This window comes from Plectropomus leopardus, chromosome 7 (assembly GCF_026936395.1).
Source record: "Plectropomus leopardus strain MGB_pleo_1.0 chromosome 7, ASM2693639v1, whole genome shotgun sequence".
NCBI classification, from domain to species: domain Eukaryota; kingdom Metazoa; phylum Chordata; class Actinopteri; order Perciformes; family Serranidae; genus Plectropomus; species Plectropomus leopardus.
The window spans coordinates 5,422,518-5,480,000 of record NC_142182.1 but is presented as its reverse complement, the minus strand read 5'-3'; the positions used below and the strand labels follow the sequence as shown (position 1 = coordinate 5,480,000).

General features: G+C 39.8%; 2 protein-coding genes across 4 annotated transcripts in view; both read left to right on the top strand.

Moving 5' to 3' along the window:
* Positions 1-791, top strand: part of znf423 (zinc finger protein 423) — a 194,616-nt gene extending 193,825 nt beyond the window's left edge. For all 3 annotated transcript variants that reach the window (XM_088079717.1, XM_042496260.2, XM_088079716.1), the window contains one exon: positions 1-791. This exon is cut by the window's left edge and continues 184 nt beyond it. The gene's annotated coding sequence lies outside the window, so the exon portion shown is untranslated.
* Positions 792-3,743: 2,952 nt separating this feature from the next.
* On the top strand, positions 3,744-53,323 carry peds1a (plasmanylethanolamine desaturase 1a). Its single transcript, XM_042495989.2, has 6 exons — positions 3,744-4,338; positions 27,033-27,152; positions 27,479-27,570; positions 37,865-38,009; positions 43,757-43,969; positions 49,542-53,323. Exons 1-6 carry the CDS (start codon positions 4,179-4,181, stop codon positions 49,664-49,666), a joined length of 855 nt encoding a protein of 284 aa, XP_042351923.1. The 5' UTR covers positions 3,744-4,178; the 3' UTR covers positions 49,667-53,323.
* The last annotated feature ends 4,160 nt before the right edge of the window (positions 53,324-57,483 follow it).

Below are 57,483 nucleotides of genomic sequence, written 5' to 3'. Positions count from 1 at the left end.
CAGCGGGGGAAAGGAATATTAATGGGATATGCTATTAAATAAAGAAAGGAAAAAGTGGGTGAGAGAAACGGTAAGAGCTAGATGAAGGAAACAGAGGAGTGAAAAAAGGTATTGTACGTGCAGTATTTTTTATTGTCCCTGCCAACCCCCCCACCCCCCACCAGCTTCCTCCTCCTGCCTTTCTCCTTCCCAACCATCACTCCCAGGTCAGGCATTTTATTTTTTTTAACAAATAGAAAAGGAAAAAAAGCAAGAGAACACCCTTTGTTTTGGGATTTTTTTTTTACATAGATTGTAGGAAAAGCTTCACTTTCTCGTCCCCTCAGTTGCTTATTGTATTTAACTTCATAGGTGCCAATTTCTTTGATTTTTCTTTCTGCCATATGCGCTTATTTTCTTTATTTTCATTTTTTGTACCTTTCATTTCTCGCCGTAAGTAGGTACTTGTGCTGTGTTGTGGTCGTTTGTTTGCCAGTCGTAATATTCTTCAGTTTTTTTCCCCCCAACTCTCCTTTTTATGATTATTGTTATATATTTTTTTCCTTTTTGTAATTACTATCAAAAAAAGACACGAAACAAAATAAAGTGCAGAAAACCATACAGATGTTTCTTTTTTTTTTGGATTGGGTTTTCCAGTCTCTATGGGGCCTATAATGGTTATTGTAAAAATGAATATCATCAATTTCAGTGCGTCTGGTCAATGACTGCTTTTTAAATGTGAATTAACCAGATTGCAATAATCTAGTACAGACAAAAAAAGATAAAACAAATAAATAAATGACAAATAAAGAGTTTCTGTGTGATGTGCATTTATTGAAAACAAAAAAACTAGATCTGTGAGCTTGCATGCATACCTACTGACGTGTCATCGATCACTAATTTATCAACAGTTATCTCCATGTTGGGTGAATTAGGGTGATCTAGAGCTTCATGTGACGCTGAAGTCATGGTCAAATATCAAGGAATGAAAATCCCCAAAATTTAGTGCAGATTTCAGAAGCCATGGCAATGTTTTTTAGAGCATATTTTAGTCACAATGGTGGTTTAAAGTGCTTTACATAATGTATTCAAAGCATTTAAAGATATTTTGGTTCCCAACACTGGTGTTCAGAACCTTCTATGGGGTCTCAAGATGACAAATGGGATAAGAAAAGGAAAAGAAAAAAACAAACACATATTTCTTTTTTTTCCCCAGATTTTACTCTAATAAAAAAAAATCCTGAGTAAAAGACACAAATCCTTCAGGTGATATTCTGACACGTGTAACGTATATAACGTATAATGTTTGATTTTAACACAGTTTAAACACAAATTATGTACTTTAACAATATGATTAATACACCGAAACGTGCCTTAGCCTTCCTTGTTCCTCACAGTCGGCCATGTTTGTTAAGAAAGAAGGTGAGAAAGGAGGCGGCTCTTCTGTAGTCAACTTTAAATCATGAAGAACACTGTGATTGGTTTACAGATATCCAATCAAATACATGCATTTGCGCATATTTGCATAGTGCCCCAGAAATAGCGTTTTTCTGTAGGCCAACCCGGAAGCTAATGTCGCCCTAGTTCCCATGTCAAAAAGCCTGCGGGATTTTTCCATTGGATTTTGCATCATTGCAGAAAATAAGCTCTGTGATAAACAAGCATTTATGGTACTTACACGTTTTGTTTAGAAAGAAAATCTTCACAAATGAACTCCACTTTCAGGGTTTTTGAAGCCTAAATGTAATCGCCAGAAGTACTAAGCCACTAAGACACATAAAAGCTTCAAAGTTCACACGGGGGTGTTTAATGAAATATTTTAAGTCACAGAACAAAATGTGAAAGTCTCTTAAGCTAGTCTTAACCACAGACCTTATTTCAGGCTTCTAACCAAAACCCTCTATTAAAAAAATTCAGTTTGAGATGAGGGAACCAGAGGTGCAAAAATACTAACTCCCTTCTGGGTTTTCGGACTCATTGCTGGAGTTCTCTGTTTGGGTGGCGTCAGATGACTGTTATAATAGATCAAGACATCCTAGAAAAGTGATGTCCATTATTGGAATGGACAGGGGACCTGAATAGGTTTAGCAAGTGCGCTGCTTGGGTCAAAAACCTCTTTGAGGTCCAGGAGTGTAAACACTAGGCTCTTAGTTATTTCAGATCATGAAGCTGTATAAAAATGGAGGTGGGATTTCAGGAATCCTTCAGAACAAAGCCCAGATGTGCCAATAGTTCAGTGAACAACTGCCTACTTATACATCCAGCCGACACAAAGCATCAAGATCATCTCATTAAAGATGCATCTCACACCACCTGATGAATGTAATATTTAGTGGATCAAACAGCAACAGAGTCCTGCACAGACTGTAAAGCCAAAATAATAAGATACGGAGGCTAAAGGCGTCACAGAGCTGCAGAAGAGAGGGTTACTGAGTGTCACTGCATAAGATCATTTGTTTTTTCAATTTAATTGTTTTGTGTTTACCTCGGCAAACAATTGAAGGACAGAGAACGGAGATGTGTGTTTGTAGCTCAGCTAACAAGGAAGGTAAGGTTACCTGCATCAATCCAGATAACCCCACTGTGTCGCCAAATGTGTGCTTTTAGGTGTGTGTTTTTTGCCCATTTACAGAATGAGGGCTGTGTATAAACGCTGGATTTTTCTCAGCGCACACAGGATGGACAGCTAGCAGACTGTGCGGAGAAAATATTTGCTGAATTTGACAAAAAGTGTGTTGAATTAGAATCACAGACTGCACCTCTAAGCCACACATTTAGTTTATTACCACATCACTATATTTGACATTTCAAAGATTGCTGGTTTCTTTTTTGTTTTTTTCTAAACTTTTGCTAAATTTCATTTTGCAACTTTTAACCACAAGCATTAGCAAGTAGGGCCTAACATAGAGTGGTTATTAATAAGGGGCAAATTAAGGCAGCAGGTGCTGAAGCTGTTTAAATGTGTCCAAAATGTGTTGCTTAACCTTTTGAACCCTGGGCAAATTGGCTTGATCTCTGTCAGAAACATGGAAATAAATACATTAATATTTTTTTAATTAAAAAGAAAGTTAAATGTAATAATGAAAATCATAGTTTTCTCCTTGCTTTTTGCCCCCTTTTCCTCCATAGACATTTTGAGGGTACAAAAGTTAAAAACAACAACAAAAACAAACAAACAACAACAATAAAAATACAACCCAGCTGGACCAGCTTCAGATGGTTAAGCTGGTTAATGAGTTTGCTTGACCAGCTTAGGGTATATTTTTCTGCAAAACTTTTTAATGGTTTAGCCTGTTATACCAGTTCCAGTAACACTGAAACCAAATCACTGTCTCTTGAGTATGGAGAAATAACAGTGTCATTAGGAGGAAGTATGAAAAGCAGAGGGCATAAACCAGTTAAGTCTACTGTCAGGGGATATGCATAAAGATAAATGTGCATAGCTTAATAAGATGGTCACACCAGCATGTTGGGCTGGTGGCCCAACCAGCTAAACCATCAAAGACCAACAAGAACTGGGTCAGGACCATCTAACATCATCTCTAACCAGCTAAAACAACTTAAACCAGCTACCAGCATACCTTTTTAGTTTTTTTCTTTTTTTTTTCTTTTTTTTGCAGGGTAAACACTTGTAAAAGGCACGTGAAAGCAGCACAAAAAATGTCCCGCCAAGCCTTAAGGGGGTTAATGTCTCTTGTGTTTTCTTGTATGTGTCGGGGGGCACATCAGTCTATAACTTAAGGTACCATTTTCACTTTTTATCGTGGCTGTAAAATGCAGACGGTCCCTGCCGCTGACGTGAACTGGACGCATAAATAAAGTTTGTTGAGCTGATCTCGTGCGGTAAGAGCCGTGCCACAAAGCTGCACGTATTGCACGTAAACACTTGCGAAAGTAATAATTCTCCCTGACAAGCTGACAGCGGTGCACGGCCGGCTGCAGCGGCTGGAAACATATGAAATAGGTCTGTGTGTCAGCGCAGCTCCGTCCGTGTATTTCCGGGTGGCGCGAGCCTGCTCCGGTACGTCCCAGCTAGCATCAGTCGGTTCAGCCTCCGCTCTCCGTCCAGCCACAACAACAGACACCGGAGGCCGGGACACACACAAAAACAGCCAGTTACTGACCGAGACACACAAAATTGATGTCTGATAGCTGAAAGCCAAAGCGGGGGGCAGCAGGGCGGGCAGCGGGCAGGAGTTATGGCGGCGTCGCTTCTCTCCGAGACCGACATCAGGCACCGGTCCATGGCGGAGGAGGATCCGAACGGGAATGAGCACGGGGCGGCTGCACACAGCGCGGCGCCTCGCTGGGGACCGCAGCACGCCGGGGCCCGACAGCTAGCAAGGCTCTACTCTCCCGGTGAGTACGTGTTTGTTGTCGTTTGTGTTTTCGTTGTTGTCACTTGCTTTGGCTGTACCGGCTGCTGAGGAGGAGGCAGAGGCCTCAGAGCCACAGTGCGACACCAGAGGGGCGCAGGGATGATGATAACATGATGATGATGGTGACACTGGATAAAAGATGACCGTTAATGTCATTAATTCAGCTTTATTATGGCTGCACTTTAAAACAGGCCACAATGTGTGAGGTAACCTGCTGTGAAGTGTTGCATTGAACAGTGTGAAGGCCTACAGTTTACAGCTACAACCACATTTGTACTCTCCAGGTTGCTAGAAGCACTTCCCTTTTTTTTTGTTGCATTTTTACAATAAGAAGAAAGGTTTCCCAAATCTGAAATTGTGTTTTAAACAACCTTTAGCCTCACTGGGATCATCTAGACCAGATTTGACAAGTCCAAGTATCGTAGTTTTTGATCTGGACCTGGCTCAATGTGGTCTGCATGTGAAAAGCACAGTGAAATTTCCCTTTTTTTTTTTTTTTTTTTTGGATTTTCACAAACAGAATAAAGGTTTCCCAAATCTGAAACTGTGTTTTAAACAACCTTTAGCCTCACTGGGATCATCTAGACCAGATTTCACAAATCCAAGCATAGTGTTTTTTGATCTGGACCTGGTTCAATGTGGTCTACATGTAAAAAAAAAACCAAAAAAAAAAACATGCAGTGAAAACCTTAATTATTGCATTTTAACAAATACAATAAAAGTTCCACAAATCTGAAACTATGTTTTCATCAAGCTTTAGCCTCTCTGGGATTATCTAATCCAGATTTGACAAATCAAAGCATGGTGGTTTTGGATCTGGACCTGGTTCGTTGTGGTCTACATGTTGAAAACTATTTTTTTGCATTCTCACAAGTAGAATAAAAGTTTCACAAATCTGAAACAGTGTGTTTATCAACCTTAAGCCTCTCTGGGATAATCTAGTCAAGATCTGACCTGTATAAATTTAGTGATTTTTGATGGGGACCTGGTCCAATGTGGTCTACATGTTAAAAACGTAGTGAAATTTTCACAAACAGAAAAAAGTTGCTTTAAATCTTTAACTGTGTTTCAAATAATATTTAGCCTGTCTGTGGGATTATCTAGTCCAGATTTACCCTGTCTAAGTGTAGTGATTTTTAAAAGGGACATGGTACAATGTGGTCTACACATAAAAAATGCAGTGAAATCTATCTTTTTTGCATTCTCACAAGTAGAATAAAGGTTTCACAAATCTGAAACAGTTTTTTTTTTTATCTTTTCCCTCTCTGGGTGAATCTAGACCCAGAATCTTGTAGTCTTTGTGGTGTGTTCAGGTGCAGCTTTTTGGCTGAGATGCAAGCGATGTCATTTCCAGTTTTTTTTTTGTTTGTTTTTTTTTTGTGTAGGAGTGATGGTAAAACCTGCATATATGTTCTAATAAACAACGCTATTGAGTTGCATCATAGAAAATGTAGGATCCTGTGTTTTTGGAGCTTTATCGATTAATTGGTCTATCACAACTTGCAAGTTCCCAGATTGTATGGAAATAATTTATGCACATGCTACTTTGACATTTGGAAAACAGATTGGGTCTTAAAGGCCAACCCCAGTCAAGTGCACATATGTTTAAAATGCCCCTAGCATTTGCAAATACCTCAGGTAAAGGTCCTTACTCCCACAGGATTCATGGGCAAGTTTTTTTAGATGCTATTGAAGTTGTTGCCTTCAGCTCAGAGACGTTTAGTCCGGGGACGAAATCAATGTGTGTGACACATTCTACGGCATTAATCCTCAAATCCAGTCCTTGGGGTCCAGAGTGTTGCCGGTTTTCTTTTTTCCCTGCTAGTTTATATTCACCTGGCGTCCCAGTCTAAATAAGTCTCTGATTAGACGTCTAGAATGAAAAAACTGCCTGGCAGAATAAAAACTAAGCAGCAGTCTGGACCCTGGAGAGGACATTTCAGGAGCACTGGTGCACAGGCTACAAATACACAAAATGACAGCGATTGTTATTGGTGGCAGAATTGCCTGACTCCATCACAACAAAGTGTTGCCTCGTGTGACCCTGAGGTCTTATCTGGTAGCGTGCATTGTGGTCGTGCGAAGTAAATGTAGTTTCTGGGAGAATGTTTTCTCATCAGACTGATGTGCCTTTAGGATTTCGTGGGGGTTTTTTTTGATCGTCTTGGTCTATAAACCTGGTTTTACAGCAGCTGTTCTGAAAAATTGATACGTATTTTGCAATGTTTTTAGGCTTTTATTTTTCTCAATGAAATTGCAGTGATTGAAAATTGCAAAAAAAAAAAGTTCTGTTCTAAGTTTGTGATTTATATAACACTAACATTACCACAATGCATTTTTATTCGGACTCACTTTGGGGTTTTTAGCATGTGCAACAGCCTCTGTCATGGTGATTTGTCTTGACTGTTGTCGAAGTGTTTCGGCCATTGTAAAGACGTGTTTTGTGGTAAAAACGTGTTTGTCGATTGTTGGATTTGGTTTGTGTTCCACCACAACGCTGCATGCCATTCAAAAAAAGTTAACCCCTGCGTTTATGCTGAACATCAGGGGAGTGCCTTGCACTTTATGTAGCAGTATTTTTTTTATTGGTGAACGTAAAACCTTTGTGCAGCATATGTCTGCATCCTCACAACTAGAAACAAAGAAGTGAGTTTGGCGCCATTGTACCAGGGAGTGCTATGATTGGTGAAACTCATGGGGAACTACAGTAACTGGTCAAATCTGTAAATGGCTGTATGCAACTCAGTTATGTCAGCTGAATCAGATTTGGCTGTTAAATAAGAGTATTTGATTATTTGTTCTTCTCTTGCCATACAGAGTTTGAATGAGGTTTGGCGAGATTTTCGGGGTGACAGCGACTTTCATGTAAGATAATAAACAAGCCTAGTTAGCCCTCCAAGCCAATATGTGCAAACTAAGCTTAAGACATATCAGAAATGTGCAGTATTTTTTTTTTTTAGGAATATTTTTTGGCTTTTATGCCTTTGTTGTATAGGACTGATGAAGAGTGAAAGGGGAAGAGAAAGGCAATGACATTCACCAAAGAGCTACAGGTTCAATTCCAACCTGCGGCCATTGTGTTAAGGACAGAGCCTTTGCACAGGGGGCGCCTGCTCTCTCAGGTGAGCTACTGGGTCTGCGGCTGCCTGTAGCGGAGAGCAGAGCAGTGTGAAAGCGAGGTGCGCTCACTCTGCAATATAATCTGAAATCTGGGGACCAAAATGTCTCCAGAAATACACTTTCTGATTAAAAAAAAAAAAAAAAACTGCACCAATTGAAGGATTGTCAGTTGACTGAGTGGTCTCCGACTGTAATATGAGTCTTCTACTTTCGGGAGGTAGCCCCAAATTTGCGTAAAAGTAGCAGTAATTGCATAAAATTGCAAGGATGTGCATAATTCATAGGGATTGATTGAATATGAGTCCCACCATTCCCTGCTCTCTTTTGTGTTTGGTTTTAACACTATCTTTTAGTCTTAATCATTTGACCTTCACAAATCAGACTTTTTTAGCTTCTTGATAAGGAAAAATATTAATAAGGCAGATGAGTTTCATTTTCTTAAACATTCCTTCCTTCATAAACCTGCTCACTGTTTTCTGTATTTTAACTTTATGGCCCGAATTTATATTCCCGGGCAGGTCACTCTCTGCAGTCGCTCAACATCACAGCTCAACTCTGATATTTATTTGCTGCCATTTAGTTTCGATCAAATGTGGACTCAGAATAATGAGCGAGAAAGCAAAATCTAACCAGCGAGATAAATTGAGCCATTTTATCGCTGCAGATGCATTGATTTTAGTGCGATGATGGAAGGCAAGCTGCGCCTCAGACCTTAGCAAATAAAACCTGCCTTACCAGTTGTGCATCAAGCTGGACTGTGCCACATTTTGCCTGACCATCTGCCCTGCTTCTCACTTCACTGAGCATTTTAATTGCCTCTAGCCGGACCATGTTGGCCACTTGTTAACACTTCCTAAAATAGGAATGATGATCGGAGAAAAGAAGGGTTTGGACTGTTGGAGCCACAGCATTGTGAAGTTCATGTGAGGGCACAACATGTGTCACCAGGTTGGCACTTGAATCCAAAGCCCTTACAGCACTTTGAAGAGCGTTCATGTTCACACACCACCGACCCCGGCAACGCCTCCCTCGACTCACTCAGCTGAAAGCGATCTTCTGACCCGACTGGTGACTTCTGTAAACTTTATTATCATTGAACATCTGTCAGCGTGCAGACCGCCGCAGAACAAACTGTTCACTTCAGTGGAAGCTGGTGAGACAGGTAGTCCTATTTTTAGACACTGAGTGAAGGAGTCACCTTTGCCATTAATGGAATTGGATCTACTTTGTTATTCAGTGTCATTACATTAGAGCGATAACCATCTCCACTCTGGCATTAGGGCTTTTCTACTGCCAGGCAACGCAGACATTACACATTCATGTAGACTGACAAGCTCACATACGTGCTGTCACACACACACGCACACACACACACACACAAAATGTATTATTTAGCTTATCTGAAGCTGGATATGAGCTGATGACAGGGAGTGAGAGAGATGTTGCACCAGGACCAACAGGTTTTTGTGTTTGTTTTAAAGTGTGTTTTTATTTATTCATAGATCACAGCAGCGACTAATCAGCATTAGTAATAACTGAGATCATCAGAGATGTAAACATTTTAACAACTGACGATTTAAACACCGGCTCATTGATTTGGCAGCAATTTACAATCAACTTCTCTGGTGTCGTCCAAGATGGCTTATCTACTGTTGAAGCCTGCAAATCAGCTTTAGCAAAATTTGGACAATATGTCAGTGAGCAAAGTGCGATAATAGTGTGCTCGTGTTCGATTTTGATAACTGAGTGACCCATTCAACTTTTATTGATAGTGAGGGATATAAACAGCTGAGAAAACCACTAAAAAACACACAAAACTACATAAAATAGAGAGATGTAGTAGCCTTACAGGTAATCGATTGTAGCATGTTATAGGCATGTGCTGATGTAAGAATTTTATAGCACAATCACCTTTGCCAAAAAGAGCAAAATGCCATATAAAATCTGTAAATATATGTCTGGAAATTAAACAAAAAATAGTAGACCAGGGTTTCCCACACATTTATTTATTTCTGGCAGCCAGTCACGATTAAAATATCTACTGCCATGTGTTGATTCAATATTTTTGGAGCTGGAACGTTCATTAGGAGCACTATGATAATAAAGGATAGTGTTCGGATATTGATTGCACTAGGTGTACAGAGCGCACTCCAGGCACAGATGAAGCAGTAGAACCTAAGGCACAGTGAAAGTCAAACTTAACCATTCATTGTGCGGGGCTAGAAGTTTGTTCTCAGTTGCTGCAGCAGCTGCTCTTTTCATTGAGCGATCTGATCAGCTTTGGCCAGACCGAGAGATTAATTATCCACCACAACTCACACTAACTCCTCAAACTGCAGCTAAGGAAAAACTCCTTACAACTTATTCCTGCGTTGCATTCATGGACCCTGCAAAATGTCGGAATTTAGATTTTGTGAGAGACATGTAATTATTTTTTTTAAGTCAAATTGCATGGTAAATTGCATGGTTAACATTTGGGTTGGCCAGTATGAAATATTCAAAATGGTTTAAAATTAAGCCTAACATAAGACTGTACTGAGCAGCTGCTCCTGAGTGGAACATAATGAAACTGTCTGAACAACAAATGAGCGTCCAAGAATCTCAAAAAGCTCTCTGTGCAAACTGAATGCATTCATTGTGCACTTCTGTAACATCACGTACAAAAACAAGATACTTATCAGCTGTGTGCTGAAGATCAGACTGGAGATGTAAACACAGCCTACCTGCTATCTTCCTACATTTGTACTTATGAACAATATTGTGATATTTACTGAAAAGACAGATAATATAGCCAACAGTAAGCAGGTTTTTACTCGTTATGGTCATTTACGAGAAACGTTCAGCACCTTGTTGATCTCCCTCCACCCAGCTGCCACCTTGTGATGGTTTCTGCAGTGAAATAAGGAGGTAGCGTAAAAATGATTCCTCATTTTCTCATTTTAGTAGCGAGTAAGCGACAGAAATAATTAGAAACGGTGTTTACGTCAAAAGTGCCGTTGGAAATGGCACAGTGTCGCACTCACAGCCAGTAAGGACATTTCTATTGTCTGCTTCAAATCTAAATTGTTGGCATATTGGTGCAATTTTTGGTTTTTTTTGGCAGACTAGCTCTGCCATATCCTGTCTCGTCAATTTTTCTTTATGTTGCTTTGCTCGGCTCACGGCCTGTCAGACACACAAGTTTAGTTTGTTAATAAACAAACATAATATATTAATCATGTGTTCAGTTTGCTTATTGCTAATGCAATACAAGTTGGATTTAGTGTTGCGATGCATCAGTACCGGTTGCTGATGTTGGCTACCTTTTCATTCGCCAAAATTTGTGTCGTGATGACAAAAGCCTCTTCGGCTGGTTTGCATAATATTGGACTGGAGTGGCAAAAACGGAAATCAACCCAACCCTCGTAAACATGTCAGACGAGAAGGATGCTGTTGAGAACCTGGGTCATGTTTGCTCGCCGGCCTGTTGTTGTTGAGTGTAGCGCTGATTGAGGGTTAAGAGGATCACACATGCATTTGGGGTCCCGACACTTTATCCTCTCTCACTTAGTGGCCGCAGAGCTTAGGTAGACTGACTGTGGGTAAAAATAGCCCAGACAAGGCTGCGTTATGAGCAGCATTCTGACGCAACACACACTTTGCTGCTCAACTCCAAACTGTAATAATATTCAGCAGTGACGTTCACGCCCGATCGTTTCGGTGAAGCTTTAGTGGAGATGTTTTGATAACGCTGCTTTCAAAACTTAAAGAACAGGTTGACTCTTGAGGCTGATCCTCACAAACAGCGTTTTCTGAAACTTTTCAATTACTTTTTTTTTCCTGCTGGTTTTTTTTCACTCAGAGTTGGTGCACCTAACAAACCACCCTCCTGAAAGCAGTTATTCAAATCACACATATCTCCTTCTTTTGACTGTCAACGAGTGAACTGTACCTAAGGCGATAGAGCATGAGTAAATATAAGAGAAATCACCTGAGCCCGGTCTGTTGAACAATGAATAACCATCAGTAAAACCTCACAAAGAAGATAAGCAATAAAAATATCATGAAAACATGTTGCTCAAGCCTTCTTAAAGGGTTAGTTCACCCAAATCACACACCCACAAATAATAATTTCCCCTCTTAACCTTTGTGGTGACCATGCAGATAGTTTTAGTTTTAAGTGGCGAGGTCCTCAGATATCTCCAAGTTAATCTTCTGAAGGTTTTCTCCCTGCAAACAGTTTTTACCGGCACTAATTCGCCCTAAGAAAAGATAGGGTGTAAATCACCTGTACGTCAAGCGTTGACATCCTGTCTTTACTACTGTTTGACAAGTGTTGAGGGTGTGTTTAGTGACTCATGATCCCTGAGGAGAAATATAATTTCACTGACAATGAATTTCAATAGAAGACACTTTGGTAAAAGAATCCAGCTGATACCAGTTTAGACTTTAAACATAAAAGCTGGTTGTGTTGATGTTGACGGTGATGGTGGTTGAGTCCCCAGCATTTCCTGTCATCACTTTGTTTTTGAGCAAGACACTGAAATTCAAATTGTTCCTAATGGTTAGGTCAGTGGTATACTGGTGGGTGATAGTATGTTGAATACACTCAAGGTATCGTGGCTTGTTAAAAGTGTGAAATATAAAATAACTATATTGTGAACATCAGATCTAAGCTACTGGCATTTGAGACTCCTTGCTCTCCTCCTGCTCTCCTCTCACAGACAAACACACAAAGCAGGGCTTTTTTTGCAGAGCTCCAGACTGTGACTATTTTAACTGAAGACTGACTTTTTAATTTAATAAACAGCCTATTAATATATATTTGTATGTGTAATGTATGCAAATAGGGTTCTTACCCCTGCTTTTATCTATTAATATAATGCAAAGTACAATCCAGTCTTAGTTAATATTTTCCACACATATCCTCTGGATAGGGAAGTTATACATTTTACATTTTCAGCAGCAGAAACATCAGTTTGGATTTAACAGAAAAAAAGCTACAACTGAGGAGCTGTTCTTAGCAGCAGTAGCCACCATGCAAACTACAGAAACAGCATCAGCCAAAACGTCAAGGATAGATAATATACCTCAGGAATGAACCACATCAGAGAATTTTCTTAGAAAAAATAAATGTATCTCTATTTTCATTGCAATTTAACAAACCACTATTCACGACCAAATGCATCATACCTTGAGGGATTTTGCACAAATACTGAATCAGTCGGATCTCCAGTGTACTGCAGTAACAAAAACGGGAAAACAATCCCTCAAAAAAGTAGTATTTTAAGTAAATATCACGGTAAAACTGTAATGATTAGTGACTGAGGCAGCCAAGCAATACCTGACTGGTTAGTTAACCAAATGTTTCATGTCTGCAGAGCTTTGCAGTGGCTAGAAATGTTGTTCACAGAGAGAGACAATGTGAGGAAAAGTAGGCGTCGTGTCATTCTTCTCATTGTCGTCCCCCATAATGGACAAACCACGTCAGTAAAATACACCCCCTCACACACTACGACCGCACACAGTAATTCAATGGAGCAGTGTAATACTGATTCTGCTGACTTGGCTAAAGTGCATTCGCACTCTGGTCGTACGCACACCGAGGTCACAAGAACACACAGACACACACTCACAGAGGTCAAAGCCAAGTACAGCCCATGTGACACACATGCTCAAATGGTTTCTGACCCCCGACCTTTGTGACCCGGGGGTCTGCAGCTCAGGGAATCTGGTCATGTGTGTGTGTGTGTGTATGTGTCAACTGTCACATGTGAGAAGTGAGTGTTATCACAGCAGCACGCCTTCAACAGACAAATTCAGGTCAGTCAGATTTTAAGGGTCGAGACCCGTCAGTCCTCTGCAGTACGGAGAGTATGTGACGGAAAAAAAATATTTCTGCAAATCAAATCGGCTCTTTATTTCCCCATCACTGGACACTGATGGTTTCCTCCACAAAATGTTGTGCATAAAGTTATACATGATGTTACGTCATACTGGTGGATACTTGATGCGTGGTGGTACTGCCCAGGAACTACTTCAGTAGCTGTATTGTATCGGCTGAAATTATCAAAGAATTTAATGGCAAATGGATGTTGGTAAAAAATGTCACACATTCAATATCCTAATGTTCATGTGCATGTTTCTAGGATTTGATGTTTTTAGGAATTTAGGATATTTCTTGGATGTAAGCACGTCTCAGATTTTAGGAAGTTTCTCTGATTTCAGGATATTTCTTGGATTTTAGGACTTTTCTCAGAACTTAGGACATTTCTAGGATTTTAGGATATTTCTACAAATTTAAGTCATTTCTAGGATATCAGGAAAGCTGTTGGATTTTAGGCAGTATCTGAGATTTTAAGGCGTTTCTAAGATTTTATGACATTTCTTGGATTTAAAGACTTTTTTGTATATTAAGACATTTCTCGACATGTGTTGGATTTTGGGATGTTTCAAAGGTTTTAGGACATTGCTATGATTTCAGGACATCTCTAGGATTTAAAGACATTAGGGGCTTAGCTAGGACCTCTGTCAGGGCATGCCAGGGATCCACCACTGGCACTTTTTATAAACAAGCTCTATTTGACATGTTTTATTCACTCTGGCACCATATACTAAAAGAAAAAAAATAATTCCCAGTGTGAATCGCTTATAAAAAAGAAAACGGTTGTGTAGAACGATTTCAGTGTTTTTAAAACTGTTTGCATTGTTTAGATAAAAATAAGCTGACATCTGCGTGTCAGTCACGATTTGTAATTTAGTCATTAGCTCACAGTATTATGCAGTTTTCCAATCAATGGAGTTAATCTTTATATTTTAAATATAGTCTTAATAAATCTAATTGTCTAAATAAAAGACATTACTCAAGGAGTCAAGATGTCAGCCAGATAATTAGCTCTTCTAAACAGAATGAGATGAAATAAAGGATATTTTCAGATTTCTTGTGTAAGTTCAGAGAGATCAGTACAATACATGTTTGAAAAGCAGTTTTTCCTTTTTATCCAGTGTCTGTAAAACTAACTAAATGTACCTGTGCATTATTATTATTTGAAAACCAGCAGTGTGTACAACTCAAAAACTTTAAAATTATGTAAATAGGTGCATGGGCGTAGCAAGAATCTCAAAAGTAGCAGAACACCGGCACTCACAGGAATGCTGATGATGGCGCTTTCGCTGAAACGTGTCGGATTCTGTTAAATTTTGCCCGTTTTAAATAAGAGAAAGTTTCTGAGTGTTCTGCTTGTTTTTGCATTATTATTTTTACCTTCTCTCCCTTTTGTAGTCCTGTATGTAAATATGCTTTTTAGCAAAGCTAAAAGTATCGCTGCGACAGGCTGACACAGTCAGTGCAGCATCTACATATCTTTGGCATCCGCTCTCTCGTCACTGGGAAAAATATAAATTAAAAAAAGACTGGTGCTTTTATTTTTCTTAAAATGTTGACTTAATCTTGTTTGCAATTCTTATATTTACACACTAGTTGTGCATTTGCATTTGTAATGAAAAGTCAATAAAGAAGTTAAATAATAAAAAAAAAAGACTGGTGCTCTGAAAGAAATGCTATGCGGACTCAGCCTAATATTTCTATGGCCACACACACCTAAGAGAGCGCTTTCAGAGAAGCGTGTGTGTTGCAGAACGTCTCTGAGTTTATGGGAGCAGGTTGACATACGAGCAGTCGGAGCGAGATGAGCGGAACGAGGTTGAAGATCAGTATCGCTCTTTAGATCGCTTACAGACTCTGACAAGAGATCCTCCAGGGTAACTCGAGATCACACACAAAACATTTACTCCAGAGCCCTCACGTACACACGCGTAAGTCAAGTAGATAAACACACTAACAGACAGACACAACATACATGCTGCTCATGTAACTAGACTGAGACGTCTCGTAACATACAGAAAGCAGAGGATAAAGTGTGTGAGGCAGCATTTGAGCAGAGGAGAGGCAGTCAGCGGAGCGTGACACTTCAGACATATGGGAGGACCGAAGAGGGACGAGGGGATGAATAGAGAGTTGGTGAGAGAAATGGAGAGACGCAGAAACAGAGGGAGAGGCAGATGTATCCAGCTGTTTGTCCATCCTAGCTTTGCTGTAATGAGCACATGTTTGGCTCTATGGAGCATCGCCAACGCCTCATCTAACTTCTCCAAACTCTAACAAGCCAAACTGCTATTTAGATTTACCTCCTACCAGCGTTGAACCGGACCCAAACAACTAAGCACATAACAGCGTGGCGCTCCCTTAAATGGACACTTTGACATTTTGAATTTTAGCTGTTTATTTTTCTTTTACAGACACTTGTCAGCATGTGGGGAACATTTCTGCTTTTAAGTTTTCATAAAATGGCCCGGCAGCATTGTTAGCGTCGCTGAGCATAGCTTCCACTTGCAGCCCGCTGTGCCCTTTGGCTGAAATGAGGCAAAACTTATAAGTCATCTGGAGATTTACCTGGTGAAAACCTAACAATGCGCACACAACTATATTTCGCTTTGTGATTGCAGCTAGAAAATCACTAATGTTCACCAAAAAGCAGCATTTGTTTCCCCCCTGGGGTGGATTTTATACTGCTCTGAAAATTTGATCTAATATGACATTTGACTGTATTGTGGTTGACAGCTGCCATTGTCCTTCATCAACAGCACTTGTTGTTTTGTGACATTTGGACAAAAATACTGAAAATAAACAGGTTTTTTTTTTTTTTTGTTTTTTACAATTAACCAGTGCATTAACCAGTGCACCACCACAATATACACCTTTACTGTGATAACACACTTTGAAATGTTTGGAAAACTGGATTAAGAAGAACCTATTTTTCATGATTAGAAATAAATTTTATTTTAAAGTATGATTTAAAATCTTGATTCAGGTAAAAGCTGCTATACACTAAAATTAGTATTAATTATGTACAAAAAAATTGCCATGCTGATAAAAAGCCATTTTTTTCTGGTATTAATCAACAACTGAGCAACAAAGTCGAAAGCAACAAAATAAAACCCACAAAAGCTGTCTTGGTTTGTCGTCCACTGTTAGAACAATCACCAACTCTGTTTTTTTTTTTTTTAAATCATAATTTGTCCTGTTTTTTTTGTTTGGTTTTTTTTTTAAATCTTCTGGCTCTTTACATACTAACATTACTGTTAATTTAAATGTCTGGTGGGTAACTTTGAGCTGTTTTAGGCTAAACAAAAAGGATCTTACTCCTTAACGTGAAGTCTATCTCTGTGTGGATCCATAATCATAATCTTGTCAAATCAGAGCCTATCAGCAGCAAAAATGAGCACTATTAATGTACATAAAGTGATAGTTGTTCCCTTTACTCACTTAGACACAAAAACATATAAGTTAATCAAAGTTATCCTTGAAGGCAACATGTAGTTAAACAAACAGAAGTTCTGTTAAATCCTACATCCTAAATCCTACATTATCTAAACTGCCTTTCCAGTAGAGATCATGTTACGTATCACTATCGCTCACACACACACACACACACACACACACACACACACACACACACACACACACACACACACACACACACACACACACACACAATGTCTCTATTTTTCTCACTCTCTCATACCTGCAACTTGTCCACATGTCCTCATTGTCTGTCTCCTCTGGTCACGCTCTGTCTCTGGTTCCCCCTGCAGCTGTCCCTCAGACCTGCAGGCTGCAGCTTCACTGCAGCTGCTTACTTCAAAAGTCCTCTCTTTCCTCCTTGTGGTCACTTCATTTAGACATCCAGATTCTTGCAGATATCAAACATGGTGGAAATCAATTTTGCATAATATCCAAATGAGTCAGTTATTCAGTTTTTGGAAGCTTTGTTGTTTTTGGCTAATGATAACACTAGCTCCACACCTGTAGCTGAGCCTCACTGTTGAGTGTTTGCTTACAGTTTCATGATCAAACATTTATGCAGAACTACAATCAAATACTGCTCCATGTCCTGCCATTACAACGCCCCACATCTGTTCTAAAATCGCCGTAAACCACGGCCTCTCATGTCTTACTGCTTAATTATGATCTGACTCTAAAGTGAGTCACTATTATTGTCGCAGTTTTTGATGTCAAACATTTATCAGGGTTCCCACAATAATGAGAAACCTGGAAAAGTTACAGACATTATGGAATTAGTTAAATTCATTTAAAAAAGTTTTTCAAAAACTCATGGAATTTTATTGTGTGTAATGTGATGTAAAATTTATTTTCTGAACCTGTCGACAAAAACGTAACTTTATATGCGTTGAAGTGTTATGTTTGTTTACCAATACGTATGTTTCTTCATTTTTACAGTTACAATTATGCACCATAAAAAAAGATGGGCCCTTGAAAAGTCATGGAAAAGTTTTGACATTGTGTCCACAAAAATGTGTGGGAACCTGGATTTATTGAAGTTAATATGTTGCACATGATCACAATACCCTTTTGTTCATTCATTCATTCATTGTCAAGGGAAAAAGGAAAAAAAGCTAAAAAAAAAAATTAAATATTTGTAATTATCATAATAACATTTACAGTTTCTTTTATAGAAGTATAGAATTTTAAAGCACTTTCGCCAAGTCTTGTTTGCCTTGTGTTTTTTTTTGGTTTTTTTTCAAATTCACGGGTAATTTTCTTGTACTTTTAACTAGTTTCTTGCTATTTCTTTTGTCTTTTTTTTTGTTCATTACTCATTGTCTTCCTCCAGTGTTTTTGAAAGAAATCAAGCCAATTTGCTCAGGTTTAAAAAGGGTTAAGGGAGACGTTTTACTTAAATTGATGAATATGATAGTTGATTTAGTTTTTCTGTGAGTCAGATTTTTGAATTGTCATCCAGACTCACACACACAAAGGTAATGCACAGCACACATTCACACAAACGACGTGCACACATATTCAGACCCAGGCGCACACGCACTCTACACACACTTTCCACACATTCACAGTACATTCATGGCTTTAGGCGAGCCTCCTAGGCAGGATTTTGCTGTTGACCTTGACCAACGCAAGAGAGAAGCCGGGAACGCCGTGCATTTTCAGAGATGAGCTGTGAGTGTGTGCGTGTGTGTGTGTCTGTGTAATTATCCTTATGAGGGCCGCAGATGAATATGGTGGTAGCAGAAAGCCCAGGAGATGAGGTGATGGCATACAGCACACACACTCGCACACAAAGGAACACACACACATGATGGGATCTGTCCATCCTTTTTTTTTGTGTCTCCACAGGGGAGGGAGGCTGGAGCAGGGCCTACTTACACTGGCTCTCATGTGGGTTAAAATGTGTGTCTGTGTGTGTGTGTTATTGTGCCTAGATGTATGCATCTGTTTGTCTACACGCATATGTGTGTGTGTGTGTGTGTGTGCCATTGTGTCGGTATGCCGTTATTGAATCTCATTTGCCACATTCCTCTCTTTGTTGCTGTTGAATCTACAGGGTAATGGATTTATTAAGTTTGTCTGGCAGGGTTTTGTGTGTGTGCACATCCACATAAAGACATACATACTGTGTGTGTGTGTGTGTGTGTGTGTGTGTGTGTGTGTGTGTGTGTGTGTGTGGAGTTTCTTCATCTATGTGTACTTTGCGTTGATGTTGGTTTTGTGTGTATGTGTGTGCCAATGAGTGCTTACGTCCCTGTGTTGTGTACTATTAGTGTGTGTGTGTGTGTGTGTGTGTGTGTGTGTGTGTGTGTGTGTGTCCCAGGTTCTGTGGTCCGCTGAGATCAGATGAAAGGAAAGAGGCCTGTGACTGATCCACTCCTTCTGAACAAGGGAATTCGACCTCCCCTCGTTCTCCCCCCTGTCTCTCCTCACCCTCTTTGTGTCTCTCTAACTCTCTCTCTCTCACCCAATCTTCCCCCGTTACTGTCATTCTCTCTCAGTGTCTCTCTCTCCCTCGTCTCCCCCTCTTTCATTCTCTTTCTCTCTGAGCATGTGACCCACTTTTACCACCCACATCTCTCTCTCCCTTTCTCTCCCTCTCCCTCTCACTCTCCCGAGTCCCATCTGAAGACAGTCTACCGAGAGCAAACCAGGGGACACGGAAAGAGAGACGGAGAATAAAAAAAGAGTAGCAGAGCTGTCTGTATTCTGTTCGTACATAGTGTATCACCCTCTGTGATTTAGCGCCTAATGTTTCAGCAGTCTATACACGGGTGTGAATAAGCGTTCGTAAACACAGTTTATCTCAGAGACAGACTGTAGGCGATGGGAAGAAGAAAAAGACACACAAGGCGTGGTCGAGGCGTGTGACTCGGTCTTTGAGCCGCTGTCGGGCTTGCTGTTCAGAGTGTGTGACTTTCTTTTTGTCAGAGACTCTGTAGGTGGTTTTTCAGTGTGCGAGGCAGTGGCTCAGTTGTTGTTTGCTGTTTTTGTGTTCTCGCTTTTGGTTTTGTTCCTTGCTGGGTGTATGTGTTCATTTGATTGGTCTTAACAGAATCAAAGAGATTTTTTTTTCCTCACACTTTAACATGGAAATACTGTATGTACTCATAGTTGTATAACATCCCAGTCACCACAAACAAATGTTGGCATTGTAAGTTTTTCAAACAGATATGTAATGTTTGTATGTTTCATACGTATGGTGGAGTTCAGATTACATGTAAGTGAGCGCAGTTTGAGATGAGGATAACCCAACAGATCGATTGAGAGGAGACTTGTATTTAAGTATTGTAATTCATTGTATCACCTTCAGAGAGGTATTAATTTAAGTTTGTTTGGGTTTAACCTCTCCTGCACCTGTTTTTCTGTACTGAAAATGGAATTGGTGGATGACTTAACAGATAAAGTGGGTGTATTTCTCTGTTGATTTTTATTTTTATTTATTTATTTATTTTTTTCCTTTATTCTGACGGGACAGTCATCGTATGAAAGGGGGAGAGAGAGGGGATGACATGCAGCAAACGGCCAAGGTTGGAGTCGACCACAGCCGCTGTGGCAAGAACACAGCCTTTGTACATGGGGCCCTCGCTGGTGATTTTTAACAGTTTGGGATCGGGATGGGTGATATACTGAATATCCTCGATATATCAGGGCTTGTTCCGCTTGAGATAAGTAAAATAACTTTAACGTGAACATTGAGTATAAATTGTCACAACATCCGTCGCCATGCTTCTTGGAATGTTATTGCGAGAGAATTAGTCACATAACATCACTCAATGGAAAAACAGTCGTCTCACAATTGTGTTTTATCGACATTTCAAAAATATCCCCGAAGTTTTGCGCAAATCTGTAATAGAAACCCGTCTATAGAAATCTTTCCATAATTCCAAATACAGTCAACCACATCCCTTTAAAAGTCTAAGCAGCCTTATTGTAGAGTTGTGCAAATAAGTAGGAATCAAGAAAAACTAAATGAGTCTCAAGTTCCCAGAATGCACTATGGCAGTGGACTTATGCACGAGTCTCATTTTAACATGTTCCTGCTGTTATTGTGTGTCACATTGCGCTCTACATTTCCACTACTTCCACACTTCAATGTTGCCATACAAGTGGTCACTACAAGCAAATGTAGTGAGACTGCAAGTGTTGTCACAAATTTTCATGCTGTTCATACTGTTGAAGTGCTCTTAGTTCACCAAAAAAAGTTTTTTTTAGCACATTAAAATACGGTGTAGTGCCGAACTGTTCTCTAAAAACGCTTCGTAGGTGAGAACCAGTGATCACCACAGTCATAAATTAAAATATGTTTGGCCAAACTGTTTGCTTGGCACTTCCACAAGTGGCTTGTCCAAAGATAAATAAAGACACAGTGTGGGGACTGATGATTCACTTTTTAGAGATTTGTGAAAATAGACACAGGAGCACTTCAGTGCAATCCGTGCACATTTTCAGAACATAAGAAAACAGTTAAATCTCTTCTTGCTCCAGTTTGTCGTGGATGAAAGGCCAAAACGGGGAAGAAGGAACAGATGTGCTTTCAAATTTAGCCGGCTTAGTGTGGAGAAGGTTTGACCCTGCTATTCTTTTTTTTTCTAACATAGTATGATACACTCTGTCTTATTCTAGCACTTTATTTTTCTCTGAATATTTCCGACTTTGGGAGCAGCAGAGACTGTTGAGACGTGGTGTTTGTGAAGTGTCACAGAGGTTGATTTTTTGTGTCATAAAATGGCGTGGCTTTGAATTTTTTCAGGCTTCAGTGGGCCGCAGCGCTGATATGTGGGTAATGTGTGACTCACAATTTGGCCCTGTGACATTTTTGCTCATTTCGTGTTATTTTCTTGCATTCTGTCACATCAATCTGTATTTTAATCTTGTTTCTTTTTTAGTTTTGGTTAAAGTTGCTCATACTCTTTATGTTTGAACACTTTTCGGTCCCTCGCCATATTTCCTTGATACCTGACAGACAGTAGAGAGGTAAAGGGGTCTACTTTCTGTCTCCCCTCTCCATTAGTCCATTAGTATTCAGGATGTGTTGCCTGCCTGCCTGCTGCCCGCCACTCATTCCCCAGATAGCGAATCAGCCGGCGTTGATTAATTTCAGCCTATTAGCACCCCTCGTTCCCCTCCCCCGGCTCCGCCCAGGTTAAATCCCCGTGCACACCCGCGTGCACGCACGCAGGCGGGGGGGTGCTGCTGGGTGAGCGATGGCAGAGAGGTTGCCAGGGAGCCAGTTGTTGTCAGAACGATATTAATGAGTGCGCTGCTCTGGCCCTAAGAGTGTGTGTAGATGTGTGTGTGTGCGCCAGTGTGTTTGTGTTTAGGTGTGTTTAATAGTCTTTAATTTTGGTGTTTGTATGCCAAGTGAAGGCAGGTCAGGTGTGTGTGTGCTGAAGAAGAAGAGGTTTTGTGAGAGTGTGTGTTCCACGTGCTCACATATGCCCGTCCATACATACATACGTGTAGAGGCTGTTTTTGTGTGTCTGTCTGTAGCTGTGTGTGATATCCAGCAATGCCATGGCCTGAGGGACAAGGGCTTATGTGTATGTGTGTGTGAGAGTGTGTGTGAGAGTGTGTGTGTGCTCTGCGGAGGCCTGTCCTAGTTTCCTTCCCCTCACCAGGGAGCCGGAGGATCCAAGGACTGACGCACATCACCTGACAGCCGCCCCACTGCTCCACGGCCCTGCACCGCATGTGTGAGTGTTTGTGTGTGTGTGTGTACGTGACGGAGATGGAGTGTCTGAATTTGTGTATGTGTCAGAGGATGTGTGTGTGTAATCGAGAGAGATGTGAGAATGTGTTAGGAAATCCATCAGTTGGAGCATCATTCTATGTGTGTGAGCGCTCACATGTATATTGAGTGTGTGTGGCTGCTGACGAAAGTTGGAGAGAGTGAATTTTGGTGTACTGGTCCCTTGGGGTGTGTGTGTGTGTGTGTGCGTGTGTGTGTGTGTGTGTGTGTGTGTGTGTGTGTGTGTGTGTGTGTGTGTGTGTGTGTGTGTGTGTGTGTGTGTGTGTGTGTGTGTACCTTGGGGCAGAGTGGAGAAAATGGTGTCACATGAAGCTCGGAGACAACAGGGCGAACTGCGCTCTACTTAACCTCACAGACTAAAGCTAAACACATTACCTGGACTTTACAATGTAAACATTAAGTTAATTCTCTGGACCTGAGACAGACAAATCTGAAATAAGCCAGCTGTATTTTACTGTCATTGGTTGTAACTAGGGTTACAAATCGTAAGCAGTTTCCATAATCAATTATTGGTCAAATTAACGTTTGATTAATTGTTATTTGAAAGAAAAAAAGAAAAAAAGAAAAAAAAACATTGTTAAATTGAAATTTTGAAGAAAACGTTTTTCCTGCGTGAACCAAGAATCAGAAACTGTGTAAAAATTCTTGCTGAACTGATGTAGTAGGGGTTCGACTATATCAAAACATCAGTTTACCAACTCTTGTGCAACTCATGCAGTATAATTCAAGTCTCATTTGTCTTGTTTTATGCTCAGTACTTACCAAACAGACAACCCTTTCCAACGGGAAACTGAACTAAAATTAAAACTTATCCAAGATTTTTTCAAAACCAGAATTCAAAAAACACAATTTTACCTGAGTGAACACAGCAGCTGCGTCGGTTGGTGTTTTTTTGTGTCATTTTGTGGCTTTGGAGAATTCAAACTAACCCTTTAAAACACCAAAGTCACACAATAACACAAACAAACTTACTGACTAACAGCAGTTGTACTCCAGCGACTTTCGTATTCAGTGAGGTAAAATGACTGTTAAGGAGGGCATGGAGAGTTTCACTTTAAGTGTTTGGTGTATGTAACTGGATAAATGAAACTTGGATTATACTTCACTAGTTGTGTGAGAGTTTGTAAAAAGATATTTTGATAAAGGCTGATGTCAAATCTGTCCCCCTATGACTTCAATTCATCAAGAATTTTCTGATAAATTTTCCTGCAGACTCACCATGGAGGCATGGCAGAAAAAAACGTTTTCTCCATGAATTCAACATAACATGGAGTGAGTTATTGATCTACAAATGGTAACTGAGGTGTTCAAGTATTCCTTTAAGTTTCAGTGTACACAGCTTAGGATGAGCAGGTAATTTTCCAAGAATGGAAACTTTTCTGTTGCTTTTGCAGTACTCGGCTACATCAGCGAGCCACAGCCACAGAGAAATGATCATTCTATTTTTGTATCACATCAACTTCCTTTTAACACTGCAAATGTCTAAGCGCTAATTGCCTGAGTCACACATTCTGTAGATGACTTTAAAATTTTTCTCAAAATAGATCACTGCACAAATAAAATTGCTTTGATCCAAAAGTTACCTTCACTGGAGCCCAGCACTCAGGTTTCATTCTGGATATTTGGCCATAAGAGCAGCACTGGTTGTAGAATAATTCAGGTCTGTGTCTGTCTCTTTAATGTTGACCTCTGAACAAAAATTTGTGGTTTTGTGGGACTACTTCTAATTAAATTAAGCCTACTCGTTATTCAGTGAGTGGGATAAATTTGTCAAGGGATAATTTAAGGAAATGAGGCGTTAAGGTTATGAGAAACAACTGACTGTATCATTTTGTATCAGGATGCAGTCTCACATTTTAATATATGACAAAGCAGGTTCTGGTGCTGACAAGAAGTCCTTTTTTATTACATTAAGGAAAAAAGAATTTCAGTTGTTATACTTGTGAAAGCAGTAGTTTTGGGAAATATGTTTTCTCTTTTTGAGTTGGAGGAGAAGATTAATACCAACTAGGCTCGGGCGGTATTTCATACTTTCATACCTTCCTGAAATTTCAGCGTGGTATACGGTGTATGACGGTACAAGTGTGTGTCATATAAGATCAGATCCACCCCTCACTCCTCCATAGTGTGAACTCTCGTCCATCCTTATATGGTCATTTCTGGCTCCAAAAAGCCAAGATGACAGCAGCCGACATGCTGAACTCAAAACTTCAAAACGAAAGTCCAAAAACACATTGTGGATTTCACGAGCTATGACCATCGTTTATTAAGTCTGTGGTGGAGACCCCAAGAAATGATTGCTCCCAGCCAAGAAATAATCCCACAAATAGCCCAATAAAACCTTTCTTAGTTTAGTTTTTGTACGAATAAAAAAATAATGATTGTGCCGTTGTAATTTGTGATCTTTGGAGATGCTCTTATGTGGATTTTGTTGCTTTTGAACAGAGCCAGGTTGGCTGTTTCTCCCTCTGTGTCTTGTCTTAATGCTAAGTTAACTGATGTAGGTCACCACAGCACCCAAAATAAGTCTTAAAGAAACCCCTGATAATTTGTCTTTTCCAACTACAATCAGTTTTTCAAAACATTTCTGAGTTGCAAAGTCAAACTCATTTAGAAGCTGAACTCGGGTCTCCACTTGAATTAGCCGTCTGTCTCTTCACAACTTTGATGCCATCTATTTTTAGAAGGTGAAGGGTCACATTTGATGATCCGTAAAATATCCATAATCACATATTTTAAATCTCCCATGACCACTTCAATCCTTACCTTATGAGAGACTGATAGCATATTCATAGTCACACAGGCCTATAGGTGCACTTACTCACAGGCCCGTGTGCGTTATTAAAAAAAACTGTCATGAATATCTTATAGGCTGCTAATGCTGTGTGATACGTTAGGATCTGAACACATTAAAGTTTTAAAAGCACATTTGACTGGCAAAGAAAGACGGATTAGGAGAAGGGCAACGGAGAGAGGGTGATGAGAGACAAAGAACAAAAGGAAGTGACTTAGAAATAGAACAGTGGTAGTTTATATTTGTACGTTTTAGAGTTTATTTCAGTAAGTGCGTGAGATTTTCTGTTATCTGATTTCCTGCATGGGCTGACAGGTCAGACAAGTCAGAACAAAGAAAAAGAAGCAAATAAAGGGACAATTGAAAGAAATATAAGCTCTTGGAAGACATCATAAGTAATAGAAAACTCTGCAGTAGAATGTGGTGCTCTAAATGAGCTATAGATCAGCGATATGTGTTTTCAATAATTCAGCTTTTTTAATCTTTAGGGTTGTGTGGCTGAAGGGTTTTGAGTTTGACCCTCTTCTCTCTTTCATAATATTGCTGATGTGCAAGTTTTAAGTACGAGTAGTTTTAGTTAGTCCCTCTCCCTCTGTCCTTTACTGCTGACCTGTGAGTTTGGTCCCGTCCCTGCAGAGGTCCGCCTCCCACCTGAAGCAGCCTGTGTGTGTGTCCACGCGGGCTCGGTGCTGCGTCAGCGTTGGTGTTTCACATATGAGAGGTCGTGACCCCGCAGCCTGGAGTACACTTGTCTTCATCTGACTGATTACATATTAACACCCTGGACACACACACACACACAGTCATTGTGGTCAGATGGTCCTTTGACCCATGGTTGAGAGCGAGTTGTTCTCCCAGTGGACGCTGGGACCTCACCCAGTTCATTAATACAATTTATCAGAGCCGAACAACTTCTTATCTTTTTCATTCTCGTTTTCAGCCTCTTTTCCTTGATAATAACCAATGGACGGTACCAAGTGTTAAAATCTGTATTTTGATGATGCTGAGATTAAGGATGTTAGCTTTTGGTTAATTCTGCCTTGAATACGTGGACAAACATTAATCTGGTGATACTTAACTTACAGTCTGTGGGATGAACCTTCTAATTCACAATAAAAATAAAGTGATTTACACTCAAAATTGTTTTTGTACTTTTAGCATACTTAAGGTGCTAGAGTGCATAAAACAGCATCAAAATAAGCTTTTTTAGCAAAAACAGTGCCAGTGGAGGATCCCCCGCACCCCCTAACAGAGGTCCTGTCACTGTTCCTAATGTCTTAAAACTCTATAAACGTCCTACAATTTGAGAAATGTCCTAAAATCCGAGAAACATCCTAAAATCTGAGAAATGTCTTAAAATCCTAGAAATGTCCTAAAATTTAAGAAACGTCCTAAAATTCTAGAAATGTCATTAAATCCCAGAAATCTCTTAAAATCCTACAAATTGGAGAAATTGATGGATGGATAAAGGATAAAAGGCCAAGATTTGGGGACGTGAGTGGTGGAGAAGTAGAACAAGGAACAATGAGATCAGAGATGTAACTGGGGGCCAGTTTGTGCAGTGCCCTCTACGTAATCTACAGGATATTTTAGTTTATTCTGATTTTTTACAGCTCAAAATTGATGAATAATACCATGTCTTTTCTGGTCTTTGTCTGTCTTCAGGTAAGCGGCTCCAGGAGTGGGTGTGTGTGATTCTGTGCCTCTTCCTTTTCATCATCAACTTCTCCTTCCTCCTCCTGCACTTCTCCACCGTTCACATCTACAAGATCATCGTTGGCATTGGTGAGCTGGGAGTCAGAAAGACTGCATTTTTAATTTCTGAGCTAATATAAAGCTTCCCTCAGAAAAGAAATCCCTTTAAAACAATCTATCAAAGTATCCAAGAGATTGCTATAAATATAGATCTTTCTCCTTTTCTTTCTTTTTTTTGTAATAAATAAATGTTTGAAATAATTTCTCTAAAACCAGTGCAGTCCCAAATCATTGTTCCAGTCCATATGAGGTTTTTGTAGCACTTTTATAAAATTCTGTTTTGGTGTTTGCTTGCGGATCTGATAACAACATATGTTATCCCTTTTTTCCTGTGGCTCTCTGTGTTTATGTGCCAGTCCTAGGAATCGTGACGGCAGACTTTGCATCGGGGATGGTGCACTGGGGGGCGGACACTTGGGGATCTGTGGACATCCCTGTTATTGGCAAGGTGAGCACACATACGTATAGTATAGACACACAGCCCGACTGCCGAGGCTGCGTTAAACAGCTTGTAGTCATTTGCCATCAGTTTACTACTATACAAAGTAAAGTCTACTTTTCCTCACTCTTCCCTTTATTTATGATTCTGCCTGAACTGGGACATTGATACCAGCCTGACAAATGAGGTACACAATTTTTGGGCCAGTGTAGCGATTGCTATTGTGTTGGTGGTACAATCAGTCTGAATTGTTAGTTTTTTGGAATTTTAAATGTGTTGTTAAACAGTTCGTTCAGTTGCCATTTGTTTTTTTGCAATAAGAGCTTTTTAAGGGACATTTCTACCCCAGATAAAAATACATATTTCTTCCTATAACCTCAATCAATGTAGATTATTTCGGTGTAAACTGCTGAGTGGGGGAGATATCAGCTGTAGAAATATCTGCCTTCTCTCAAATATAATGGAACTAGTTAACACTTGGAACTACACAGCTGGAACTATTTTCTCTCTACAAACTACAAAAGGAAGTGTGCATGTAGTTATGGAGGAGATTATGGAGTATTAGATGCATGCTTCCTTCTGTATGGTGATACAGTTGTTGAGTGTAGCTAGGTAGAAAGAAAATAGTTCCGACTAAGCTTGGGCAGTATATAATATTTCATAACTTTATATGTTTAGTACAGTAACACGCCTATTTTTCTTAATGAACAGAAATACAACTGTAAACCTTTTGAATTCAACTTTCTCTTGGTCACGAAAGATTGATGAGGCTAATTGTCTCGTTAAGTCATCATGAAACACACTTAATTCAAACTCAGCAGAAACAAAATAAATCTCAACCAAACCGTCTTGGTTACTTTCGGTAAATAAACAGCTCCAGTTTGGTCAAAATAAATCCTTAATCTACCAGGTTTTTGAAAACACGCCGTTATTTCCCATGGTCTCCCTTTGCCGACTGTTTGCAGTCCTGTAACTTCTCCCTCCACCACTAGGTGCCTTTGTGTCTTTCAGTGTCTTTCTGCCTGTTCCACCAGTAGAGGTCGGAGACTGAGCTCTGGTGGTGCGTGCTGTGCACTACATACAACGAGTTTAATAGCCTTCAGGATTTCTAAATACCCAGTTATACATAACACTGTGATACCACCCAAGCCTAGTTCCTACATGAAACTGCTCACAACAAGGTCTGTGGATTATCTTGAGTAAGCGGGTCATGAAAAGAAAAGTTGCTCTTGAGTTTTTCAAATGTATTTTTTAACACTTTGAGCACCACAAGCCGAACACCAAGCCATTGAGCACCAAGCCATCTAGTTCCACTGTGATGGAGAGAAAGCAGACATCTCTATGGCTGATATCACCAACACTCGGCATCTCACACCAAAACAATCTCAATTAAACAATAGCACTGCTGGTTAAGCGGAAAAATATGGATTTTTTTTTTATTTGGGGGTAAACTGTCCCTTCAAATTTAGATTTGTCAGGAAACTTAATCATACATGTAGATGAAAGTGGTGGCCTTCACACTAAAAAAGATTTTTTTTTCTTTGAAGTGGTGGAGCGCTTACTCTGCCTCAGCATCAAATCTTATTTCAAACTTTATTTTCACCGCTGGTTTTCTTTGCTGTGTGTTTAAGTCACTTGCTTGAGGATATTATTTGGTTTTTTTTTTAACTTTTTAAACAAACTGACAGCAAAATAATTCTTTGCTTTAGGAGGTTTTGTCAAAATAAAAGTTTGTTGTCAACTTACAAGCTTTTATTTAAAGAATTTTTGAGAATGCAATAAACATTTCTGTGACCCAGTGAGTTATGGACTACAGAGAAGAAACTGTCTCAGTGTCCCCTCTCCCCTGAGACAGCGTTACTATGGCAGCATGGTGGTTACACCTTAATCCCCTGAGCCTCAGGACTGCCATAGTGACCTGGAAACAAAATGTCAGTGTCTCACAGAGGGATCTCCCCACAGACTGTAATGTCCATAGTCCCCAATACACACATGACTCACACACCCACACATGGACACACACTGCGTATGGCCTCACCTTGTACAGCATTCAGTGCCAGAAGACATGCGTGCACATGTGTGTGTCGGCGTGTATCATGATGGATGCACATACACTTAATGCTCACATTAAAACAAGTCACCTACATTAATGCACACACACAAATTAACCCCATTTCCCACAGCCAATTAGAGTAAAGGTTATCCTCATTTCAGCCAATTAAAATCAGTGTGATCAGGTGCGGCTTGCAGATTGGTTTATGTGAACTTTGTATTGATTGATGGGATGTGCGTTCAGTGGCTATTTGTATTTCATCTTATATTTCTTGTATTTATGAAATATTCATTGATAGTTAATTAGTGGAAATATTCAAGCTCATGTGTGTTTTGAGGCTTGAAGCATCCTAATTATAATGATAGTTATCATTTATGCCGAACCCACGTTATCAGTGTATGATTAATGTTTTAATATATTTCACCATGTAATCAAAATTGATGTGATTTGAGTCTCCTGAAAGGGAAAAAAAAATGCCGGTTATGACATTTAAATATTTCCATATGTACTAAATGATCATAAAAGTATTAAAAGCCTTTCATGATATGTTAATATTTGTTTACTGTATCAGGGTCCCCTCGGAGCTTGAATCCTTTGAAACGTGGATCAGCATCAGTTTTCTTGTGCTGCATTTAGACATTTTATCAAGCTATTTAGCCCTTTAAAACCAGACCAAATCGTTTTGATTTCTTTCAAAAACATGGAGAAAAAAAGGAAATGCTATATTTAAAAAAAAGCTATGTTACAAATTGCAAGAAATTATTAAAAAGTGAGAAGAAAATGACCTGAAAATTAGTTTTAAAAGGGGGATTATTAAAAAATAGATATATAAAAAAACTAGAGAAAATTACAACAAAACTGTATTTAGAATTGTTTTACTTACATATTTAAAAATATCTTACAAATATATATTATTTTTCATTTTCAACACTTTTTGGTGTCATTCTCTTGGTTGTTTTTGGGTTTTTTTTTTTTTTTTTGTTTTTTTTTTTTTAACTTTTTTTCTCTTTTGTGCTTTTTTTTCCAGGTCTTTTGCTTACTTTTTTTTTTGTAAAGTTTTACTAAATTGTTGGTAATTTGGGGGCAATTTTTGTTAAATATCTCATTGACTTGAAGTCTCAAAAGACATTAAGACCATAATTTAAGATGAATGAATTTAACTGGTAGTAAAACATAAGTAAAGTCTTTAAAAAGCTAAGATGGGGGAAGCAGGATTTTAAGTTTTTTTTTATCCTAATGTTGCATTGTCAAAACTCAAAATAATTTGTAACTTATTTTATTTATTTTGTTATATTATCATAGTTAAATTAAAATATATATATATTTTAAAAATTCAAATTTCCAATTCCCTTATGTATTAACATCACCAAAAAAGTCATGGTTTATGTTACAATAAATATTTGGGCAAAATTTTCCTTAATCCTTAGTAATTGATGTCAGACTCAAATCTGATTTTTCCTCAAATCTGCATATATCACATTTGCATAATAAAAACAACCACACATTTTATTTATTTTTTTCAGTTTCTGTCTCTTTCCCTTTCACTGTCAACATGTGAAGGTATTTAAAGGTGGAGACTATTTCAAAAGACATCAATTCAAATTAAAAGCAGCTTGTAAATCACTTTTAACAGTTTGATAAAGAATAGCATTCATGCCTCTGAAATGTTAATATTTAATAATCTATCATGAGTTAACATATTTTAAAACAAGAGGCTTTGTGTGACTCCAGATAGCAAATTATTGACAATCTGATTAGATTATCGCTGTTTTCAGTTTTGTTCTGATTAAGCTTTTATTTAATATTTTCTACAAGGCTGTTGCTGCTGCTGTTGAGCTCTAAACCTAATGTATTGTGATTCTTTTGTTGCCGCATTGGGTTATCTAGATATCAACACATTTCTTGCATGTGCATTGTTCCCTCAGTAGACTCTAAACAATGCTTTTTCAATCTCTGTGTTACTGTTTGCTGAAGGTACTCTGTGGTTTGATGTTTATTTACGGTGCAGCAGTTATTGGGGTTCGGGGTAGTTACTGGGACCAAAGGCACGGCGGCAGTCAGAGATTTGCATGGTGTGTCGGACACCGTAGGAGACTTCTAATAAAGACTTTAACTGGAAGAGAAAAATAGACCTTTGCGGAGAACAGAGGGATGGCAATAGGCGAGTGAAAATATAGTGTGTTAGTGTGTGTGTGTGTGTGTGTGTGTGTGTGTGTGTGTGTGTGTGTGTGTGTGTGTGTGTGTGTGTGTGTGTGTGTGTGTGTTGAGACTGAGAATAAAGCAGGCCTGTGCTCCCAGTTAAGGTTGGTTTGAATATCAAAGACGCAGAACACCTGAGGCTAATAGTGGTTGCCGTTATAAATGTAGACAAAACATTTGAAGCCAGTGTTGCTCTTTGTTACTTGTTTGTTCTGTCATTTCCCTTTTTTTATTATTGTTTGTGTATGTGTGTACTGTGTGTGTACATGTATATGTTCTTGTTTTGTTCCCTGTTTCTTGTTGTTTGTTAAGACCTCTGAGATTGTACTATAGACACCGTGTAGAACCCTTAATGTTGACTCGACACCTGTCGACTCAACACATATGGACTCCTGCTCTTAACCATAAGGGGATACCGGCCAGTCAAGCTGTCATTGTTATAATAAATAATATTTCCAGCAGGGAAAGCCACAAGAGCAGTAAGCGTTGCTCTGGAAACTGCATTTTCTGTCTGTCGAAGTCATTGGCCCAGTATGGCCGGTATATCTTGAATATCTGAGGAAAACTTTTGCCTCAAAGGTAACAGAGGAGACATTTTGTATGAGCATTTTTAATTTGCACATTAAAAAAAGGTCTTGATAGAACAACACATGAAAAATCAAGCCAAAATATTGTAAAACTCACCCTTAAAAACACATGTTGTGTTGCGTCTTTTGCGGTTTTTATTGGCACAAGCTTAGTGATCATCAATTGAAAAGCTCAAAATCTCAAACTTTCAGACCATATATTACCAGTTTGAGATAAATAGACAGCTATAAGGTTCACTGTAGAGTCTGTGATTAACACTGGACTTTGAGCTCCGTCAGAGGAAACCCTGCTGAGTTCAGACTGTTAAGTTGCAGCAGCTAAATTCACAAATAACCGAGCCTCTTACCTACTCATCAAACAGCAATCAAACCAAGTTTTCGAGACAGTCCAGATCTGAGTGGAGTCCTGCGGAGATCAACAGATGTGAAATCCGGCTTGTTTTGCCACTACTGCAACTAACAAACTCGCAAATCCTTTCAACAGCTCCACCATCCACAGTCAGACACACACACACACAACAAAATACTGCTCAACGCTTTCGCTAATGGCTTACACTGCTCTGTTTTGAGAGTTTTTCAGGTTAGCGAAACATCTTGTAACCAATTACCAATCCATCAGCACGCCGAGGTCCTACAGCCCAGCACTAACATTTAAGCCTCGTCTCATCAACAAAGACAAAACATACATTTCATCATTGTTCTTAGTAACAAAGATTTATTTGTAGTTCTTCAAGGTCTCGTCTTAGTCATTGACAAAAGCTCATCGACACACTCAATAATAAAAAATGTGCTGCAGTGTCAGAGGTGTGGGCTACATACCTAAACTTGTCTGGTCAGATTCCAGACAGATGACACCCTGCTCTCTCTCACAGTAACTGCTGACAAAAATCTGTTAAAAAACAAAAAACAGGACTCATCAAAAGCCCACAAATTTCATTGTGAAGCAGCAAAGAAGTGCTGGGATGCCACAGAGCTGCTGGTGCTCAATACATTTTATCATTTTCACACGTACTTATTCACTTTTTAAAAAAAATAAAAATTCTGAAATTTTCTTAAACTTAAATAGCAATTTAATATACAGAATGATTACTTATTCCTGAAAAAGTCAGATTCAATGAAAATTTGAGACAACTGACATTAGGGCTGCTATCAACAATTATTTCCATTCCCGATTAATATGCCAATGTGCATTTAATCTATGAAAAAATAAAGAAAATATCTCAACTTCCCAGATGTGTACAAATGTTGTGTTTTGTTCAATGAGGCCATCTCCAAAACCCCAAAGATACTTACTATACAATATGACAAATAATTGAAAAATAAAAAATAACATAAATGCACCAAATCCTCTCATGTCAGAAGCTGGAACCAGCAAATGTTTGATTTTGCTTGAGAAAACCCCAAAGCAATCAATTAGTCAATTAATTAATTAGTCAATCAGCAGGAGAAAAAAAGTATTTCACTATATATCTGATAATTTGCTAATGTATCAAATTAATTGCAGATATTTAATTTTGTTGATCTACTAATTAACTTATTGACTAATTGTTTCATATTTAGTTGAAATTCAATTTACAATATAACAAATAATAATTACAAAATGAAATATGACAAAAAGCAGGAAATCATCTCATGTGAGAAGCTTCAACCAGGGAATGTTTGATTTTGCTATAAAAAATAACCAAAGTGATCAGTCAATTGATTAGTTGATCAACAGAAGAAAAAAAAATGGTATTTATTTCTGTTGATCAACTAATCAATTAATCAACTAATTATTTCATTCTTTTTTAGTTGACATTGTTCCTCTAAAACTACAGGATTTCGGGATGGATTTCTTTTTTTGTAGGTACTCTGGTGGGTAAAATCCCCAGGCTAAATGATAATCCACCTATTATTATTATTATTATAATTATTAGAATCATTAGTGAGTACATTGTGAAAACATACAGTCACAATACTCTCAAAATACCTTCCCTCCCCACATCTACATCCCTTAATTGCAAGGTGATGTTGCTCTACCTCAGAGTGACTGAACGTAAAACTCTCCCATACTGCACACTGCTAATGCTCCTCATTAGGAATTGTATAACAATGATTTGCTTTGATTTGAATCCATAAAAGCCTTTTTGCTCCCCAGTGCCAAAACTGCAACACTATCTTAAAAAGTGCACAACATTCTCCCAGTAGTGTTTACAACTATTCCTTAGCGAAGCTTCGGGCCGTGCTGTTTTTTTGTCGTCGTCATGTCGTTGAGCTTTAATTGACTCAACAAGGATTTAGCAGTCCTCTAATGACACCACTTTGAGGACAAAGTCACGCTCATTAGTTCCCAATGATGCTCGATTCACATTGAAATTTGCCAGATGTGCTTACAGTTTGGGGATTTTTTTTTTTTTAAAGATTCTTACTCTCCAACTATTTCTCCTCTGCAATCTTTTAAAAGCATCAATACTTTTCTCCTTACGTCAATTTCCCCCCCTTTTTGTGCTACCTTTCTAACAAGCACGTCTCTTTTAATGCTACTCTCGGATAAAGCTGATTACAGTGTCGAAGTTAACTGAATGGCTTGTCCATTCCCTCTTAAAGGCCAGAAAAAAAGAGATGGCACAGATGAAAATATGTAGTCAGAAAGAGAAACCAATAAAAAGTGAGATGAAAATACAGTATAAAGGTCGGAAGGACAAAAAAAAGGGAAGGGGGTGGAAGGGCGTGTCCGTTCAACCAGTGGGACAGCGCTGGTTGCTGGGGCGATGGGCGATGTGAGCTTGTGATTAACGGACGTCGTGCGAGGCGGCCCGTTAAACGGTGTGGGATTAGAGGACACGCGGCGACTGGTGGCCTGCCGTTAACTGGGAGCGCTGATGCCGCCCTGCTCGGCACGACCTCCACGGCTTAGCCGGGCTTTCATCTGGCTGAGGGCTGCGGCGAGAGGAGGGGGGTGATGGGAGAGGAGAGGTGGGGCAGAGGAGGGGGGACAGCGGAGATGGGTACATAATTGTGAAGATATCAACAGATAGTTACTGTGTCTGCAGCAGAACCTACCAACGACGCGCGCTGATAGGCGCGTGTGATTGGTCCGAACAGCTAACGCGACAATAATGAGTTTCCATGCTGATGCTTCCACTGCTCCACACATGCACAGATGCACACTGTGGAAATACAGATGCAAACCTACCTTTTTTTTGCTTTTTCCACAGAGGGAAATAAATTACCTTTATCCTGTGTGTGTGTGTGTGTGTGTGTGTGTGTGTGTGTGTGTGTCTTTTTGTCCTCTTTTGTGCTTCTGAGATTCAGATTCAGTCTTTCATTTGAGACCCCCATGCTCTCACAGACAGGTGTCTGCCTCTGCACAGTGCAGGTGGGGTTTGTGAGTGTGTCTGTGTGTCTGTGTGTGTGTGTGTTTGAAGCTCACATTTTGGAGTTTGTGTGTGGCGTCCATGGGTCATTTATGTGTATGAGTGTTTTTGCACGAGCCGACTGCTGTTCTGTGGTTTATTAGGATGCTGGATATGAGCTTTGGGGTTGTGCGGGCTGCTGGGCACCGCTGAGTCGTGGTGTGTGTGTGTTTTGGGGTGTGTGTGAGCATTTGATCTGCATTTGCGTAAAGACTGTAAACAACGCTTTCCAGTGTCTGTTTTGTGTTCCTATTTAAAGTGAATGTAAATGAAGTACATAAATCTCCTGTTTTTCTGTCTATTGTTGTTTATCACATCAGTTTCATTTAGAGAGAAGTGTGTGTGTGTGTGTGTGTGTGTGTGTGTGTGTGTGTGTGTGTGTGTTTAATCGAGAGGACGAAAGCCAGAAACTAGGGAGAATTTTCTCTTTGCTGTTTATTTAAATGTTCGGGTTTGGCCTCCCTGTTTCATTTGCAATGTTGATTTTAGTAGAATCTCGTAAAGATATACCGAATACATCCTGTATATAAAGTACAAGAAGCAGGATTTTCTGATGACCAATGATTTCAAAATAAAACTGTCATGACTGTTGCACAATTGATTAGCGGTTTCAGTAATGAACAGCTCTGTGTTTTGAGCTTTAGATTTTCGACTCTTGCACCTAGAGAAACAATTTCAGTGTCAATCACAGCCTTTTTGTTAATGCAGGACTAACATTTCAGTGCTGTGTACGGATGTCAGTTTTGATACCCATTAAGTGGTAATGGTTAGGTTTGAAGAAAAAAACACAAAATGACACAAAATATTAGAGCCTCTCCTTTATGTCTGAAGGAGAGGCTCCAGTGACTCAGTGAGCTTTTGCAACAACTTTTAAAGCACTTTCCATTTAGAGGTGATGAAATGATATTGAAATGTAAATGTATTGACTTTTATGTTTTTTTTCTGTTGGCTTTGCTGACAGACAGCCAGCTCACCACTTTAACATGTGGAAACTAGGACTGGGCGATATGGCCTGAAAATAAATTGTGGACAGGGGTTTGTTCAAGATCTGACGCCGCAAAACCGAACCGATTCAGAATAACTGACGAGACTGCCTTTTTTGGGAGCCTACTCTTCATTGTCATTATCACTTGCTGTGAATTTGTCGTGTGTGTATCTCTGGATGGTAAGCACGGGGGGAGAGCACAGCCCACTATGAACTACGGAAGCCCGAAGAGTGCAGTGGAGGAAGTTAAAGAGAAAATTGTCCTACACCAAAAGTTTGCATTAATCAATTAAATCGATTTATAGCCCAGTCCTAGCAGAAACACAGTGACACAGTGCCCACCCCTACAGCCTCTACTGATTAGCTAACATGAGCCTCTGTCGCGCTGCACTGCTCATCACCTGGCTCTGTTGGTAGCTAATAGCTAGTGGCGCCGCTCTTGGTAATGCTGTCTCGTTGATGGGACAACATTTTTGCCATTGCAGGGACATTATGGCCACCCTTCGGTCTCCTGCAAGGTCGCCGTGGTGAGTAAGCGGCTGGAGACTGCAGGGTTAGACAGTGAGCACCATGTTTGCACATGTGCAGTAACTGAAGAGTAGCATGCGTAGCAAAAATGTTGGTGAAAGCATAAAGCATAAAGCATTAGGCCATCCACACCAAGAATGATAACTATACAAAGATGGTTTTTAAAATCGTTCCAACTCAAGTGGATTGCAGAGTCCAACTATAACGACAACAATAGTGGTTAAATCACCAACATTTTGATTAGTAATTGTAATTTAATTGCCTATTTTTTCTCAGTAACTGATTACAGTTATATCTATTTTGTAATTTAATTGCTATAAGTAGTTACATGTTACAAGTTGCTTTCATTCTCTGTTGGTGGTTCACCAAAATTGATTATCCACTGACACCTTTAGAGCTGTCCATTCCAATCCATTCTGGCTCAAATTAAGCTCACAGTTGGTCGATTTAAATCCATCACATAATGCTGCTGCCTTAAAAGTTGGAATAATTTACAGAAATTATTATTATAATTATTTGTTATATAAATAATTATTCTCTCTCTCTCTTTCTGCAGGCATTTATTCGTCCATTCAGGGAGCACCACATCGATCCAACCGCCATCACTCGTCACGACTTCATTGAAACCAATGGCGACAACTGTATGATCCCCATCCTCCCACTGGCTCACATGGCCTACAAGTTCCTCACATACACACCAGGTAGCACACACTTGGGCGCACACACAGAACTTGAATTCCTCCTCTGGTGATGAGGAAGTGCAGCAACAGTGAAGCATGCATGCTGTGTTTTTTGTGTCCTTGTTTGTTTCCTGCGTGAAACATTTACACATTCACTTTGTTATCACCTGTGAGTGAGGATCTCAGGAATGTAACACCTGCAGAGGTTTGAGTTATCTCGAGATCTCACCTCTGCACAGATGTCTCAGCAAAGCGGTGGGAATCACAAGTGTAGCATGTGGATGCAATCCCTCACCAGCCTCCCACCTGTGAACACTGTTAAAGCATAAGGCCGTCCACACCAAGAATTATAACTATGAAAAGATTTCAAAAATTGTTCCAACTCAAGTGGATGGCGGAGTCCAACTATAACGACAACAAAAGTGTTGAACGATATCGTTTCGATCACTCTTTGAGTGATATCACGAACAATAGAAATACTAACAGCCAATTAGAATCTGTCTTATTTAGATGTCACATCTAACAGATCCTTATATAGATCCATAGATCTAATTTGGACCACAAAATGTATGTTTTTATGTGGAAAAAGATGTATGAAGCTGTGGACTCCACTATTAGTGGACTGTTTTGTTTTCTTTTGGTATTCCCATGAATTTAGTCATCAATAAGTCTCCCTGACCATATAGATAGATAGATAGATATACTTTATTGATCTCAAACCTGAGAAATTGGGGTGTAGCAGCGCCATACAGTAAGAACAAAGAGAATAAAGAGCAAACAATATTAATAGAATATAAAAGGAATACGCTTAAAAAACTAAAAACTAAGAGACTATACATATATACAAGTGTAAAGTGCAGAGTGACTGCAGTTGCAGAGGTACAGTAAGCAAAATTTGACCGGAATATAAGACTAGGAAGATGAAAGAAAAAGTCCTTTGTGTTGATTAAAAAACATCACCTTGATATGATGATTTATAGGCTACATTACATATTTTAAAATCAGATCCAAATCCTCTAAATTTAAAGTTTTAAATGAGTGCCATCAGAACATTTCAGTGACGTTTTCTACAAAATAAAGTTCAGGAATGCTCACAATATGGGCTTCTTAATGGCAGCTTATCTGTTTCATTAAGGATTTAGGAACAACCTTTAACATGGTATAATCACTCAGTCACAACTATTAAAGGCCATATGATGTATTACTGGGCTGCAGATGCAAACGATAATTTCAACAAAAACATTCAAGCCAAATGGTCTCTGGCACTGATGGGGTCTCTGTATTGGGTTTTGTCTTGACTGATGTCCTCTTTTACCATCCAGAATGTCAGCAAACTGATATTGAAGAAAGTATGAATGAATCTCGTCTTCCAAAGACGACAGCTCTTGTAATAGAGTGTTTGATTCACCCAATTTCTGTCATCTTTGAAGAATTCGTGAACCCATGTCCTTTTAGTTTTCTGTTTGTTTCTCCTCAACCTCCTCAGGACATACAGCGGTAGCCGCTCATTGACATAGATTTTTATGGAGTGCATGGTGCATGCTCTGCACCGCTGTTTACAGAACGTTATCGTTCATTAGTGTTGATGCTCACATCATTATGGTTGTGGTTATAGTGTTTGGTGTGGATGGCCTTGATATCTATGATGTGACTTTAAAGAAGGCCAACTTTACAACCTGACAAAGTGTAGCAGTGACTTAGCGTTGCTGGATGCCAAAGGGAGCAAACAGACGCAGCTGGCTGAAGTGTGTCCACTGGTCGTGGGGAAGCATGGGGCAGTTTTGCAGGTAATCATGTGAGCTGACCTTATGAGCGCAGGGCAGGAGGGGAGGGACAGGAGGAGGAAGATCAGCAGGAGAAATAGAGCAACCTGCTATTGAGGAGGGGACGTCTCCACCTGTCTTGTCTGCACTTCAACTTGAGCCGAAAGGTCACCGATGGGTACCGAGGACGGGAGTGGACATCAGTCAGCTGCGTTTTTATGGGGTTGAGCTACTCACAAGAGTCTTTGACAGTCTTTGTCTGCTGTTGTGAATACAGTCAACCAATCAGCTGATTATTTGCCCAAAGATGGATAATCTACAATCTTAACTCTTTAACCAACTGATAGCACAGAACGCTGGACGGAAATGGTGATCACAAATAATTACATCGTTGAAAAAAAAAATCCTGTGAGATTTACTTGGCCAGAATTTTCTCTGTACGTGTCATAATTTCAATTATAACTAAAACAAGATTACCTTTTTTTTCTTTTTCTTTTTTTTTATTTAACATGTTTTTTCGTCACTTAAGATTTGCCCACCTCAAAGCTGTAGATGGTGAAATTTATAAAAAGAAAAACAGTTTTTTGTCATATTTGATTAAACTGGCAATACTACATGAGACTTAATTTGCTTGACTTCTGTCAAATACCTGAAGGCAATGAGCAACTTAAGAACAAATGACCCAGAAATAAGCAAGGAATTTGTAAAAAGTACATGAAAAACAACAGGACAGTAAAAACAAAAACAACAAAAACAGGGAAATTACCTTTTTAAAAGATGGTTACAAATTATAATAATTCTGTAAAAATAATTCCAAACATATAATTATGATATTTATAAATACAGTTCTCCAGACATTTTTTCATAGCTTATTTAGAAAATAATCAAAACTAATTCTATTGAAAGTAATTTTCTAAATTGCCATTTTCCATGTGTTTTTGAGAGAAATCAAAGCAGTTTGCTCATGTTTCAAAGGTTGAAATACTTGTAAAAAGCATTTGAAAGCAGCACAAGAAAATGATCACTAAAATGAGGTGGGAGAAAAAAGTGAACAGACTGATATTGGTATTGGTTATCGGCCAAATGAGTTGTTGTATTTAGACATATTGGTTATCTGCAAAAAATCTAATATCATACATCCTTAGTAGAGATCTCTTGTTTGGTATTTAGGAAAAATATGGATCAAAATTGAACAAATCTGCAAGAAATTCTTATACATCCAAAAAGGGGGAACTTGCAAAGGTCAGCTGCTTGTCCGCAGCAGGGAGCAGCGTAAGGGGGTGTGTGAGGGAGAGAAGATTAGAGCGGTAGTGAGGTTCACTTGTAGGTGACATCCACACCTGTCATGTCACACACCGCGGGGAGTCAGGAGGTCACGAGACGGAGACGAGCAGAGGCGCGGTGACATCTACACCTGTCATGTCTGCACCTTAAGAGGTCACCGCTAAGAGTTTGAGACAGAGGGTGAGAGTGTACGGAGAAGAGAGGGAGCCAGAGAGAGGGGGGGCAGAGGGTCATGTAGCGGTTAGGTGACATCTAAACCTGTCATGTCAAGCTCCTCACTGTGTCAAGCGGTCACCAGACAAAGACGAAGACAGAGGTAGATGGGAAAAGCTGAAAGCCGTGAGGTGACATCTCCAGCTGTCATGTCTGCACTTGAACGGGGGTCAAGAGATCGCTGTTTTAACCAAAGAGAGGGAGGACGAGGGTTGGAGGGAGACGGGGAGAGGACAGCTGTAAGTCATACCGACAGAAAGACTCAAGTGAATAACAAGAGTTAGAGCTGTGATGGACAGGCTGTAGACTTCCATTTGGTTTTAGACAGAAGACAAAAAACATGGACGGAAACCTTCCACCGAGTAAAAAGTGTCGCTGGCTCAGTTTCGTCTGAATCTGAATTCTGCTCAAACAACAAAAACAGCGGCTGCGTTTCAGACCGTATGAGTCCTGACATGTTTGTCACCTGTCAGCTCACATCAACACTGACGCTATGAACTTAAACCACTTCCCTGAAACCATCTCCTCTTCAGGCACGCTTTCTACAGCTCCCGGCGTAAATCTGCTTTTAGGAGAAGCTAATGAAATACTTATGCCTGCTGACGAAATGCTTTTAGTTCACATTTTTGCAACGTTTGAAAAGAAATAGAAGATTTACTTGACAGATGTCAATATTTGGCTCCCTTTCAGTATAGCTGGGCACACTCTGAGCTCATTTACTGTACATGAGAAGTAAAATAAGAAATCACTATTAAAATACTCTACAATAAGGTCCTGCATTATTTAACCCTTTCGAGCCTGGATCCACATCACTTTTTGTACTGCATTCAAATGCCTCTCACATTTAAACAAACTGGAGTACGTTTTTTTTTTGTTTTGTTTTTTTTTTTTCAAAAAAAGTGCAGGACCAAGGAAATGAGCGACTTGAAAGCTATAATTATAATTATTTTAATTCTATATTACAAACTTTGTTACAGAATTATTATATTTTGAAGTACTTTTCTCAGGTTAATTGCTTTTTTTAACCTTGCTTCTTTCTTTCTCTCTTTCTTTCTTTCTTTCTTTCTTTCTTTCTTTCTTTACTCATTTTCGGAAGATTTTATTGTCTTTTTTTTTCTATTTTCTTGCAAATTTCGGTGCCATTTCTTGTTGCATAAGTTGCCAATCATCTTCACATGTTACTGAAAGAAATCAAGCCAGTTTGCTTGGGTTTAAAGGGTTAATATATCACTGGTTTATTATTACTGATGCATATTTTGATGTGTAAGCAGCATTTTATTATTTTACTATACAAATAGCTCAGATTTGCATTTTGGTAAATGGACTTGGTTATATTCCGCCACCGTAAATAATGTTTGGGCTACACATCAGCAAAATAAAAACATTTCATCCCGTTTCAGGGTTACAGTTTATTCTGGTGTGTAAATTTTCCACTGTGCATCTGTTCGACCGGACATCGCTCACCAAACAGCTGGTTGATGTGTTGACTCTGACTCTGGCTCCTGCTGCCATCATGAAAACAATACAAACATTTTGCAGCAAGGTGTCCAGGTTTTCCCACACATCAATTTATTTGTGGAAGGCCGCCATAACTAAATCATCTACCGCCACAAATACATTTTTGGAGCTGGACCGTCAGCCTCTCAGTGTCCTGACCGTTTCCTGTTTCAAAAGAAAATACACCACATTAAAGAAAAATGCACTCCAAATGCTGTTTGGGTGCAACTTTCTCACAGAGCCAGTAAACTGCTGTCCCCTTTTCCCTAACCTCCGTCTGAACTCCAACTTCAGCTGCACCTCCATCTGAATATCGCATAAAAACACGGCACATATTCTGTCCCGTCCCAGGGCGCCTCTGTAGGAATGATGTGTAGTTCCTTTAGAGAATGAGAGTGGGACTGCACAAGTTGTTTAAATATTAAAAGGTGAGGGGGGTGATGATTCATAGTCCCATTTGAACATCAGTAAGACTTTTACTTGTTCAATAAAGAACAGAGAGAATGTAGAGACAGATTTCCTTGTGTGAGGCACTCAGGCACGGACGGCTGAAGTGTCTCACCCCTGAATAACTGCTTTAAACTTTTTTTTTTTTTTTTTGCTGTCCACAGTGCTGAGGTTAAAAAAAAAACAGTCAAACACATCAATACCAGATGGCAATCTCCATTTGGCCTCTGATTTTGTCTGTGATTTGCTGTCTTTCTGTTTCTGTTATGTTTTACCCTCTTTTCACATCATCCTACTTGTCTTTGTCCTCTCCTCTGCCACTCTTCCCCATCTCTCTCTCCGTCTCCTCTCCCCCCACCCACCGTTCCTCATCCTCCCTTTCGGTCTCTTCATCTCTCTGAGGTTCCTGCCAGCATCCTCTCTGTGGGAGTACTACGCCTTCATGCTGGCCCTCTTCATTACACTAAACAGTTTGATCAATTATTCTATTAACTTTACTCTCACTTTCTTTCTTTCTCTCACTCTCTGTGTGTAAACGTCTGTCTGTCTCCCGTCACCTTTCAGAGGCCTTGGCGGCGTCCTATCCCTGGGACTGCTACGTCTTCGCCCTGGCGGTTTTTGTGACGCTGACCAATCAGATTCATAAGTGGAGCCACTCCTACTTCGGCCTCCCGCGCTGGGTCACGCTGCTCCAGGACTGGCATCTGGTGTTGCCACGGAAACATCACCGCATCCACCACGTCTCACCGCACGAGACATACTACTGCATTACTACAGGTAAGATCTGGTGTCATCATGAATAGTAAAAAGAATGATGGATAAATATAAAGTTCTACATACGAAAACTAATATTTAACTCCATAAGCAGAATTTATAGACACTCGTCCATACCCGGGGATTTGTGCACCGCAACTACATGCAGACGTCAGGGGATGTCTGCATGTCACCTATATATTGTTCTAAAAGGCTAAAATAAATCTGCTTTGTAACAAAATAGATTTTGAAATAAAAGCTGCAGTTTAAATAAATATTAAAGCCTCTGGAAACGTGGATTGAAAATAGTAAGAATGCCCATATTATATAAAAGCTGAGTGTCCGATGAAGAAAACCTAGTTCAGAATGTTTTATTTTGAGGATAAAAGCATTTCTCAAGACTGTGTGGGTGTGGTAGATCACGCTTTGATTGACACCTCCTTGGATCTCACCTTTGTCACAGGTGTGTAACGCTGGTAAAAGTCAGGTAACAAACACAAACACTGTGTGCTGCAAATATAACGCTGCGTAAGTTGAAGTCTTGCCAGAATGACACGTCTGGTAACATCACAGTATTGAAAGGAGCATTGAGGGATTTCAGTTTGGCATGTTAAATTAGTTTCAACTGACACCTGACTTTGAGTTCTTGATTGTCTTTATCGGCGGTATGGATCGGGGATAACCACGCCTAAATTAACTCAGCTTCAGGAGACTGAAAAAACTTAAATGACAATATTTCAAATTTGGATTGAGGCTAATGTCTGATCATTTTTTTATGCCTTTTATTATGCATGTGAGACTAAATTCCATATTAAGAAAGGTTTTGGGTTCCCAGAGGCTTTAAATGATGTTACATATTTTTATTTTTTTTGACATAAATATTTGTTTTTTAATTTCTTCTCTTTTTTTCGGGTTGTTTTGGGTCATTTTCTTGTTTGATTTGTTTTTTGTTTGTTTTTTTTACCTTTCTTCTTCTTTTTTTTGCTTAATTTTAGGTGATTTTCATGTAACATTTTTACTAATTTGTTACTATTTTTTGGACTATGTGTTGATATATTGCTCATTGCATTCTCCCCTTGTTTTTGAAATCAGAAATCGAACCGATTTGCTAAGCTACACTTGAGGCGTAGGTCCATGGTTTTCTTTACAATAATTACATGCTTTACAAACAAATGGTTAACCCTAAGTTCAACCCCCCCCCCTCCCAAAAAAACAACTTCTATGTCAGCATCAAGGCACTGAAAAACAGATTGTGTGTAATGTCATTTTTGAATGTCTTCAGATCTTTATTAGTGTGTTATGTTGTGGGCGGCCATTTTAGATCGCCATAATTGAAGCTGATGACTCCAGAATAATTTCACTTACAATTCTCAGCAGATTGGGACAAAATGGCCGCCGCGTCCGTCTGTCTGTCGGCTTCGTATAAATAACTAAAAGAAAATGTTCTGTTTGCGTGCGTGTGTGTCTTCAGAGACTCGAGGCCTCTGTAACAGATCCACATTCGGTATTCTGTGTGCATCTGGGTGAGAGGGAGAGCGAGGGAGGGAGGGGAAAGAGGGAGGATACACAAGGGGGTTTCAGCTTGTACGTCACCCTGCGCCCCTGCGGACGACAGATGTGTGTGTGAGCGAGTTGAGGGGGGTGTCACAGGGAGAGTATGTGTTTGTACGCGCACACACATCTGCATACTCGAGCATCTGTGTGTGCACTAGTCTTTTTGACCTCCTCTTCGGTTTCTAACCTGTGTGTATGTGTGTGGTGGGAGGTGGGTTGGTGGCGGTCGGGGGTCCACAGGGGACGGCGACGGCCCCCCGCTCCCCCAGCCTGGCTGCCTGGGCCGGGCGTGGATTCCACTGGGGCTCGCCTAGCTGCCTTTGTGTTCGCCACCGGCTGACAATCCCCATGTATATTTAATGCTAACCTGCTGTCTGTTCTAACAAATAGGACTTCACAGGCGGGGGGGATGGAGGACAGAGGAGGGAGGGAAGGAGGGAGGGGAGAGAGCGGGAGGGCGAGGAGAGGGTGGTTAGCAAAGATTTGGAGGAGAAAGTGGAGAAAGAAGGCGAAACGGAAGAAAAGGAAGGAGAGATGAAGGGAAAGAAAGAGTGAAATCAAACAAAACCTCTGGCTGCTTTACTGTCTTCCAGCAGAGAGGGTCACTGGAGGGACACACACACACACACACACACACACACGCAAACACACGCACATCCCCGCAGCTATAGCATGCACCCTATGCAAACACATCATGGGTGGTGGTGTGCGAGCATCAGACAAGGGTAGCCTAAGTACACACAGCCCATGTGGATGTCTCTATTTGGTTCTTGTCTGTGTGTGTGTGTGTGTGTGTGCGTGCGTGTGTGTGTGTGTGTGTGTGTGTGTGTGTGTGTGTGTGTGTGTGTGTGTGTGTGTGTGTGTGCACATCTGACATCTTCGTTATTTCTCCATTTGTGTGCCTGTGTAAGTGACTGTGGGCTTATGAAAGTAAAACTGCGTTTGTGCAAGTGCTTCACTCTGCTAGCAAACATACAGACTGTGTGTGTGTGTGTGTGTGTGTGTGTGTGTGTGTGTTTGTGTGTGTTTGGTAATAATAGTAAAAAGGCCTTTTATCTCAAATGTCCAGGGATTGCTCGGCTAAGGCTTGTACATGGTTTTTTGTGTGTGTGTGTGTGTGTGTGTGTGTGTGTGTGAGAGCAGTATGTATGCACAGAGACTGTTGAACAGTCATGCATGCATGTGTACATGTAAATGTACTTTGGCCTGCAGCCATACATACATTAAAGTATTTACTCTACACATACAGTGGATTTATACCTATTACATCCATAGACTGTAAAAGAATCTGGATGTGTGTATGTGTGTGTGTGTGTGTGTGTGTGTGTGTGTGTGTGTGTGTGTGTGTGTGTGTGTGTGTGCGTGCGTGCGTGTGTGTGCAAGTGCACGTGTGCTTCTGTGTTAGTGGGGGCTAAGGACATCTCTTGGGGAAATCCCCTCATCTCTCCACCCGTCCCTAAAATCTAGTCTGCATGATGATGAGGGTGAGACAGGAGGTTAGATGTAGATAGAAGTAGTGAGGATTAGGGTGCAGATGGGGATAAAGGAGGGAAATAACGAATATATTAGAGGAAGGAGGAAGTCAATGGGGCTTTAAAATTCAGAGCGTATGATTTGTGGTTCTCAGTATGAAGGTGGTTGAGAAAGTAGCTAGCAGTTAACAGTGCTCACCCTATAAACAGAGCTAAATAACAGCAACCACGCTGACAGAGCTAATATTTTTAATCAGGGGGCAACCAGAGGGTAGGCGCTGAGCTTCCATGACGATGCCACCTCATTATTAGCGTAAACCCCTGCACAAGCATCATATGAGCGAGCCAGTGAGATACACACTAGGTCTTGGACTGTATAGAGGAAGGAGAAGGTAGATTTATTATTGATTGTTTAAACAAAGTTTAAAATAACGAAATTACATTCGTCCTTGATCCTGCTACATTTTTGGAGTTGAAGGATGAGTTGTTTAAAATCAGCTACTATGAAGATTCCATCTAGTTGCTCGAGCATGTTGCTGCTGATGGCATTATTCAATGCCTGCAGTGCATTTTTTGAATTTGCATCAGAGTCTTGAGTCCTTTTGGCTGCCAACAAGGTCCATCCATCCAGTGCAACAACTTGATCCGGGGATGTTAGGGGTTAACCATGTCTCTATAAGGATGTGCACAGAGCAGTCTCTGATTTATCATTGTATCACGGTATACCAGGGTATTTAGGAATCTCGAAGGTATGTTTTTCAATACCATCTTAAATACAGGAGCTCTGCTTTCTATTTAACTCATTGTATGTAGAGCACAGCATGCACCAGCTTTGTCTCCAGTCTCTACTGGTGGAACAGGAAGCTGAGCTGAAAGACACCGTGAAGTTACAGGACTGTAAACAGCTGGTGGCCAGCAGGCAGAGAGAGATCATTGATGATAACAGCATGTTTTTGTTTTGGTTTTTTTGGGGTTTTTTTTTTACATCTAACTTGGTGAATAAAGGATTTATTTTGCCCATACTGGAGCTGGTGATTGTTGGAACAGTGGACTTACTAACTAGATTACTAACAAGAGTAACCATGACAGTTTGGGTGACTTTTTTTCTTTCTGTGGAGTTTGAAGGAAGTGTGCTTTATAATGAGTTAATGAGGCAGCTGAGCCTCGTCAGTCTTCTCTGACTGAGATAAAGTTCACTTCAAAAGGTTTATAGTTGCATTTCTTTGTTTAATATGGAAAAGGTGTGAGAATATTACTTAAGATTTTGTGGCTTTCTGGAGAGTATCAATTAGTCTGAAAAGTGGAAAGTGAGCAGCACACTCCCTGTCCCGAGGGCTGTTAGCACCGCACAGTTATACCGTCATATACCGTGTATAATTTTTACTGTATAAAATTTCAGGAAAGTATGAAGGTATGAAAAACTAGATACCTCCCAAGCCTACTAATGGTGTTAAAAGGGAGGAACCAGAGGGTGGGTGCTATTAGTAGTTTGCTGTTAAATTAGTGCTCAGAATGGTGTATACAGAACCTTTAAGGGGGAAAGAGATGAAAAAGGCAAAGAGACACTTGGAAAATGAGTCCAGGATGTTCAGAGGGAAAAGAGGAGGGTAAAGATGAAGGTTGGAGAATGGATGGTTGGAAAGAGGTCAATACGAGCCAGTGTTCGCCCTGTGGGTGCTGCTGGAGCAGTGGGCGGGGCCACAGACAAATCAAATATATCTACCACAGTAGCAAAATCCCTTCAGGGCTCCAAGAATATGGACTGATCTGTCTCAGCTCATACATCAGTGTCATTCCATAAAATGTGCTTGAAGAAATCAACATTGTGCTGTATAACATTTTATCTTAATGGTTTCATTTATTTGCTTTGTGTCTTTTAAATTGCATTTTTTGGTCAGGATAGCAGAGTGTCTGTCTGCCTGCTGTTGATAGGTTTTCAATATGTTGAGCTCCCGGGTCAAAACAGCATAATATTGCAATATTTTGTGTGGCAACATATTTATTATTAATTAATTAATTAATATTTATTTCATTAATTATCAATATTCTAATTACAAATTAAATTTTTGTTTGCCCACTAGAATAATGAAATCAATTGGTTATTCCATCCAGTAGTTCCACTTTTTTTTGCAATAAAAATGACTGAAGTGAGATGAACAGACTAAAATCTTAATTTTATTAAATTAAAACAGATGGTGACATCAGCAGTTCTAAATCCCAACATCGCAGTACATTTTATCACAATGCTCAGTATATCCTAAAACATTTAAAATGACACTAAGATTGCATCTTGACTAATAAGAATGGTGATTAAATGGTATCGCTGGACTCTGGTGATTCCCCCCTGCATCCTCTCAGATGTGAATGTGTCAGGGATGGAGGACACGTACCCAGCAACATCACTTGCACTTACAAAATTCCTTCTTTCCAGATTCTGTTTGTTCCTTGCAATTCTCGCTTTGTCACCTCTTCCTCTCTTATTCTATATCCTCTATGTCGCTGACTGTCTTTTTTTCACCCTTTCTCTGCTTCATTTTCGATCTCCTCCCCTGCTTTTCCTCTCATCCCAGGTTGGTGTAACTATCCACTGGACCAGCTGGGCTTTTGGAGGCGGATGGAGCAGTTGATCAAACGACTCACAGGGCAGAAACCACGATCAGATGACATGGCGTGGGCCAAGAAGACCGACAGATAAACACACAGACACACGGACGGATGGACACACAGATGGGTTTGCAGATGCAATCACATAGAAAAAGGGATGGATGGAAACACACACACACACACACACACACACACACACACACACACACACACACACACACACATATTACTCATGTCTCTGTGCTTCTTGCTTTTTTTGCTAAAGAGCAAACATTCAAAGAAACTGTGTTAGCAAAAATAATCAACGATGGTTGGAGTGATTTCTGTATGTGCTGGAGTCTGTAGTTTAACGAGCTTTGAACGTACGAGGCGAAAACATCACTAGGTGATAATTCTGCTGTAACAACCAATCAGCTTGTAGTCCTGATTAACCAATGAGGTGTGGCGGTGTTGTGTGTAGGTGTAGGAGGTTTCTGGAGGTTGGGCTCTCCAGGAGTGACACCGCGCTGCCTGTTGCAGGCAGCTTCTTACACCACACACACATGCACGTGCGCACACATACACACCTGCACACTAACACTGAAAGTCAAATGTTCCGTCTTTGTCTCTCCTGATTTCCTCTTGTCCGTTTTTTTTTTGTTGTTGTTGTTGTTATTTTTTGTCCCTAACCCGTCCTTTAAACATCACCACCCTCTTTAAATTGTCACGGGTGCTTCTACACACAAGAAGGTGAAAATCTAATGATTGTGTGTTTTAGATGAAACATTCAGACAGTTTTAACTCCCTGTTTTTGTGCCTGTGCTCAATGATCTCCACAGGCAAGATTTAAGGAGGGCAAACATGTAAAAAAAAAAAGGTTTGATAAAATACATACCGTAGCTTTTATAATAACTTACAGCACTAATATACGTCAGCAGTTGAGTTGCAAACGCAGACTGACTCATGCAACCAAGTCATGTCCAGTAGTTCTTTGTTTGAAACTTTTTCTGTTCATCCTACGCGTGCTCTGAAAAGCAGCCCATTTTTTTGTAGCTTTAGGAATACGCTTCTGTTTGTTCAAAAGCTCCTAAATGAGCATATTTACTGCATAAAAACTAATCAGTAACATTGTATGACTCATCTGATTATAAGGAGGCTTAATCAGAAGCTGCATTTCACTTTTGATTTATTTGACATTTTAAAAGAAATATATAAAAGGTCATATGTACATTGCACCAATTGATATATATTTAAATGACACAAAGTTAAATGTTTTAGAAAAGAAGAATTTAAACTTTCTGCACTTTTGTGCAAATTAAAAAGGCAGCCAGGCTTCATCTCTTTAGAAAATGCATTTTCAGCAAGAAGGTGTTTAAGAAGGTTAAAGGGATAGTTCAGATTTTATAAAGCTGGGTTGTTTGAGGCATTTATCGATAGTCTGTTTATTACCTACAGTAGATGTTTGTCTGCACACCCCCAGTGAATATGGACACAGAAGCTCAGTGATTTACTGCTTTGGAGGAGTCAGCAACAAACTTTTTTTTTTTTATTTTAACCATCTTAAAAAATCAGTATCAGTTGCAGTGTACACTATATTTAGAATATTTTAACCACTTTAATTTATCATCAGACAGGGATATCTTTTTTGTATGTTTGTTTATTTGTTTGTTTTTATCAGCAAATTGTGAGGACATAAACTACACATAAATCAAGAAACAAAAACTTAAAAGTATGGTTACTCGTAACAGTACATATCATCAGACAGGGATTTCTGACGGGCAGCTGAGGCCGTCAAATCTCTCTTCTCAAAGCCAGACTAACCAATCGAGGCAGCAGTAGACTAGCAGCTCCTGTGTCCAGCAGACCGAAATTATTGTTTTCGTCAATTAAGTGGTGGATGAGACGGGAGCATAGACGGGGAGCTGAAGCTAAGAGCTCGCCCGTTAGAAAAGGCTGTCTGACAGAAAGGTAAAGCAGTGAAAAACTCTCAAAGTAGCGTGCAGTCTTTTGTAGGTATTTTTTCAAGTGGTTAAAATATGTTTTGCTGCTGCCCGCCATCAACAGCAGTACATTGCTTAGCTTTCGTATCAGCACTCCTGCCTGCTTTTCCAAACTTGGGGTATGCCGAGTGACATCTACTGCGATACCTTGATTATGGATAAGTACCTCGTACAACCCCACTTCAAAAGATCCCGACTATCCCTTCAAGGCAGGCTAGCCCGGCTCTGTCTAAGGTAATAAAATCCACCTACCAGCACCTCTAAAGCTCGCTGATATACACATTATATCTTGTTTTATTTTATCTGTACAAACCAAATATTTTGTAACCTTCGAACAGAGCTAGGCTAGCTCTTTTACCCTGTTTCCAGCCTTTGTGCTAAGCTAATGTAGTCGGCGTACACTCATGAGAGTTATTTCAATCTTCTCACCAACTCTCAGCAAAGAAAGTACGGATTTCCCAAAATTATTTCTTTCTGCAGTGCATGTCATCAACATACAGAAAAACTAAAATGAAATGGAAAAAGTCTGGCATGAAAGTTTGGATGTCATGTTGATGTTCATCTAAAAACATGAGTCTCTTTTCTCCATTTCAACATAAAGTGGCTGAGACGGAGGCAGAACCTTCTTGGCGTCAGTGGTTTTTTCCTACTGTACTCGTGCAACGCCTGCAGACAGAAATCTATCCAGCACAAGTTCACTCTCTTAGAGCATGCTGTCGGCTGCCCTAAAGGCTATAAGATGAATCCCAGGTAGTTAGCATTACATTTTTGACACTACACTGGACGTCTTCTTGACACATTCTGCATCACTAGAACATCTTTATTCAGAAAAGCCAAACCACAGCCCAAAGCACTTTTCATCATGTTAATTCTTAGGAAAGCTTGAATATCTTTTTTTTTTTTGCTATTTATTTTCATAACAAATCTTATAATAGCAAAAATCTCAATTCACTGCTGCGTTCACATCTCAGATCCTCCTGTAAGACAAAAAAATCTCATCAGCAGTTCTGCAACATGCTAATTGGTGCCGCTGTCTGCCCCACTGTGCTGCATATTTGACTGCAATTGTAAATACCAAACACACAACAACAACAAATGTGTAACAAACCTCAAAACTTAAATCAGAGAGATTCATTAAAGAAATGCATGACAACATTTTTACATCAGTTTGTGTCAGCTGACGTGGAAAGAGGAGCAAATAGGAGATTTTTTTTTTTAAATTACACTCAAGACAAAAATTATTTTTCAGTAAAAAAAAGCTGGTTACCAAGTTGCTTATCGTGTCTCCAGTATCTCTGATTTTTGTTTATGTTCCATACAAAAACACATGCACTTTAGTTGGCTGTTACTAACTCTGTACTAGAGAGTCTAGCTGCTTGACTTGTAGTTTAATTCTAGGCTGGAAATCCCTCCAGTCACAGGAGGTCAATAACAACAGCACTTTATTGTTTTACTGTCTGAAAAGATGTCCTGCAAGCACTCGTCCTCTCATTATTACACAGATTCAATCACACATCTCACTTGTATGCACGCACACGCGCAACAAATCTCCTGAATGCAGTCATACACAAACAGACAAACACACACACACACGCTCTCTCTCACATTGTGTTTTCTCTGGCTTTATAATTTTCTATTTTTTTATTAACGGATCAAGCCTTGTAAAGTTAAATTTTGACGTTCCATTTCGCAGCTCAACGCTCGCTGCTCGTCTTGCCTTAATGTTTTTATCTGCTCTTTGATTTAAATAAAGGTTTATGAACTCAAAACTTGGTGTGGTCATCTTTGATATGAAAAACATATATATGGATATGTCTTTTTTATTTGAAACAGGTAGAATTTTTTAATGTAGTTTTTTTCTTTTTTGAGGATCAAAGGGGCATCTTTATTGTCATAGTTTTAATGCTGTTTCAGAGACTTCCATCAGTGTTTTTAGCTTCTGTGAAGAGACCTGTTGATCCAGGAAGATGTGCATGCAAAAAGTGGGGAGTTATGGGTGAGTTTGTGCACTTTTCATTCATTTTAAAGCTTGTTTTCATGTTGTTAATGCTGTGCCTGGTTTGAAAGTTAAATTATAAAGAACTGCAGTACACTGTTGGAAAAAGCTAATGCTGAACCACCAGCGCCCTCTAGTGTAAGGTTGAAGTTCCTACTCCTGTCATATTATTCCTTTCACTTATCACAGATCCTCAGTCAGAATTACAGAGATGGATGGATGAGCGTATGCAGGAGGAGTCGAGTTCTCAGCAGAGGTCAGAAGGTCACCTCGTTCTGCTCTACATCCCTGCCATGTGACCTCCCGCATGGGTTCAGTGAGTCTCACCATCCAGAGCGACCTCCCCAGAAAACTGAGTCCCCGTTGGGATCCAGCTGCTGCAGCGGCCCCTCTGGATCCTGCTGAGAGCCCGAGGCAGGGCCAGAGCCAGGGAGGAGGGAGCGGAAGGTAATTAGAGGGGAGAGGAGGCAAGGACAGGGGAGGGAGGAGGGGCAGAGACCGGTGATGAAATACAGAGAAACAGAGGATAGATGTCAATTTAATATTGATCTGCACGAAGTTTGATAATATTTTTATTTCCTGATTTAAGAGTGTGTGGATCTTCCCGATATCAGGTGGAAATGCCAACCCATTTTCAGTCTGACAGAGCCTCCACTGTAACTGATTTCCATGAGGAAGGGGATTCAAAATGCTACAACTAATCTGTAATCTCTAGAGACCAGCATATATGCCTGAACCTAATATAACAGTAAATCGATACTGATGTGTAACAATGCCAATATACTGGTTTTGCCTGGATTTTAAGACTTGGTTAAAAGGTTAAAAGAAATGATGGTGATGGTTGATGTAATGTCATTTTATTTACCCAGGGACAGTGCACAGTAAAACAATGAATTTGTATAAACCACAGACAGATGCATTTTACCAGGTTTTATAGCAAAATTGCTATTTTCAAACCGTAGTCCCTCGGCAGGTAAAGGTGAAACAAATAAGTTAATGACAGAATTTGATGTAAATGTAATGCAAAACACCAAGTCAGAAAATTTTACAAACATTATCCTCTCTATATGCCATCCTGCCTAATCATGATAAATCACAAACTTGTGCAAAATTTCAGCAACAAAATGATCAGGGCACAGTCATTCCCACATCTTAAAACCAGTAGCCCCCCTCCCACTCCACAGCATTCACAAATATGTGCAAAATACACATTTAGTGTAACAAAATTTAAATCGGTACAATGCTGCCAAATGTAGACGATAGTTCAAAGTTGTCTTATGAGTTTTGTAGAAAAAAAACAAAAAAAAAACAAGAGTGACAACAGAGTAGTAGAGCCTAGAAAGGCTTTTAGGCTGTGATGTTTATTTTTTATATTTACTTTTATTTATCTATGATTATTTATTGTGGTGTCTTCTGTGTTTTGCTGACCTGAACAGAGTGCGTTTCCCATGAGGACAATGAAGGACATCTAATCCACTCTGATCTAAGGTGAGTGCTACGCACAGTTGACAGTGTGTCATAGTGAACTATTCCAGTAAAAGTATACCGTGCCCGATTTTCCTAAAATCATACAAAGTGTATCCCTGTCAGTCATCACCTATGACCCAGTAGAAGTGTGTAGCAGTGTATTTATCTGCAGACACTGCCCTCTGCCTGTGTTGTCTTACATTCTTCTTATTTTGTTTCTTTCAGGATGTCCCGCTGTGGCCAGCTGTGCAGCTACCTTTTAAAAAAAAGTAGCAACCAGGTGCCAGATCATATGCAACACTCATCCAAGAGGGAGCTATGAAAATCATGGACACAGCACTGAAAAAACCCACAATTGTAGTGAAGCCTAACGCCAAGTGGAGCAAATCTGAGGTTAGTTTTTTCACTTTCGCTGACGATATTGTTTACAGACAGTAACCAAAACTCCCCTGCACAGCGTACCTTTAAGGTACATCCGTTGACAGTCTTTGACACAGTGGACCGCAATTTGTTAACCTTAAAACATGAAAAAAATGGCTTGATTTTAAAAAAAAAAAATATGGGAAGAAGGTTATGACCAATGAAAGAAGAAATGACTGGCAAATTGGCAAGAAATTAGTAAACTAGAAATGTTCAATACCTGAAAATAAAAATAAAAAAAAGAAAGTTAAGAAAAAAAAAGGTGAATGATCTGGAAGAAGTGAATAAGCAAATATAATAACTGGCATAACATGAGTATAGATTTTAGATTTAGATTTAGATTTAGATTTAGATTTAGATTTAGCCTCAGACAGGACCACAGCAACAGCACAACCAAGACCATGATCCAGGCGAGCCAGAGGTACAGCATCAGTGCAGCCACAGCATGAGCACAGCCAAAGGTGGGAACACAGCATCAGCCCAGCCATCACCATGATCCAGGCGCAGCCAAGACTGCAGCCAAGGTCCCGAAAACTACAAAACAAGGGAACGCAAATGCTCCAGAGAGGAAGCCAAGTTAGTGTAATGCAGTAAAAAGACATGAGTATTTGCAGATGGAGGGAGCATTTGACTTCTCATTATGAGGCTGTTAATTTCAAGTCACTCAGAGACAGTGTCCGTTACCTGAGTGTGAACATGTGCTCGCACTTACACACACACACACACACACAAAGACACACATGCACACCAGGACACCACACACACCAGGGGATGTGACATGTTGCAGAACTCTTGCTGATCTCACACGTCTTCATATAGCTCACAGTAAGAGCTCCTTTGTTATTCCCACATTACTGCCACACTTCCACTGTTACACCCAGCGCTAACAAGACACACATGCAGCTAGCCTTCCTCTCTCTCACTCACACACACTCACACACACACACACACACGCACTCCGTCTCTCTCTGCGTGGTGGTGGCATATTGGATCTCACAATGCTGATGTGCTTGGCTGATCAGTGTCTCATGCTGGTAGCTATTAAAGTTTCTATCAGACATACTGAGACACGAGGCTTGATGGCAACACAGCAGTTAGATGCAGGGACATGAATGTGCAGCTTTGAAGTTAATACTTCATTAGAATATAAAAGTTTTTACCAAGCAGTGGCTTTATATAGCAGTGCACATAGTGATCATGAGTGTCATTAAAATGTCCAACTCAGTTCATTTTGTGTCACACTCTCAGTCCCGCGACACGAGTTTGACTTTTTTTCACTATGGAGGGACAGTTCTTACTCATTAGATGCCAAATGCTCAACTATGTTCACTAGCTAGTTGCTACCTTTGTCTGCTGTTTTGTGTTTAGCAGATATTATAAAGAAAATGTTTAGTTTTAGGTTGGGTTTTTTTGCATGATACTGGAAATAAAGGTTTGATGAGAGCAGTGAGAGAGAACCAAAAACCATAAAGTTGCAAAACCCAAATATGAGATAAAGACTCGAAACATTTCTCTGTTGGTCTGATGGGAGCTGCTTAGTTGCGTGATAAATCTCCACTCTAGTCATGTGTTGCATTGTTGTTAATAGAATTAGTTAGAATCATGCAGCTGTTAGGGTCGGGCAGTGGAGTTGGTTACAAATTTGCCAATCCCAGCAACAAAGTTTTCCTGGCAGGCTCAACTCAGGGCAAAATAGTCTGCAGGGCAAAAAAACCCAACAATAACAACAACAGTGGATTAAGTACAGCTGCAAGGTGGCGTTTTGGATAGTTATTTGATATTTTGTGCATTTTTATTTAATATATTATCATTTGAAATGAATGACTAAAACATTTTTGCTTTACAAAAATTGCAAAACTAGATCCTGACTCAGGCCTGAAAATTTAATGCCAACTTGGAACAAAAACTCTGAGGACCAAAACTTTAAACATGCAAACAAAAAACATTCAAAAATGGCCAAATCATCTGATAAGATTTAGTCCTCCAAAAGATCATTGTATCTGTGAAATGTTATGTGTTCACTAAATAATAAATAATAATGGTTAA

What these genes read in the sequence shown, in the direction of transcription:
- peds1a (XM_042495989.2), top strand. Translation starts at nt 4,179, where the DNA reads ATGGCGGCGTCGCTTCTCTCCGAGACCGACATCAGGCACCGGTCCATG. An exon ending in AGCAAGGCTCTACTCTCCCG is followed by an intron (nt 4,339 to 27,032) that starts GTGAGTACGTGT and finishes GTCTGTCTTCAG; the next exon opens with GTAAGCGGCTCCAGGAGTGG. An exon ending in GTTCCTCACATACACACCAG is followed by an intron (nt 38,010 to 43,756) that starts GTAGCACACACT and finishes GTCACCTTTCAG; the next exon opens with AGGCCTTGGCGGCGTCCTAT.